We start from the raw sequence: 60,948 nt of genomic DNA, 5'->3' as shown, positions 1-60,948 counted from the left end.
TTTGTCATTTTAGAAAATTGAAGCTCATTGTTCATTGCTTCTGTTGTACTTAGTGAACATGAAGTTGGGTCCAATTGGTGTTAAACCATTGGAATGTAACATTGTGTAGTTTTACCCGTTTTATTTTATTAATGGTTGATGCTTGTTTGTGTTGATATTAATTGACAATTTCTTATTTTTACCAAACTATTTTATCTAAAAGCTTTGAATTACTGAATGATAGAGTGACATGGGACTTGATCTAAAGACACGCAGTCGAAAACAACCATGTGGAAATCTAACTTCAATGCTACTTCGTTAGTGTCACCATAATGAGATCAATTTGGATTGAGTTTATTTGTCGTTTTGTGTCCTTTTATCTTTTGTGCTGTGGGGTAAAGATGAAGGAAAAAATAAAATGGTGATCGTGATTGTAATCATGGTACAGTACTGCATGGCTTTTTTCTTATGCCATTGAGTCATTCCTACATGCAGGGCCTCTATACATCATGATTTCTGATGATTAGGCTGCTGCTTAGAGTGCCATCTGGCAATGCTCTCTCCGTCCACCCACACAAACACCCACATGGTCAGACATTGTGCATGTCTACAGCAGCAGTGTCTAGTGAGCTCTTGCCAGCAGCCCATACTCTATTGAGGCCTTTCCTTTTAAAGCTTTCCCTTTGTTGTGAATAGTTGGAATATCATGTGATTTGCCAAAGGGCATGCTTTTGTTATTGTGCCTGAAAATCCTCTGGTTCATCATCATCATCTGGTATTAAATGATCTAATGGATTGAGACACCTTTTTACTTGTATGCCAATAATTGTATTGCTGGACTGGATTTTACAATGCACAACTGTTTGTTCAGTGTTTCAACCTCATAAATTCACACCGTCAAAGGGTCAGAATCAATAATTAGGCTACTGTCAATCCATCATTGCCTCAACGCACCCTGTTATGGGACTGCTGTCACATTCGATTATCTGTAGATGTTCCATAATATAGGCTACTAATGTAACAAAGCAGTTGGGAGCTCATAGGCCTAACGTCTCAAGCACACCGACAGTGTGATTGCATTTTATTACGCCAGCTGCGTTGATTGCAGCGGCTATTACAGTGCGTTGTGTGGTATATACATTGGATTTATCGAACTTACACCTTGATCACACCGACAGTGTTATTGCGCAACATGGTAAGAAGCAGCACTTGGATAAGTGTGCAACAAAAGTTCAACATTTCCCTTCTACTACCGTTTCTGTCAAGCCGTCTATGCAAACAGTTTGACGCATACTTTTGATAAATCCAATGTATGCACCACACAGAACGTACTACAACTGCCTCTGCAAGCAATGTTGCAAGGAAACGCAGTGTTCATTGGAAATGAATGTACTTTTGGTGTACCAAAATGCAATGAAGCTGTCTGTGTGATCGAAGCGTTATTCGTTAAACTGTATGCGTAGATGTCTTGACAGAAATGGTAGCGGAAGGTGAATGTTGAACTTTTGTTGCACACGTATCCAGATGATGCTGCGTACCATTTTGCGCATGACACTGTAGGTATGATCGAGGCGTGCTGTTACTTTTACATAGCACACCCACCTGTGCCAAACGCCTTGATCACACCAACAGTGTTTGGCGCAAAATGGTACGCAGCATCATCTGGATATCTGTATAACTTAAGTTCAACAGTCATCTTCTGCTACCATTTCTGTCAAGCCGTCTGTGCATACAGTTTGATAAATCCAACGTTTGCACTACATAGAGCGCACTGCAACTGCCTCTGCAACTCAATCGCAGCGTTCCATTGAAAATGAATGTACCTCTGGTGTACCAAAATGCAATAACCCTATCCGTGTGAACGAGGCGAAACTGGTCCAGACTTCTTGGCGGAAGCTGTAGTTCGCTATAGGCTCACAGTGCATTGAAAATCAAATGGAGGAAAAATGTCCTATCGATTGCAACTGGATTTGTCCATCGCTGCTCTATTATAGCCTAGGGCACATGATAAGAGAAGAACGCACATCCATATACTAGAGTAGACTGGGGTAAACGTGGACTACATCCCCGCGTTAGTCAAAGTGCAGCAGATGACAGTTTGAGGCGGTGCTTTGCTTAGCTTTTATTTTTTAATAGCTAGGGAGGGGGAAATCGCTGAGTCGGGCGTGGCAGTCAGCCAATCTTTCTTATTATCTCTGGGTAAATGAAAGCTGACAGCTAGACTACCTTTCTTGCAGCGTCCAGACAATTTCCGTCGATTTGCTGGGTGTAAAAACGTTGAATTGTGCCTCGATCCTCGCCGAGGAAATATCTTACCGGACGAACTGCACGACAATCCGCTTAAGGACGACAGAAGACAACGCTCATCATCGCGAAATATAGGTAGGCTAATTGATGCTCAGAACAGCCTCATTCAGTACTACTGGCTGAAGTTCAATGAATCGTGTATGCCAGTTTACAACTTTGCATACAGTTATTGCCTGTGAATTTCGTTGCGCCGCTGCCAAGTTTGGGTAAGATATTTCATGGGAGAGACGGTATCCCTCGCCTCGCCCAACTGATCTCAGTTGATTCCATGGTTGGGCAAAACAGGCTACTTTTGAGTGGTAGCCTACTGACACATCCCAATGATGGGTTTCTATATACACTGGATACATCTGCAGCTTCTGTTCCCATGTTTTTCCCCTTTGAAACCTACAGCCTAACCTTTAGACACGCTCCTCTTTAGACTATAGTTAACATGGGGCATGGTTTATAGCCTAGTAGGATAGATAAGCTACTAAGAATATAAGTTGAAAATACTGTTTAAGGTTTACACAGTGTTAAACTGTCACCCTTATGGCTCAATATTGTAGACCAGACAGGTTGGAGACAAGTTTTATAACTGCCTGCAGACAATGTTCGACCTATGGTGAACTCTTGATGCAAGGAGCTCTGTCTAGATGGAAAATGCAATTTTGGTTTATATGATTTTCATTAGCAATGTGACATCCTTGCAAATGACTTTTGACTTTGAATAATAGTTACTTGCCATCTAAATGATTAAAACAGCTGACAAAGCAACACATTGCTCAACACACCGTAACCATAGTTTCACCATTTAAGACATGATGTTTGTCCCTTCTGATATATTTACTTCACTGTGTGCTTATATTTACTTTGGTATGTGTCTCCTTAATTAAGTTACCTATGGATAAACTAGGTCTTCTGGCCATACATTTAGAACATGTTGGCAAGTAGCAGTCAGAGTTGAACTACATTTTGGGCTTTCATCAGGTTTCCTTTCACATTTAACATTTTTCTGGGTCATGAAAACACCAACAGTCACAGGGATGGTTCTGAAACCTTTCATTTGAAACCACATGGTAATTTTTCTTTGCTAGTGTAGTTTTTGCATTTCCATTCAAGTCAAGTGAGGTCATCAGTTCCTTTTTAAATCTATACCATTTCCTGGTTTCCCTCCCCACTGGAAAATTGGTTGCCAAAAACCAGAAATGTTATCCTCGTTCTGGGGGGAAAGACCGTCTCTTAATGAAAGTGTCATACTTAACCTGCACAGCTAAGTAATCACAGGGAAACACCGAGAGAGGCATTCCTGGTCAGGTCAACCTGTCGGTAAGGAAACAGACTATCTCTACAGATGGATCAGGAAGCGGGTCACACTGTTGCTGCAGAGAAATGAAATTAATTAAATTAATCTAATCGGGATCTATAGAGCTGCTAGAGGGATTGTGTGTTTACAATCTAAACATTTCATAATTTACTCCCTTTGCCCTGTACACAGATTGTACATTTCAATGGTTTTATAATGGCAGTACAGTAAGATTAAACAGTTCCTCCAAACATGTGCCAACGCTCAGTGTGAAAGTGGCGTGGTTAATGGAGGGAAGGGTGCACCCTCACAAGTCCAGGCGGGTTTTTTTTTCTTCTGTATTGTACGCACCACAGTGTTCCACGGGACTGCCTCAACACAGCCTGCTGAATAGTATTTTTTTTATGTCATACACTCATTGTTTGGTTAAAAAAAAAGGCAACAAGCTGTGCCTCGCCCACATTTGCCAGAAATGTGTGATTCATGCATAAGAGTCAGTCTTTCCACTCAAACCCTGCCTGGCATCTGGCATTTGTTGTTTACGTCTCATGTCATTAACCAAGTAAGGGGTGAATATCCAGTGATCCAAACTGTTATCAAGGAGTTGCACTCCAGCTCTGTGGTCAACTGCGGTCAACACTCAAAAATGTTTAAAAAAAAGATGTAGCAAAACTCATGTCATAGCCTTTGTTTTATTTTGGATGAACCCTGAGAAGTGACCTTCTGAGCAAAGGGTCCATTTTTAGAGCAAGGATATCAAACTCTTTTAGCCCCAGGGGGCGCATTCGGTCTTCAATTTGGTCTGGAGGGCCGCACTGAAAATTGGTTATATTTCCTCGCCGTCAAAATGTCCAAAAAAATTGTCCTCTAACCATAGATTTTGGAATGTTCAATGCTCCCTGTCTAGCTTTCATTTTATTGATTATTACCCAGCTGGACACAGTATGTTTGTAGGTCCATTATCATTTCGACAGTTTATTTTGTTTTAGTCATTTTGCCCCTTTAGTCATTTATTTTCTTCTCAAACCACCTGTGGGCCGGATTAGACCCCGTATGTTTAACAGCCCTGATTTAGAGAGGGGGAGTATTCCCTTGTTCACAGGATGAGTCACAGTGGTGTGGGAGGAGAGATGGTGGTGGTGGCGCCGGGGAACACTCATAGCGGCTGAGGGCAGGCTTGGCTGAGGGCAGGCTTGGCTGAGGGCAGGCTTGGCTGAGGGCTCCCCCTGCCCTCCCTCCCTCCCTCCCGTTAGTCACTCGTGGCAATGCTCTGATGGAGCGTAGCTGATGTAGGGAAACACTTTCCATAGTAGCCATATCCTTCTGTCTGCTAACCTACCTGATGTAATTTAGGTGGGTGCTTATATTTGTCCTATTTAACACATGCACAAGTGTGTATTATAACCATGTGTGAATGGGAATAGTTTTTTTGCATATCCCAACTCCCCCTGAGACACCCTCGGAGAGTGGGGCCACATGGTCACGGCCAGGGTCTGCCAATATCAACGGCGATGCTGGAGCAATTAGGGTTAAGTGTCTTGATCAAGGGCACATCGGCAGATTTCTTTCACCACCTCAGCTCTGGGATTCAAACTAGCTACCTTTCAGTTTCTGGCCCAATGGTCTAACTGCTAGGCTACCTGCCACCAAGTATACAAGGGAGTATTAAGAACAGAGGCATTCCACAGGCAGATAAGAACCTGCTGATGTTTCTGATGTGCCTGGATGGATGGTTGCCTGGATCTCCCCCTTTCAGCTCTACCAATCTCACCGGTTTATCACAATTGGCATAATCCTGACGTGTGTGTGTGTGTGTGTGTGTGTGTGTGTGTGTGTGTGGGGGGGGGGGGGGGGGGCTCATGATGGGGGGCCAGTTTGGTGCCCTTTTTCGACTTCACATGCCTTTTTATATATAGTACACATTGTTCTGTCTGGTAGTGATTTCAAGTCTGCATGTAAAAATCCTGCATGCAAATATATCTGATCAGGAAGTCGAGAATCAGATTTTACCCAGGTTGCTCTGTCTTAAATCATGGCAGACAAGGATGGTATACCATCTGTCCGACATAAGGGAATGGAGACATGCATATGTCAGCATGTTGCTTTGAAGGGCATGAAGAATGGCCATCTGCCAAATTGCCACAGGCAAAGGAACACATCTAGAAGTAGCCTAAAACTAGATTTTACGTGTTGTTTAGAAGCACTTCTTTATTATGCTCTTAGATGTATTTTTTTATGTTCACGTTAGCAGAAATGAGCAGTTCAGATTTGATTAATTATTTGAACTGTATGGTTAAGGCCCTAACAGGAATCCCAAAATGTTGCATTATGTGCAGTATAAAACTAGTCATTGGAGTTGGAAGTTAAAGATTCTTATTTAAAGGCACTTGCCTGCCATATTCCACTTTTTCCATCAACAAATGCAGGTTGACATTTATTGTCATGAGTTTTGTCCTGGAGACAGAACTGAGTGATTTCCCCTTAGGCCAGCTGCAAAGTCAAAATTGTCTATATTGTAAAAATGTAATGAAAACAAATGTGCTTTTTGGTCTTCATTTAAGATTAGGGTTAGCAGTGCGTTTAGGTTTAAAATCCGATTTTCTGACTTTGTGGCTGTGCTAGCTAGTGACCTCTGCAGAGCTGCCTCCCAGATTCATGACAAACAACAATAACCTGCTCAACAAGTGGGCCTTTCCTGTCAATTCTCTACTCCCTCAGCTGATTGGCTGCCTGAACAAAATTGCTAGGCAACGCTGCTAACCTTTTGAGGAGAATTGAGTTGGGACAGCATGACCCTTTTGTTGGCACAGAGAGAGACAGTGGTTCCGCGTCACATGTAAAGGAGTGGGCGTTTAGGAGTTTAATTAGGTTTCAGTACTACTCCATGAGTTGCCTTCTGACTGCTGTAGATATATACTGACTGGTTGACCTATACTCCTGAGGTGGTATTAGGGACTGGAACAATAACCCATTTTTAAATGGAGATTATGGTTAATAAAATAATAGTATAATTTGGAAAACTGGGTCAGACATTAAGAACAAAGCTTTGGGGAGACAAACTCTTGAGACGTATGTCTCTGGTGTGTATGTGGCCTGATACTGCTTATTTAGAGCTTGCTTTGAAGTACAGTGGTCAGAGGTGTGAAGTCTTGCTTGAAGCCGTTTATGCTTAAAGTTGTTACGAGGCTACATCGTTTTGCTCATTGTTGTAATTTTGGAGTGGGAAGAGGGGATTCTGATAAACATTTTCTCTCAATCCTATTAACATCATGACTAAAGGGCATTGAAGGGTATTTGCAAGCCAGAGCTGGGGTTCATGCCAATTTGCAGATGTAAATCTTATGGGTATAAACAGGCAGTTTCTAACTGGTTTGCATGGGGTTATGATCTGAAGCGTCTTGTGACTTTATTTCTAAACAAAGCCTCGCGAGTTACTACCTAGGACTGTACAGCTTACAATTCTGGTTTGCTGTCTGAGCCGCCTCCATTTCACATTCACACAGAAGACTAACTCGCGTTCCTTCTCCTCTCGCCCTCTGGCAGTTTGTGCAGACGCAGGCAGCATGTCCGCCCCCACAGTCACAGAGTTGAAGGAGCTGAACCCAGTCGACTTCATCCAGCTACAGCAGCACATTGACTGTGAGTACAGACAGAGGGGCAGTCTCCTTGCACCCCTTTCCATTTACACCCACACGCTGTCGTATCTGCAAAACGTCGCACCATTGCGCCCACATTATCTTTCTTGGTAGATCTCTGGATTTAGACATTTTGTCAACATCAATGTTAAGGAACATTTAAAATAATGGAATTTCAATGCCGTAATACACCGGCCATGTATGAATGTTGCTATGTAGAATATGCAGTTTTCCAGCTATAGTTTGATATAATCTGTGATTATGCATTCTGTTAAAATCATTACTTCAACAGTGTGGTGTGTTTCTTCTCCTCCCAGACTGCAGGCTGAGGGTTAAAGATGTGCTGAAGGAATTTGATGCAGATGGCAGACTGGCCCAGCACAGACATGGAGAGGTGAGAGGAAACAATGGCCAGGTTGATACTGACCCCACCACAACTCATGTCCGCTTCAGTCCATCTTGATAAATGTTCGGGGTACATATTACAGTTTGTGCTCACGTGATACCTTCAAACAAATAATTTGTTTCCTAATAGTAACACTAAAACATTTATCATGTTTATAAATGTGACAACACTACAAGAGAACTTATATAAATCCAATCAATTAGGAGAGATGTCTTCAGGGGTTGATGAATTTATAAGCAGCTGAAGTTGCTAAAATAAATGACCTTTTCAGTTGTGCCAGTTCTGTAAGGGCTGTGTGAGTGTGCTGGCCTCATGCAGAGGCAGCCATTAGGGGATTTTAACTGGACAGTTTCTGATATCTGCAGTTGGATTAGGGTAATTCCCATCTTCTAAGAGGAATAAAAACAGTGGTAGACTAGCAGTAATTTAGGGGCAACCATGGGTTACAGAAAGAAAGACATTTTGCAATGAGGATCATGACAAAGCCACACCCTCTCAGTACTGTAATTATCAAGGAAGTGGAACATCTGACAAATGGCACAGAACATTTTTGGCGTGGTTATCTAATCCCCTTGTTTTCTCCTCTAGACCAGTCTCCTTAACACTGAGGTTGGGCTGAATCCATACTTTATCACTGTGGTAGTTATGTAGTGTATCACCCAGGGGAAAGCAACCAGAAATGGGTTTGTGGTTCAGTATTCCAGAGGGAGTTCTGATTTTAAACCCTTAAGCATATTACTCCCCCTACATTTTTCCAGAAATCAGGTGGCACAAATGATTGAAATGGGGTCTTTATGGGTATCTGCTAACTTGTTGTATTCTGACAACATCAGGAAGTTATGCACCAAACCCCTAATTGTACAATCTAGAACAGGGTTTGCCAACTGGCAGCCTTTGGCTATATTTTATTTGCCCCCACATTATAAATACGTATACAGTGCCTTCAGAAAGTATTCACACCCCTCGAATTTTCCACATTGTTACAGCCTGAAATTAAAATGGATCCAAGTTTTGTCACTGGCCGACACACAATACCCCATAATGTCAGTGGTTGAAAAATGACTCTTACAAATTAATAAAAAATGAAAAGCAGAAATGTTTTAGTCAACTGTTCACCCCCTTTCATGTCAAACCTGAATAAGTTCAGGAGTAAAGTGTAGCTTAACAAGTCACATGTAGACTGGACCCAGTGTGCAACAAGTGTTCAACATGATTTTACAATGACTACCTTATCTGTACCCCACACATTATCTGTAAGGTCCCTCAATCGAGCAGTGACTTTCAAACGGATTCAACAACAAAGACCAGGAAGGCTTTCCAATGCCTCGCAAAGGGCACCTATTGGTAGATGGGTAAAAAAAATTGACCGCCATTTACACTTTGGATGGTGCATCAATACACCCAGTAGCTACAAAGATACAGGCGTCCTTCCTAAATCAATACTGGAGAGAAAGGACACCGCTCAGTGATTTCACCATGAGGCCAATGGGGACTTTAAAAACAGAGTTGAATGGCTGTGATAAACTGAAGATCTATCAACATTGTAGTTACTCCACAATACTAACCTAATTGACAGTGAGAACAAGGCTGTAGAATAAAAATATTCCAAAACATGCATCCTGTTTGCAACACAGCACTAAAGTAATACTGAAAAAAAGGGGCAAAGCAATTAACTTTGTCCTGAATACCAAGTATTGATTTGCCCCAAACATAACATTACGGAGAACCACAAAATTTTTTCAAGCATAGTGGTGGCTGCATCATGTTATGGATATGCTTATAATCAAGGACTGGGGAGTTTTTCCTGGATACATTTTTTTGCTAAACACAGGCAAAGTCCTAGAGGAAAACCTGGTTTAGTCCGTTTTCCACCAGACACTGGGAGACTAACCTTTCAGCAGGACAATAGCCTAAAACACAAGGCTACATCTACACGAGTTGCATACCAAGAAGATAGTGAATGTTCCTGAGTGGCAGTGTTAGTTTTGACTTAAATCTGTTTGAAAATCTATGACACGACTTAAATGATTGGCATGCTATGATCATCCAATTTGACAGAGCTTGAATAATTTTGAAAAGAATGGGCAAATGTTGGGCAAATGTTGTACAATCCAGGTGTGCAAAATTCTTAGACTTACCCAGAAAGCCTCAGCCGTGGTCACTGCCAAAGGGGATTAACACTGTCTTGTGGGAACATGACAAACTCAAAATGTCACTCAAAGGGAACTAACAAAGAAAATCACTGACAACCAAACAGAAAGGGGTTCTGAAACACACATGTGGGTGCCCACTGAAAGTTGCCAAAGCCACTCATAAGGGGTTCTGAAAGACACCCACCATGGATTCCCACTAGGTTTGCCTCCAAAAAGACAAAGAAACTCACAACTTAGGATGGGAAGTAAAAAGAATATGGAGCAAAACAAACAGGGGAAACCAAAAATAGGCTTCTTTCAAACTTATATAGGGTGCACTTGGCCTCACACATCAGCTGCCGTAAAGTTTAACTCTCCCAACATCTCTAAAGCTCAACTAGAACACTGGGCCAGCCACTCCTTATATAGCACCTGGGCCAACACAGGTGAAACACCTTCCCACTAACGAGATGGAAACCAGCACAGGTGTAACACATAATGACTGACGAGGTGACACCAATCTATGGGCTATAATGCTATACGTGCTAAAAGTCCAACCTCATTACATAAATGGAAAAACCAAAACCTGTAACAACATGTATTGACTCAGGGATGTGAATACTTTTCCAAAAATGTTCAAAACATGTTTTCACTTTGTCATTATGGGGTATTGTGTGTAGATGGGTCAGAGGGAACAATTAATTTAATCAATTTAGAATTCAGGTTGTAACACAAAAAAAAATGTGGAATAAGTCAAGGGGTATAAATACTTTCTGAAGGCACTGTATATATTTCTTATGGTTGGACATGAAAGACTGTAAAACCGGCAGCAAATTAGCTCCAAGTGATTTTAATTTTGGAAATCTGTTCCAAAGTATTCCCACGTATAATAGAGATACAGTGCCTTCAGAAAGTATTCATACCACTTGACTTAGTCCACATTTTGTTTTTACGGCCTGAATTCAAATTGATTCAATTGATTTTGTTCTTACCCATCTACACACCATACCCCATAATGAAAAAGTAAAAACATATATTTTTTGCAAATTTATTGAAAATGAAATACAGAAATATCTTATTTACATAAGTATTTACACCCCTGAGTCAATACATGTTAGAATCACCTTTGGCAGCGATTACAGCTGTGAGTCTTTCTGGGGAAGTCTCTAAGAGCTTTGCACACCTGGATTGTACAATATTTGCACATTGTTCTTTTAAAAATTCTTCAAGCTCTGTTAAGTTGGTTGTTTATCACTGCTAGACATCCATTTAAGTCTTGCCATAGATTTTCAATCCGATTTAAGTCAAAACTGTAACTAGGCCACTCAGAGACATTCAATGTCGTCTTGGTAAGCAACTCCAGTGTACAGTATATTTGGCCTTGTCTTTTAGGTTATTGTCCTGCTGAAAGGAACATTTCCCAGTGACTTTTGGAAAGCAGACTGAACCAGGTTTTCCTCTAGGATTGTGTCTGCTTGGCTCTACTCAGTGATGTGATTTTTATTTTTACCCATCTACCAATAAGTGCCCTTTTTCTCTCTGGTCTTTGTGGTTGAATCTGTGTTTGAAATTCACTACTTGACTGAGGGACCTTACAGATAATTGTATTTGTGGGGTACAGAGATGAGGTAGTCATTCAAAAATCATGTTAAACACTACTATTGCACATAGAGTGAGTCCATGCAACTTATTATGTGACTTGTTAAGCACATTTTTACCCCTGAACTTATTTAGACTTGCCATAACAAACGGGTTGAATACTTATTGACTGAAGACAGGTCAGCTTTTCATTTTTAATTAATTTGTAAACATTTCTAAAAACATAATTACACTTTGACATTATGGGGGGTGTGTGTGTGTGTGTGTAGGCCAATGACAAAATCTAAATTATATTCATTTTAAATTCAGGCTGTAACACAGCAACATTTTGAAAAGGTTAAGGGGTGTGAATACTTTCTGAAGGCACTGTATATGTGATCAAGTCCAAATTTAAGCAATGAAATGATTGTTTTTGTCAAATATTATATCTGTTTGGGCATCTTGCGGTGCATTAGCAGTCTACAAATTACAGTGTCTTTGGAAAATATTCAGACCCCTTGACTTTTTCCACATTTTGTTACGTTACAGCCTTTTTCTAAAATTGATTAAAAAAAACAGCATGTATTCTCATTCATCTACACACAATACCCCATAATGACGAAGCAAAAACAGGTTTGTAGACATTTTTGCAAATGTATAATAAAAAAGAAGAACAATATCACTTACATATGTATTCAGACCCTTTACTCAGTACTTTGAAGCAGCTTTGGCAGCGATTACAGTCTTGACTCTTGAGTATGACGCTACAAGCTTGGCACACCTGTATTTGGGGAGTTTCTCCCATTCTTCTCTGCAGACCCTCTCAAGCTCTGTCAGGTTGGATGGGGAGCATCGCTGCACAGCTATTTTCAGGTCTCTCCAGAGATGTTCGATCTGGTCCGCGCTCTGTCTGGGCCGCTCATGGACATTCAGAAACTTGTCAAGAAGCCACTCCTGTGTTGTCTTGGCTGTGTGCTTAGGGTCGTTGTCCTGTTGGAGGGTGAACCTTCGCCCCAGTCTGAGGTCCTGAGCGCTCTGGAGCAGGTTTTCATCAAGGATCTCTCTGTACTTTGCTCTGTTCATCTTTCCCTCAATCCTGACTAATCTCCCAGTCCCTGCTGCTGAAAAACATCCCCACAGCATGATGCTGCCAACACCATGCTTCACCGTAGGGATGGTGCCAGGTTTCCTACAAACTTGACGTTTGGCATTCAGTCCAAATAGTTCAATCTTGGTTTAATCAGACCAGAGAATCTTGTTTCTCATGGTCTGAGTCCTTTAGGTGCCTTTTGGCAAACTCCAAGCGGGCTGTCATGTGCCTTTTACTGAGGAATGGCTTCCGTCTGGCCACTCTACCATAAAGGCCTGATTTGGTGGAGTGCTGCAGAGATGGTTAACCTGGAACTCTGGAGCTATGTAAGAGTGATCATCGGGTTCTTGGTCACCTCCCTGACTAAGGCCCTTCTCCCCTGATTGCTCAGTTTGGCTGGGCAGCCAGCTCTAGGAAGAGTCTTGGTGGTTCCAAACTTCTTCCATTTAAGAATGATTGAGGCCACTGTGTTCTTGGGGACCTTCAATGCTGCAGAATTTTTTTGGACCCGTCCCCAGATCTGTGCGTTGACACAATCCTGTCTCGGAGCTCTACGGACAATTCCTTCAACCTTATGGCTTGGTTTTTGCTTTGACATGCACTTTCAACTGTGGGACCTTATATAGACAGGAGTCTGCCTTTTAAAATGAATGTCCAATCAACTGAATTTACCACAGGTGGACTCAAGTTGTAGAAACATCTCAAGGAAGATAATTGGAAACATGATGCACCTGAGCTCCATTTCAAGTCTCATAGCAAAGGGTCTGAATACTTATGTAAATAAGGTATTTCTGTTTTATATTTGTAATAAATGTGCAAAAATGTCTAAACCTGTTTTTGCCTTGTCGTTGTGGGCTATTGTGTGTAGATTGATGAGGGAAAACATGTATTTAATCAGTTTTAGAATAAGGCTGTAACGTAACAAAATGTGGAAAAAGTCAAGGGGTCTGAATATTTTCCGAATGCACTGTATTTGTGATTATGTTCTGGCCCACTGACCATCCGCTCAAGAAAATATGTAGTTGATGATTCTGCTCTAGGAATTAGTCTTCTCACCTAAATCACTCTGCTCTGAATCAGACTGTTTTCATGACTATTTTAGAAACCATCCATCTCCCATCTTCTGTTCCAGTGTATCAATGAGGAAGGCTTCCGTCTCTTCCTGAAGACCTATTTGGAGGTTGAGGACTTCCCTAAGGATCTCTGCCAGCGCCTGTTCCAATCCTTCCAGAGCGGAACTGAACTGGACGGGCAGGACAACGCCAGTATGTTTATTTGCCCGTGTGTAGAATACCTCTGGAATACCATGTGTTGGCTTATTTTGTTGTCTATAGTTTAATCATCAGTTTCACTATTGCTATGTGTTTTTTTTTAATCAAAGTCCACAGACTGAACCTGAATATGTAGCTATACTGTGTGTATTCACTTCACCATCCTCCTCCCCCTCTTGTCCTCCTCCTCTCCTTTAGAAGAGGTCTTTCTGAAGGACGTTTCGTGTTACTTCTCTCTGTTGGAGGATGGCCAGCCCAGAGACAAGCTGGAGTGTGAGTCTTTATCCTATTTTCTCCACTGCGTAGCAGCTTCTTGTTGCAGTCTATTTTTATAGATATTTGTTTGAGTGGCTTTTCAAGATTTTTATATGCACATTCTTCCCTCAGTTGCGTTCAAACTGTATGACAGAGATGGCAATGGAGTCCTTGACAGCTCTGTAAGTCAATTTGTAATATTTTTTTGTGATCTACAAAGAATAAACTACACCCCCCCTAGGTATTATCCCAGTTTCCCCATGACCCATTTCAATATAATAACAATGTAATAACATGTCATGACTGGCTGTTGTTGCAGGAGACATCACCTTATACCCTTTCATTTTTACAGTACCAGTCAAAAATTGACACACCTACTCATTCAAGGGTTTTATGTATTTTTACTATTTTCTACATTGTAGAATAATAGTGACGACATCAAAGCTATGAAATAACACATATGGAATCATGTAGTAACAAAAAAGTGTTAAACAAATTTACATTTACATTTCCGTCATTTAGCAGACGCTCTTATCCAGAGCGACTTACAAATTGGTGCATTCACCTTATGATATCCAGTGGAACAACCACTTTACAATAGTACATCTATATCTTTTTTGGGGTAGAGGGTAGGGGGGGAGGGTTAGAAGGATTACTTAATCCTATCCCAGGTATTCCTTAAAGAGGTGGGGTTTCAGGTGTCTCCGGAAGGTGGTGATTGACTCCGCTGTCCTGGCATCGTGAGGGAGCTTGTTCCACCATTGGGGTGCCAGAGCAGCGAACAGTTTTGACTGGGCTGAGCGGGAACTGTGCTTCCGCAGAGGTAGGGAGGCGAGCAGGCCAGAGGTGGATGAACGCAGTGCCCTTCTTTGGGTGTAGGGACTGATCAGAGCCTGAAGGTACGGAGGTGCCATTCCCCTCACAGCTCCGTAGGCAAGCACCATGGTCTTGTAGCAGATGCGAGCTTCAACTGGAAGCCAGTGGAGTGTGCGGAGGAGCGGGGTGACGTGAGAGAACTTGGGAAGGTTGAACACCAGACGGGCTGCGGCGTTCTGGATGAGTTGTAGGGGTTTAATGGCACAGGCAGGGAGCCCCGCCAACAGCGAGTTGCAGTAATTCAGACGGGAGATGACAAGTGCCTGGATTAGGACCTGCGCCGCTTCCTGTGTGAGGCAGGGTCGTACTCTGCGAATGTTTTAGAGCATGAACCTACAGGATCGGGTCACCGCCTTGATGTTAGCGGAGAACGACAGGGTGTTGTCCAGGGTCACGCCAAGGCTCTTAGCACTCTGGGAGGAGGACACAATGGAGTTGTCAACCGTGATGGCGAGATCATGGAACGGGCAGTCCTTCCCCGGGAGGAAGAGCAGCTCCGTCTTGCCGAGGTTCAGCTTGAGGTGGTGATCCGTCATCCACACTGATATGTCTGCCAGACATGCAGAGATGCGATTCGCCACCTGGTTATCAGACCGGGGAAAGGAGAAGATTGTGTGTCGTCTGCGTAGCAATGATAGGAGAGACCATGTGAGGATATGACAGAGCCAAGTGACTTGGTGTATAGCGAGAATAGGAGAGGGCCTAGAACTGAGCCCTGGGGGACACCAGTGGTGAGAGCACGTGGTGCGGAGACGGATTCGCGCCACGCCACCTGGTAGGAGCGACCTGTCAGGTAGGACGCAATCCAAGAGTGAGCCGCGCCGGAGATGCCCAACTCGGAGTGGGTGGAGAGGAGGATCTGATGGTTCACAGTATCAAAGGCAGCAGATAGGTCTAGAAGGATGAGAGCAGAGGAGAGAGAGAGTTAGCTTTAGCAGTGCGGAGAGCCTCCGTGACACAGAGAAGAGCAGTCTCAGTTGAATGACCAGTCTTGAAACCTGACTGATTTGGATCAAGAAGGTCATTCTGAGAGCGATAGCAAGAGAGCTGGCCAAGGACGGCACGCTCAAGAGTTTTGGAGAGAAAAGAAAGAAGGGATACTGGTCTGTAGTTGTTGACATCGGAGGGATCGAGTGTAGGTTTTTTCAGAAGGGGTGCAACTCTCCCTCTCTTGAAGACAGAAGGGACGTAGCCAGCGGTCAAGGATGAGTTGATGAGCGAGGTGAGGTAAGGGAGAAGGTCTCCGGAAATTGTCTGGAGAAGAGAGGAAGGGATAGGGCCAAGCGTGCAGGTTGTTGCGCGGCCGGCCATCACAAGTCGCAAGATTTCATCTGGAGAGAGCGGGGAGAAAGAGGTCAAAGCATAGGGTAGGGCAATGTGAGCAGGACCAGCGGTGTCGTTTGACTTAACAAACGAGGATCGGATGTCGTCAACCTTTTCAAAATGGTTGACAAAGTCATCCGCAGAGTGGGACTATCAAAATATATTTTATATTTGAGATTCTTCAAAGTAGCCACCCTTTGCCTTGATGACAGCTTTGCACATGCTTGGCATTCTCTCAACCAGCTTCACCTGGAACTCTTTTCCAACAGTCTTGAAGGAGTTCCCATATATGCTGATCACTTGTTGGCTGCTTTTCCTTCACTTTGCGGTCCAACTCATCCCAAACCATCTCAATTGGGTTGAGGACGGGTGATTGTAGAGGCCAGGTCATCTGATGCAGCACTCCATCACTCTCCTTCTTGGTCAAATAGCCCTTACACAGCCTGGAGGTGTGTTGGGTCATTGTCCTGTTGAAAAATAAATGATAGTCCCACTAAGCGCAAACCAGATGGGATGGCATATCGCTGCAGAATGCTGTGGTAGCCATGCTGGTTAAGTGTGCCTTGAATTCTAAATAAATCACAGACAGTGTCACCAGCAAAGCACCATCACACCTCCTCCTCCATGCTTCACGGTGGGAACCACACATGCGGAAATCATCCGTTCACCTACTCTGCGTCTCACAAAGACACAGTGGTTGGAACGAACAATCTTAAATTTGGACTCAAGGACAGATTTCCAACGGTCTAATGTCCATTGCTCGTGTTTCTTCGCCCAAGCAAGTCTCTTCTTCTTATTGGTGTCCTTTAGTAGTGGTTTCTTTGCAGCAATTCGACCATGAAGGCCTGATTCACGCAGTTTCTTCTGAACAGTTGATGTTGAGATGTGTCTGTTTCTTGAACTCTGAAGAATTTATTTGGGCTGCAATGTCTGAGGCTGGTAACTCTAATGAACTTATCCTCTGCATCACACGTAACTCTGGGTCTTCCTTTCATGTGGCGGTCCTCATGAGAGCCAGTTTCATAATAGCGCTTGATGGTTTTTGCGAGAGCACTTGAAGAAACTTTCAAAGTTCTTGAAATTTTACGGATTGACTAACCTTCATGTCTTAAAGTAATGATGGACTGTCGTTTCTCTTTGCTTATTTGAGCTGTTCTTGTCATAATATGGACTTGGTCTTTTACCAAATAGGGCTATCTTCTGTATACCCTACCTTGTCACAACCCAACTGATTTGGCTCAAACATATTAAGAAGGAAAGAAATTCCACAAATTAACTTTTAACAAGGCTTTTAACAAGGTTAATTGAAATGCATTCCAGGTGACTACCTCATGAAGCTGGTTGAGAGAATGCCAAGAGTGTGCAAAGCTGTCATCAAGGCAAAGGGTGGCTACTTTGAAGAATCTCAAATATAAACCATGATTCCATGTGTGTTATTTCATAGTTTTGATGTCTTCACTATTATTCTACAATGTAGAAAATAGTACAAATAAAGAAAAACCCTTGAATGAGTTGCTGTGTCCAAACTTTTGACTGGTACTGTATATCAGGTCTTCTCATAAGAATAACTTATACTCTTCTTCCTATAGGAGGTGGACCGGATCATTGCTCAGATGATGCACGCTGCAGATTACCTGGACTGGGATGTGTCAGAGCTGAGACCAGTAAGTGTGGCCAAATGTGGGATGTCCCTTACAATTACTGACTATCAGAGGAGAAAATATTTTTTTTATGAAGCCTTCTGCAAATATCTGCTGAACAAACACCTCCCAAGAATACTAATTTAGATGCTAAGCTAGAATGCACTTTGGTTTGTTCAGGTGCTGAAGGACATGATGACAGCCATCGACGCAGACAGCAGTAACACAGTCTCTCTGGATGAGTGGGTGGAAGGCGGAATGAACAACGTCCCGCTGCTGGTATTACTTGGGCTGAAGGTGGGTGAACCATGTTCCCCTTCTGGGTTGTGTTCATTAGGGACAAAATGGAAGAAACAGGGAGGGACTACTTGGATTTCCAATAAGAAATGCTGGTTGCTGTTGCAAAAATGGTTTGATACATTTTGCCCAAATGAATAAGACCCCAATGTCACTGGGGCTGAAGGTGGAAAAGGGACCATCCATCATTCCTTCCCCTTTTATTGCGTCAACAAAGGTTTCCTGTGCAGGCCGGGAGGAGTACACATGATGCATCCTCTTTGTGTTATATGCTGAGTGTAAAAAAAACATTAAGGACACTTGCTCTTTCTATGGTATAGACTGACCAGGTGAATCCAGGTGAAAGCTCTGATCCTTAATTGATGTCACTTGTTAAATCCACTTCAATCAGTGTAGATGAGTAGGAGGGGACAGGTTAAAGGAGGATTTTAAGCATTGAAACAATTGAGACATGAATTGTGTTTGTGTGCCATTCAGAGGGTGAATGGTGCAAGACAAAACATTTAAGTGTCTTTGAACAGGGTATGGTTGTAGGTACCAGGTGCACCAGTTTGTGTCAAGAACTGCAATGCTGCTGGGTGTTTCACGCTCAACAGTTTCCTGTGTGTATCAAGATTGGTCCCCCACCCCAAGGACATCCATGAAGGTCAACATGGGCCAGCATCCCTGTGGAACGCTTTCGACACCTTGTAGACTCCATGCCCCAAAGTTATTGGGGGGGGGGGGGGGGGGGGGTCTTAATGTTTTGATCACGCAGTACATTTCCTAATGTGTCTTTGTAATGATAATGTACTACTGTATTTGTACCTTTAGAAATATGCTCAGCCGGTGTCTGCAGTTCCTCCTTTCGTCTTCCTCACTCACACACATACAGTACATGCTCTCTCTCTTTCTGTCACTCTGTATGTTGCTCTCCTTCTGCTCTTACCTCTGTGCACCACCCTTCTGTTGACTCAGTGCTGCAGGTGTGCTATTGTCACCTCTTTCACATACACATCTATCTCTGCACCACCAGAGAGAGTTAGAGGAAGTGGGAAAAAGCCTATCTATTATTCTCATCCTCAACTCCATCTAACCTCTGCATCAATTAGTAGCAACTGCAATGGAAAGGAAGAACATAAACATTCATTGTTACAGTATAAAGAGAAAGTTATTATTTTTAGAACAATGAAACTAAGTGGGGTGCCATTTACTTTTGAGTCATTTAGCAGACGTGCTTATCCAGAGCGACTTACAGTAGTGAGTGGATCCATTTTCATTTGTACTGGTCACCCGTGGGAATCGAACCCACAGTCCTGACATTGCAAGTGCCATACTCTATCAAGCCACATGGAACCACTGTCACTCTTGTCTCCCAAGTTCTGAGATCTGGAAATACTAGCGTCTGAGAAAATATCTTGGTACAGGGGGTATGCTTACTTATTGAACATGTAGTTTACTTTTGGGTCTGTTATCTGGCTGCCTTACAAAGATCTGAACTGTAAACTGGTCTTTCTCGTGCCACTACAACAATGCCAGGTACTTCCCCTCAGGCTATTTCTGGCCACCAATGAGAATACCATGGAGGCCTTCATCCAGCACTCTCACATTGCGGTGTGCTGATTTTAGGGGCTATGCTTCATACACATACACTGACTGAAAGTCTGGCTATGAGCTGAGGCACTATGAGTCATTTAAACCAATGTTTGTAACATACTTTTTTACTGTGTATTTGTGTCTATAATCTGGAAAAGAGCATAGACAATCTGTGACCTTGTTACTGTATAATCTTGTGCAGCAAACATTGGTGTTGCTGATGTAGTATTGCATAGAAAGGGCTTATATTTACCCAAGGAGATTCCATGGAAATATGGTAGAAATGTACATTCCATTCCTCATTTAATTATGCAGTATAGTTTCCTTTCAGCATAATTGTGATCTTTTGATAGATGGGATCATGGCATGCAAAGGCCATTCAAAAGCCAACACTGAACTGTCATTCCAGGAGAGTCATCTGAGGCGATTTATGTTTGTTGCTAACTTCATCACTAATAGCCCCAATCTCCAACCATGAGACAATATTGGAATGAAATGTGTATCAATGTTGCATTGCTTACATAATGTTTTCCAAATATGAGATCAGACATTTATCCTTAGATTCAGTGTTTGTTTTAGGAGTGTGCAAAAATTGTCAAAATAGTTTTTGACATAAAAGATAAAAAAGCACAACGTTTTTAAATGTTGTTTATTATACGATAATATGTATTTTCTCCCCCACTATGTACCCACAGATGACTCAGAAGGATGGGCAGCACCTATGGAGGATGAAAAATTACAACAAGCCTGTCTACTGCAACGTGTGTCAGAGCATGCTGCTAGGACTGAGGAAACAGGGGCTTTGCTGCACCTGTGAGTGTCATTGTCTGGTCTCACCACTAGAGGGAAATACAACTTAACTTCCTCAATCCACTCAAAGCAACAACAAAAAATTACCAGGAAGACACCTATCCTGAACTTACAATTAAAAGCAAGTTAGTGGAATCTCATTCTCATAATCAGATGATGTCAACATGTACCACTAGATAACCATAATGACCTATGACATCCCCACATTATATTTCCATAGGAAAAACTGTAGGGGTGTTTGTTTACTTAATTGTCAGCCTTGTATATCTTGTCTTGATTAACATGATTCATTAAACAAGAGAAAAACAATAATAGTTGAAAACACAATGGAGACACGTAACACATTGTTTACTTGTCTTTGTTTTCAAGGTTGTAAATACACGGTCCATGGACGCTGTGCCAACAGAAACCCAGCTCCCTGTACCAGGACCTATGTCAAGTCTAAGAAAGACACGGGAGTATGAGAGTTTTTTTTCTTCAAACATTTTACAATGGCATTTGCAGTTATATTAATATTTCCAATGCCTCTTCATTCTTAGTGTATGTTGTAATGTGAATTTCTAAGACATTCTCTTTGTCCCGGTGCATGTATGTCAGTCTTGCATCTGACTCTGTCTGTGTCTCCTGCCTCAGGTTCCAACCCATGACTGGGTCAGTGGGAACTGTGACTCTGGGAAGTGTGACAAGTGTCAGAAGAAGATCAAGAGTTATCACGGGCTGACGGGCAAACACTGTGTCTGGTGCCACTCCATGGTGATGAGGGAGGGCTCCTGAGTAGCCCTGTGGTGGGGAGAGTTAGGCCCCTTTAAGTTATTAGGCCAGTCTTTTCTTCCACGCAGAATATTTACATATTACAATCTGTTGTTCAATCTGTTCATGGAGTGGTCTTGCAAGAGCTATGTCTGGAACTACAGTACCAGTCAAAAGTTGACACACCTATTCATTCAAGGGTTTTTCTTTATTTTTACCGTTTTCTACATTGTAGAATAATAGTGAAGACAAACTATAAAAACACATATGGAATCATGTAGTAACCAAAAAAGTGTTAAACAAATCAAAATGTATTTTATATTAGAGATTCTTCAAAGTAGCCACACTTTTCCTTGATGACAGCTTTGCACACTCTTGGCATTCTCTCAACCAGCTTTATGAGGTAGTCATCTGGAATGCATTTCAATTAACAGGTGTGCCTATTTAAAAGTTAATTTGTGGAATTTTTTTCCTTAACGCATTTGAGCCAATCAGTGTTGTGACAAGGTAGGGTTGGTATACACAAGATAGCCCTATTTTGTAAAATACCAAGTCCATATTATGGCAAGAACAGCTCAACTAAGCAAAGAGAAACATCCATCATTACTTTAAGACATGAAGGTCAGTCAATCTGGAAAATTTCAAGAACTTTGAAAGTTTCTTCAAGAGCTGTCGCAAAAAAAGAATCAAGCGCTATTATGAAACTGGCTGTCATGAGGACCACCACAGGAAAGGAAGACCCAGAGTTACGTCTGCTGCATAGAATAAGTTCATTAGAGTTACCAGCCCCAGAAATTGCAGCCCAAATAAATGCGTCACAGAGTTCAAGTAACAGACACATCTCAACATCAACTGTTCAGAGGAGACTGCGTGAATCCAGCCTTCATGGTTGAATTGCTGCAAAGAAACCACTACTAAAGGACACCAATAAGAAGAAGAAACTTGCTTGGACCAAGAAACACAAGCAATGGACATTAGACTGGTGGTAATCTGTCCTTTGGTCTGATGAGTCCACATTGGAGATTTTTGGTTCCAACCGCTGTGTCTTTGTGAGACGCAGAGTAGGTGAACGGATGATCTCTGCATGTGTGGTTCCCACGGTGAAGCATGGAGGAGGAGGTGTGGCGGTGCTTTGCTGGTGACACTGTCGGGGATTTATTTAGAATTCAAGGCACACTTAACCAGCATGGCTACCACAGCATTCTGCAGCGATATGCCATCCCATCTGGTTTGCGCTTAGTGGGACTATCATACCTCCAGGCTGGCTCCCGAGTGGTGCAGCGGTCTAAGGCACTGCATTTCAGTGCAAGAGGTGCACTGCAGTCACTGGTTCAAATCCAGGCTGCATCGCATCCGGCTGTGATTGGGAGTCCCATAGGTCGGCGCACAATTGGCCCAGCATCGTCTGGGTTTGGCCGGGGTAGGCTGTCATTGTAACTAAGAATTTGTTCTTAACTGACTTGCCTAGTTAAATTGTTTTTTTAAAATCATATTTAAAAGGGCTATTTGACCAAGAAGGAGAATGATGGAGTGCTCCATCAGATAACCTGGCCTCCACTCCACAATCACCCGACCTCAACACAATTGAGATGAGTTGGACCGCAGAGTAAAGGAAAAGCAGCCAACAGGTGCTCAGCATATATGGGAACTCCTTGAAGACTGTTGGAAAAGCATTCCAGGTGAAGCTGGTTGAGAGAATGCCAAGACTGTGCCAAGTTGTCATCAAGGCAAAGGGTGGCTACTTTGAAGAATTTAACACTTTTTTTGGTTACTACATGATTTCATATGTGTTATTTCATAGTTTTAATGTCAGTTTTACCTAATTTCTATCAACATTTTAAATGTGCAACCAGAGGGAAAAGAACTCTGGACCACCTATACTCCACACAGAGATGCATACATAGCTCTCCCTTGCACTCCATTTGGCAAATTTGACCATAATTCTATCCTCCTGATTCTTGCTTACAAGCAAAACTTAAAGCAGGAACCACCAGTGACTAGATCAATAAAAAAGTGGTCAGATGAAGCAGATGCTAAGCTACCGGACTGTTTTGCTAGCACAGACTGGAATATGTTCCGGGATTCCTCCAATGGCATTGAGGAGTACACCACATCTGTCATTGGGTTCATCAATAAGTGCATCGATGACATTGTCCCCACAGTGACCGTACGTACATACCCCAACCAGAAACCATGGATTACAGTCAGCATCCACACTAAGCTAAAGGCTAGAGCGGCCGCTTTCAAGGAGCGGGACACTAACCCGGAAGCTAATAAGTAGTCCCGCTATGCCCTCCGACGAACCATCAAACATCAATACAGGACGAAGATCGAATCGTACTACACCGGCTCTGACGCTTGTCAGATGTGGTAGGGCCTGCAAACCATTACAGATTACAAAGGGAAGCACAGCCGAGAGCTGCCCGGTGACACGAGCCTACCGGACGAGCTAAACTACTTCTATGCTTGCTTTGAGGCAAATAACACTGAAACATGCATGAGAGCACCAGCTGTACTGGAAGACTGTGTGATCATGCTCTCCGCAGCCAGTGTGAGTAAGACCTTTAGACAGGTCAACATTCACAAGGCCGCAGGGCAGGGCGCAGGTCCTAATCCAGGCACTTGTCTTCTCCCGTCTGGATTTCTGCAACTCGCTGTTGGCGGGGCTCCCTGCCTGTGCCATCAAACCCCTACAACTCATCCATAACGCTGCAGCCCGTCTGGTGTTCAACCTTCCCAAGTTCTCTCATGTCACCCCGCTCCTCCGCACACTCCACTGGCTTCCAGTTGAAGCTCGCATCTGCTACAAGACCATGGTGCTTGCCTACGGAGCTGTGAGGGGAACGGCACCTCCGTACCTTCAGGCTTTGATCAGTCCCTACACCCAAACAAGGGCACTGCGTTCATCCACCTCTGGCCTGCTCGCCTCCCTACCTCTGCGGAAGCACAGTTCCCGCTCAGCCCAGTCAAAACTGTTCGCTGCTCTGGCACCCCAATGGTGGAACAAGCTCCCTCACGACGCCAGGACAGCGGAGTCAATCACCACCTTCCGGAGACACCTGAAACCCCACCTCTTTAAGGAATACCTGGGATAGGATTAAGTAATCCTTCTAACCCCCCAAAAAAAATATATAGATGTACTATTGTAAAGTGGTTGTTCCACTGGATATCATAAGGTGAATGCACCAATTTGTAAGTCGCTCTGGATAAGAGCGTCTGCTAAATGACGTACATGTATGTAAATGTAATGTAAATGGATTACCAGGACATGTACTGCGAGCATGCGCTGACCAACTAGAAAGTCTCTTCACTGACATTTTCAACCTCTCCCTGTCCGAGTCTGTAATACCAACATGTTTTAAGCAGACCACCATAGTCCCTGTGCCCAAGAACACTAAGGTAACCTGCCTAAATGACTACCGACCCGTAGCACTCACGTCTGTAGCCATGAAGTGCTTTGAAAGGATGGTCACGGCTCACATCAACACCATCATCCCAGAAACCCTAGACCCACTCCAATTTGCATATCGCCCCAACAGATCCACAGATGATGCAGTCTCTATTGCACTCCACAGTGCCCTTTCCCACCTGGGCAAAAGGAACACCTATGTGAGAAAGCTATTCATTGACTACAGCTCAGCTTTCAACACCATAGTGCCCTCAATGCTCATCAATAAGCTAAGGACCCTGGGAGTAAACACCTCCCTTTGCAACTGGATCCTGGACTTCCTGATGGGCTGCCCCCAGGTGGTAAGGGTAGGTAACAACACATCCGCCACGATGATCCTCAAACGGGCCCCTCAGGGGTGTGTGCTCTGCCCTGTACTCCCTGTTCACTCATGACTGCAAGGCCAGGCACGACTCCAACACTATCATTAAATTTGCCGATGACACAACAGTGGTAGGCCCGATCACCGACAACAACGAGACAGCCAATAGGGAGGAGGTCAGAGACCTGGCCGTGTGGTGCCAGGACAACAACCTCTCCCTCAACGTGGTCAAGCCAAAGTAGATGATTGTGGACTACAGGAAAAAGAGGACCGAGCACGCCCCCATTCTCATTGACGGGGCTGCAGTGGAGCAGGTTGAGAGCTTCAAGTTCCTTGGTGTCCACATCACCAACAAACTAACATGGTCCAAGCACACCATGACAGTCGTGAAGCGGGCACGACAAAACCTATTCCCCCTCAGGGGACTGAAAAGATTTGGCATGGGTCCTCAGATCCTCAAAAGGTTCTACAGCTGCACCATCGAGAGCATCCTGACTGGTTGCATCACTGCCTGGTATGGCAACTGCTCGGCCTCCGACCGCAAGGCACAACAGAGGGTAGCGTGAACGGCCCAGTACATCACTGGGGCCAAGCTTCCTGCCATCCAGGACCTCTGTACCAGGCGGTGTCAGAGGAAGGACCTGAAAATTGTCAAAGACCAGCCACCCTAGTCATTGACTGTTCTCTCTGCTACCACACGGCAAGCGGTACCGGAGCGCCAACTCTAGGTCCAAGAGGCTTCTAAACCGCTTCTACCCCCAAGCCATAAGACTCCTGAACATCTAGTCAAATGACTACTCAGACTATTCACATTGCCTCCCCTCTCCACTGCCACTCTCCGTTGTCATCTATGCATACTCACTTCAAATAACTCTACCTACGTGTACAGTTGAATTCAGAAGTTTATGTACATTTAGGTTGGAGTCATTAAAACTAGTTTTTCAACCTCGCCACAAATTTTTTGTTGACAAACTATAGTTTTGGCAAGTTGGTTAGGACATCTACTTTGTGCATGACACAAGTAATTTTTCCAACAATTGTTTACGTAGAGATTATTTCACTTAATTCATTGTATCACAATTCCAGTGGGTCAGAAGTTTGCATACACTAAGTTGACTGTGCCTTTAAACAGCTTGGAATATTCCAGAAAATTATGTCATGGCTTTAGAAGCTTCTTATAGGCTAATTGACATCATTTGAGTCAACTGGAGGTGTACCTGTGGATGTATTTCAAGGCCTACCTTCAAACTCAGTGCCTCTTTGCTTGACATCATGGGAAAATCAAAATAAATCAGCCAAGACCTCAAAATTGTAGACCTCCACAAGTCTGGTTCATTCTTGGGAGTAATTTCCAAACGCCTGAAGGTACCACGTTCATCTGTACAAAGTATGCAAGTATAAACACCATGGGACCGTGCAGCCGTCAGGGAGAAGACCCGTTCTGTCTCCTAGAGATTAATGTACTTTGGTGCGAAAAGTGCAAATCAATCCCAGAACAACAGCAAAGGACCTTGTGAAGATGCTGGAAGAAACAGGTACAAAGTATCTATATCCACAGTAGAACGAGTCCTATATTGACATAACCTGAAAGGCCGCTCAGCAAGAAAGAAACCACTGCTCCAAAACTGCCATAAAAAAGCCAGACTACGGTTTGCAACTGCACTTTTTGGATACATTTCCTCTGGTCTGATGAACCAAAAATAGAACTGTTTGGCCATAATGACCATCGTTATGTTTGGAGGAGAAAGGGGGAGGCTTGCAAGCCGAAGGACACCACCCCAACCGTGAAGCACGGGGGTGGCAGCATCATGTTGTGAGGGTGCTTTGCTGCAGGAGGGGCTGGTGCACTTCACAAAATAGATGGCATCATGAGTAAGCTAAATTGTGTGGATATATTAAAGCAACATCAAGACATCAGTCAGGAAGTTAAAGCTTGGTCGCAAATGGGTCTTCCAAATGGACAATGACCCAAGCATACTCCCAAAGTCATGGCAAAATGGCTTAAGGGCAACAAAGTCAAGGTATTGGAGTGGCCATCACAAAGCCCTGACCTCAATCCTATAGAAAATTAGTGGGCAGAACTGAAAAAGCTTGTGCGTGCAAGGAGGCCTACAAACCTGACTCAGTTACACCAGCTCTGTCAGGAGGAATGGGCCAAAATTCACCCAACTTATTGTGGGAAGCTTGTCGAAGGCTACCCGAAATGTTTGACCCAAGTTAAACAGTTTAAAGCAATGCTACCAAATATTAATTGAGTATGTAAACTTCTGACCCACTAGGAATGTGATAAATCAATAAATCATTCTCTCTACTATTATTCTGACATTTCACATTCTTAAAATAAAGTGGTGATCCTAACTGACCTAAGACGGCATTTTTATTAAATGTCAGGAATTGTGAAAAACTGAGTTTAAATGTATTTGGCTAAGGTGTAAGTAAACTTCCGACTTCAACTGTACATACTTCCTCAACTAACCGGTGGCCCTGCACATTGACTCTGTACCGGCACCCCCCTGTATATATTATTTTTTACTCCTCCTCTTTAATTACTTGTTACTTTTATCTCTTATTCTTATCCGTATTTTTTTAAACTGCACTGTCGGTTAGGGGCTCGTAAGTAAGCATTTCACTGTTGTATTCGGCGGATGTGACTAATAAAATGTGATTTGATTCATTATTATTCTACAATGTAGAAAAGTCAATATAAAGAAAAACCCTTGAATGGGTTGGTGTCCAAACTTTTCTGTGAACAATACAGCACTTTGACTACTTTTGATATAAAATGCTTTATAAATCAAATGTGATTAGCTTTATAAATGAATCATTTGATAATAGATATCACTGGCTGTTACTGTGTTCCAGCGCCATGATGACTGTGCCTCCCAGGAGCCCTCCGACTGTAACTGTGGAACTCTCAGAGACCATATCCTCCCCCCTTGGGCCATCTACCCTGTTATGAAGGTACAGGATAACCTACTGCCCTATGACAGGTGTCTAACACTGTAAAGCTCACATAAGGATATATTTTAAGGAACCTCAACTTAGTGAAATTACTTTTTTTATTCTCTTAAAAACAACATTCACTCACGTGCAATGGTAATAGTAGGATAGCTAAAATGTCTAGTTTGAGAAACAATACATCTGTATTTGACTATTATATGGTTATTGCTTGTTTTATATTATCTCTGGATTTGCTAAGTTGACTGTTCATCTCTCTCCTGACCCCATCAGGAGAAGCCAAACAGCATGAAGAACGGCTCCTCGAGCTCAGCCGACGACAGTGACCACAACACCACTCCTGATGGAAAGGTGCTTCAGGTACGTACTAGTCCCTGTCTAGGCCTTTCCCTGTTACAGGACTGCTGGATAGTAATTGGTGTGGGTAAATAAGCAACAGTGTCTACCTATTTTACCTTGTTTAGAGTCTAGAGAACTGTCAATAGGAAGTGCCCTCACAGCCATATTCCATTCAGGCTGTATGTCATCTGAATATACTGACAATATAGACATCATTGTATCCCATTTGTGAAACTGCTGTAATCTTTGAACTATATATCTCTGAACAGATTGATCCGGTCCCAGACACTCATCCTCTTTTAGTGTTTGTGAACCCTAAAAGTGGAGGCAAGCAGGGAGAAAGGTGATGCTACAAGTGAACACTCCTACACAAATGGGCATTTATGGTTGAATATAAAACAATGTCAATGTTTCTATTTTACAATTTCAAGTCCTATTTTATTCATTTCAGAGTTCTGCGTAAATTTCAGTATTTGCTGAATCCACGGCAGGTGTATAACCTATCCAATGGTGGACCTGGACCAGGGTAAGGTTTCCCATATGGATAACTGCAAATGATGTATCTAAGTATAGACCACTATTAGTATCAAATGAAAAACTACACTGTTTTACCTGCATCACAAATTGGACAACTGGGGTGTATTTAGCAGCTTTAAATCTTGAAATTACATTTAAGACATTTTACATTTTTAGGAGTCTGAGATTTGTTAGTGTGTGTGTGTGTGTGTGTGTGGTGTGTGTGTGTGTGGGGGGGGGGGGGGGGGGATCTGGGCCTTAATATAAATTCATTACCAGTTCTCGTATTTACTGCTTGAATATGCAATGGTATTGGGATAGTTGGAACATCAAAGGCAATTAAATAGTTGCAAAGGGAGGGTATATTACTGGAAACGTTCACCAGTAAACTAACAGAAAACGTTCACGTTTTTTAATGGGAATTTTATCAGATGACATCTAGTGTTTGTTTTTTTGGTACTTTAGATTATCACAGGTATCTGTAATTACCTCTGGCCGTCTGTGGCCTTATCACATGTAATATATATAAAATAATCAAATAAGATGATTTTAAAATAAAAAATAGTGACAAAGCTGTAAAACATTTTACTTTAATGTTTTTCCGCCAAACTGGTGGCAGTTGTGAAAAAAGTTAAGTTGTAAGAATTTTACCGAAGTATCTCACGTTAAAGTTTCAGAAATAAATTACCCAGTAAATTTGATGGATTCTGGTCAAAAAACACTCAGTCGCAGGCTGTCAAAATTGCAAGGCAATGCAGCTCTGTGTGTTCAAAAGAAAGCAGACGGAAAAATAATTTCAGCGAAAGGGAAAGTGATGAACAGGGAGGTCATGCGCCACAAAAATATGTTGCACATGGTAAATACAGGGAGTGGTGAAAGTAAGGCAGCAAATCTTTGACATTACACAGAAAATCAATGCAGTGGGGGGCGCGAGACGAACAGTAAGCGACCATGGCCGCGGGAAGATGTTTTTGGGTTGGGGGTGCTATCGACGTGTAATAAAGGCGTAGTTCACTTTAAAATATATATTAGATATTTATTTTATTTCAATTTATCATGGGGTGCTGCAGCACTCTCAGCACCCCTATTTCCCACGGCTATGTAAGCGAGGTGAAGCATAGATGGCCAGACAGACTCGGAGCTAGAAAGAATAAAGGAGGATTGGCGGACAATGCTGTACTGCACTATACTGCTGTAGGACATGCAGTTGTAGACCTTTCGAAAGATCAGATACCTCCTCCACAGATTGAGGCTGAGCAGCAACAGCCAATCATTGTGAAGACAGAAGAGGAATGCTTGCCTGGCTACCCATCCACACCACTACAGCCAACTGACGTTTCTTCTCCATGATGAGTCTGGATTTGCCTCCCTCCGACGATTTCTAGAATGCAAACACATTCTGACCGTTCTGATTGGTCCGAAAAAACGATGGGTTAGACCAGAGCAGGCCTACATGATTGCATTATCAACTTTGATACTCTGGTTAAATTTTACGATCCAATCGCTGATGAATATGTTTTGTACAATGCCCCTCATTTTGAAGTCAAAGGACTTCTAGGATGGCAGTTTTAGATTGAACGTATGTAACGATAGAGCAGCAGAATTCAATTCAGGATGAGTTGTCAGGCAAGAGGAATGCCCCTTTGTGACAGAAACATCAATCCCTGTTGTGAAATCTGAGGGCGAGTTGTGTTAAACATGACTTTAGTTTTATTACATTAGATATGGGATTTTGCATTGCATTAATTGTATCACTTCATCTCCTCCATCTCTTGGAGGGTCTGCAGTTACTCCTGATGCTGTGACTCCAGTCCCACTGACACTACCTGACGCTGCATCAGTTTCACCACAGTTGGGCCCTGGCATTAGTGCAACAGTGGCCCTCATTTTGGAGAATGACCCCTATCAGAAACCCACCTCACAAAGAAAACAAAGTATCATCCACTCCCACCTTATGGGAAGCTGACAACACTACAGTCAATGTGCCAAGGGCTGCCCAACAGCTCCAGCTTGCTCAGTGCAGTCAGTGACATGGCCTTGACTGTTAATGACATGATGCAGCGGCAGGTTGAACACAGTCAGAATATGATGATGTGTCCAGGAGAGAATAGCCACAACTGTAGAGATGAGAAATGCTGGTCTCCCTCCTACTTCCCAACAGAAGTGAAACTATGTCAGTCTCCTAAAAATCAAGGCATGGCCTTGACTGACATGGCCTTGACTGTTGCTCATATTAAGCATCTCCAACCAATATTAAATCGGCTTCCTATTTCGCCAAAAAAAGCCTCCTTCATTCATGATGCCAAACATACCCTCGTAAAACTGACTATCCTACCGATCCTTGACTTCGGCGATGTCATTTACAAAATAGCGTCCAACACTCTACTTAGCAAACTGGATGGAGTCTATCACAAGGTCGCAGTTGTAAAATGTATACCGATATTGGCCTAAAAATAAATACTTTCCCCAGGAGTTAGTGATATTTCCCATTGCCTGATCATGGTTTTTCAGATCCCCTCTTCACTAATCTTTTTATGTTTAGCCTTTTTGTTATAAACTTATCACAACCGTGATGTTGATCTCCATGTTTGGAAGACTGTTCAGCATTTTTATATCTGATAGGAAAATCTCTCTTCTGGTTTAAAAATGATGTTTAGAAATAAAAAATATATATAACGCCTTTTTTTTTAACACTGACTGACCACTTTGTACACTCATATTTCAAGTAAACTTGAACGGCCTATTTCTCTCTGAGATGTCATAACCGTCAGTGAATATCACTGTTAGATCTTGTACTGCACCCCCAACATAATACAAAATGTGTTTCAGGCTGTGCTTCTTCAGAAATCTGAAGGATTACAGGATCTTGGTTTGCGGAGGGGACGGCACTGTGGGCTGGATACTTGATGCCATAGGTGGGGTCCAGTACACAATATTGGTAGACCATGTACTATACACTCAGTGGACAGTTTATTAGGTACACCACCCCATTCAGGAAAATGGTTCGCTCCTACAGTGAGTCACGTGGCCGTGGCTTGCAAAATAAAGCAGGCAGACAGGCCTCGAGGCATACAGTTACTGTTCGATTGAACATTAGAATGGGCAAAACGAGTGACCCAAGTGACTGAACGTGGTATGATTGTTGATGCCAGGCGTGCCGGTTCTAGTATCTCAGAAACGGCCACCCTCCTGGGCTTTTCACGCACAACAGTGTCTAGGGTTTGCCGAAAATGGAGCGACGAACCAAAAACATCCAGTCAGCGGCAGTCCTGTGGAAGAAAACAGCTCATTGATGAGAGGTCAAAGGAGAACGGTAAGAGTCGTGCAAGCTAACATGTGGGTCACAACAGCATCTCGGAATGCACAACTCGTCGGTCCTTGTCACAGATGGGTTATTGTAGCAGACGACCACACCAGGTTCCAATCCTAACTGCTAAAAACAAGAAGTGGCTCCGGTGGGCACGCGATCACCAACACTGGACATTTGAGGAGTGGAAAAACATTGCCTGTTCCAACGAATCCGATTCCTGTTTCGTCATGCTGATGGCAGTCAGGATTTGGTGTAAGCAGCACAAGTCCAAGGTCCCATTCTGCCTGGTGTCAACGGTACAGACTGTTGGCAGTAGTGTAACCGTGTGGGGAAAATGTTCATGCCCCGAAGAATTCAGGCTGTTTATGAGGCAAAGGGGGATCCGACCCAGGACTAGATGGGTGTACCATAAACTGGCCACTGAGTGTACATGCCAATAGGCAAGTCAATTTTAGTGTATGAGTAAAAACTATAAATTTTCTTACCAAACATGTTACAGAAATGGATTCCATGTAGTAACCTAGACATGAGTAATGCTGACTATCTCTCCTTCTCCCCTTCTGGTGCAATCAGAAAAAGCCAATCTTCAAGTGCGGCCACCTGTGGCTGTGTTACCCCTGGGCACAGGAAATGACCTTGCACGTTGTCTTAGATGGGGAGGAGGTGAGAAGGGTTCTTTTGTCATTTTTCATTCTGTTGTGTTCACGTATCATATTTCCTGTATCACGGGGTAAATTTAGCCAAAGGGGTAAGTTGAGCCACCCTTGTTTATAGGAATCCATACACAAAATGTATAATTTAACTAAACATTTAGGAAGAGGTCATCATTGTGAAGGAAGAAATCACATGGAAAAAGTGGTAAGCAAGTTGGATATAAAAAAAATGTTTTACATTTACTGTAAGAGGTTTCATGATGCTCGTATCTAAACCTAAGGAGATTATTTTAAGATTGTTCTACACATCAGTGTGGGTCTACATAAACTTCAATATGAGGTCCTAAACCTAGCATGAAAATGCATCCTTGTAAGATTGAAGTCGGAAGTTTACATACATTTAGGTTGGAGTCATTAAAACTAGTTTTTCAACCACTCCACAAATTTCTTGTTAACAAACTATAGTTTTGGCAAGTCGGTTAGGACATCTACTTTGTGCATGACACAAGTAATATTTTCCAACAATTGTTTACAGACGGATTATTTCACTTATAATTCATTATCACAATTCCAGTGGGTCAGAAGTTTACATACACTAAGTTGACTGTGCCTTTAAACAGCTTGGAAAATTCCAGAAAATTATGTCATGGCTTTAGAAGCATCTGATAGGATAATTGACATAATTTGAGTCAATTGGAGGTGTACCCGTGGATGTATTTCAAGGCCTACCTTCAAACTCAGTGCCTCTTTGCTTGACATCATGGGAAAATTCTAAATAAATCAGCCAAGACCTCAGAAAACAATGTGTAGACCTCCACAAGTCTGGTTCATCTTTGAGCAATTTCCAAATGCCTGAAGGTACGACGTTCATCTGTACAAACAATAGTACGCAAGTATAAACAAAGCGCAGCGTGGTGAGTGTTCATATTAATGATTTAATAATAAGAAACACTTCAAACAAGAAAATGAACGACAGCCACCAGTTCTGTCAGGTCACAAAATGTACAAAACAGAAAATACCTACCCACAAACCAAAGGAAAACTGCCTAAGCTTAGCTGCCTAAGTATGACTCCCAATCAGCGACAACGATGTACAGCTGTCCCTGATTGAGAGCCATACCAGGCCAAAACAAAGAAATACAAAGCATAGAAAAAAGGACATAGAATGCCCACCCAAATCACACCCTGACCAAACCTAAATAGAGTCAATAAAAAAGGCTCTCTCAGGTCAGGGCGTGACACACTGGGAATGTGATGAATCAATAAATCATTCTCTCTACTATTATTCTGACATTTCACATTCTTAAAATAAAGTGGTGATCCTAACTGACCTAAGATGGAATTTTTACTAGGATTAAATGTCAGGAATTGTGAAAAACTGAGTTTACATGTATTTGGCTAAGGTGTATGTTAACTTCTGACTTTAACTGTAGCTGTGTGGGCTAATATAGTCAATGTTTGTTAAAGTTGAGCAAATTGAAGTGTTTTCTTCCCAAGCGTAATGCAACGCATTATCGCTGGAAATGAGGTAACAGTAGGGCTTGGCCTGTGTTAAAAGTGTTTTTAAAAAGTACAAAGTGTTTGTTAGGCATGTTTTTTAGGTCTGTTAAAAGATGCTTAAAATTATTAAAAGACAAAAAAGCAATTGTGTTTGGGAAATAAAGATGGACATGATTTTAAACATTTAGTGGTAATATTTCATTCAGTACAGAAATTTGTAGGTGGCTTAACTTACAGTCCCGCGGCTCAGCTTATCCCAAACCTGGGGTAAGTTGTGCAAAGAGACCAATTTTTTTTTTTACAAGTATATTTTCTAAACTATCATGTTAATATGAATTCTGATTATTTCCAAGGATACAGAACATCCTGAAATATATGTAGATATCTTTGTGAGAAAGAATACTATATTTCCCTTGACGGAGTGATGCTGAATATAGTTGAGCCACTCTCCCCAATAGGTTATGATGGGACGGATCTGTGTCGGATCCTGAAGGAGATTGAGGGCAGCACCCCGGTGCTGATGGACCGCTGGAATGTAGAGGTGATCCTAGAGGACCCCCAGGAGATGGGTGACCCTGTGCCTTATGAGATCATCAACAACTACTTCTCCATCGGAGTGGTGAGTGAATGGAAAGTAGTTAGGACCTAACTTCTATCATGGTCCCAGATCGGTTTGTGCTGTCTTGCCAACTCCTATGGTTATTGTCATGCCAACATGGCAATGACCATAGGAGTTGGCAGGACAGCAAAAACTGATGTGTCCAGGCTACTTACTTATGGCACACACCAGATTGCTTTGTCAACTTTTTTATAACTTGTTCTGTGTTGACAGGATGCCTCTATTGCCCACCGGTTTCATACGCTGAGAGAGAAACACCCCCAGAAATTTAATAGCAGGTAAGAAAACTTGAATAACCAGGCTGGAGTCTGGTTATTCAGAGGGGACTAGCCTTTTAGGTGTAATCACCTTGTGCATGGTGTAAACAACCCTACGTTAATGCAAGAATGTTGTTCAATATTCTAGAATGAAGAACAAGTTGTGGTATTTTGAGTTTGCCACCTCTGAGACCATCTCTGCTTCATGCAAGAAACTGAATGAATGTCTTACAATTGAGGTGAGGATAGCAAACACACAGCTTTGCATCAACACATAGAAACATATAGTAACTTTATAAAAAAACATATACCCAACCAGTGTTGCGAGTAAAAGTAACACATTACAGTACTGTTACTTTTATGAGTAACAGAGTAACATAACAAGTTACTGTCTTCAAAATTGTTTTATATTATTATTTTTTCCATTACTTTCAGAATCTCTCAGCGTGTTGTGTATTTTTTAAGCCTTGTTTCCTGGAATTCATCTGTAGCTAGGCTCGTTTCCTAGGCTATCGTGAAACTGAAAATCAAAGAAAGATGGCAGCTGTGTTGTGTCCCCTGCTTAACCTTTTCCTTGTGGAAATACTCCCTTTTTTTGTGTTAATCAAAGAGAAAGAGAACAACATTTTTGTCAAATGCAAACTATGCACAGGCAGCAAGCATTAATGTCTTTGTCTAGAAACAAACACCACATCAAACCTGAAATAGCATCTGGAGATTGGCTACCAGCTCTGTGCCTTTGTGCACAAAGTTCCAGAAATGCGTGAAAGAGGAAAAATCTATAGGTCTACATATGACAATAAACAAAGATCCATAGGCCTAAATAATATTTCCAAGTGTTCTTACGAAATGTCCATATAAAAAATCAAAAATGTCTAATAAATACAATTCAAAACGGCAATAAAAAGTGTCATCACACAACTAAATTATATCTTGATAGGGTAACGTGGTGTAACTAGCTCCCCCTAAGAATAATGTCCAATTGCTGACACAAAAAAGCAAACAGTGGTAAAAATGTGCTATTTTAATGATGGTCATGCTTAGGGAAATAAGTGGCTACAGTTTGCACTTTTTTTCAAGTTGCCCTATTGGAGGGGTTGCCAGTTGCCTCCAACGCACTTACCTAAAATTTGTACTGCTTTATTAAAAACAGATTATAATTTGTATCTCTAAACAAATGGATTATTACAGGCTCCCCTAATGGTGTGTGTGTGTGTGTGTGTGTATATGTTTATATATATATATGTGTATATATATATACAGTGGGGCAAAAAAGTATTTAGTCAGCCACCAATTGTGGAAGTTCTCCCACTTAAAAAGATGAGACAGGCCTGTAATTTTCATCATAGGTACACTTCAACTATGACAGACAAAATAAGAAGAAAAAAAATCCAGAAAATCACATTGTAGGATTTTTTATGAATTTATTTGCAAATTATGGTGGAAAATAAGTATTTGGTCAATAACAAAAGTTTATCTCAATACTTTGTTATCCTGTTAGGGCTAGGGGGCAGTATTGACACGGCTGGATAAAAAAACATACCCGATTTAATCTGGTTACCACTCCTACCCAGTAACTAGAATATGCATATACTTATTACATATGGATAGAAAACACCCTAAATTTTCTAAAACTGTTTGAATGGTGTCTGTGAGTATAACAGAACTCATTTGGCAGGCAAAACCCTGAGACATTTTCTGACAGGAAGTGGATACCTGATGTGTTGTATTGACTTTAAACCTATCCCATTGAAAAACACAGGGGCTGAGGAATATTTTGGCACTTCCTATTGCTTCCACTAGATGTCACCAGCCTTTACAAAGTGTTTTGAGTCTTCTGGAGGGAGATCTGACCGAACAAGAGCCATGGAACGATGATGTCCCATTAGACACCTGGCGCGCGAGTTCATGTTGGGTACCCTCGTTCCAATACGTTATAAAAGAGTATGCATTCGTCCACCTTGAATATTATTCATGTTCTGGTTAAAAAAGGCCCTAATGATTTATGCTATACAACGTTTGACATGTTTGAACGAACGTAAATATATTTTTTCCCCTCGTTCATGACGAGAAGTCCGGCTGGCTTAGATCATGTGCTAACAAGACGGAGATTTTTGGACATAAATGATGAGCTTTTTTGAACAAAACTACATTCGTTATGGACCTGTGATACCTGGAAGTGACATCTGATGAAGAGAATCAAAGGTAATGGATTATTTACATAGTATTTTCGATTTTAGATCTCCCCAACATGACGTCTAGTCTGTATCGCAACGCGTATTTTTCTGGGCGCAGTGCTCAGATTATTGCAAAGTGTGATTTCCCAGTAAGGTTATTTTTAAATCTGGCAAGTTGATTGCGTTCAAGAGATGTAAATCTATAATTCTTTAAATGACAATATAAGATTTTACCAATGTTTTCTAATTTTAATTATTTAATTTGTGACGCTGACTTGACTGCCGGTTATTGGAGGGAAACGATTTCCTCAACATCAATGCCATAGTAAAACGCTGTTTTTGGATATAAATATGAACTTGATAGAACTAAAAATGCATGCATTGTCTAACATAATGTCCTAGGAGTGTCATCTGATGGAGATTGTAAAAGGTTAGTGCATCATTTTAGCTGGTTTTATGGTTTTGGTGACCCTGTCTTTGAATTGACAAAACATTACACACAACTCTTGTAAATGTACTGTCCTAACATACTCTAAATTTATGCTTTCGCCGTAAAACCTTTTTGAAATCGTAAAACGTGGTTAGATTAAGGAGATGTTTATCTTTCAAAGGGTGTAAAATAGTTGTATGTTTGAAAAATTTGAATTTTGACATTTATTTGGATTCAAATTTGCCGCTCTTGAAATGCACCTGCTGTTGATGGAGTGCACCACGGGTGGCACGCTAGCGTCCCACCTAGCCCATAGAGGTTAAATACCCTTTGTTGGCAATGACACAGGTCAAACGTTTTCTGTAAGTCTTCACAAGGTTTTCACACACTGTTGCTGGTATTTTGGCCCATTCCTCCATGCAGATCTCCTCTAGAGCAGTGATGTTTTGGGGCTGTCGCTGGGCAACACGGACTTTCAACTCCCTCCAAAGATTTTCTATGGGGTTGAGATCTGGAGACTGGCTAGGCCACTCCAGGACCTTGAAATGCTTCTTACGAAGCCACTCCTTCGTTGCCCGGGCCGTGTGATTGGGATCATTGTCATGCTGAAAGACCCAGCCACGTTTCATCTTCAATGCCCTTGTTGATGGAAGGAGGTTTTCACTCAAAATCTCACGATACATGGCCCCATTCATTCTTTCCTTTACACGGATCAGTCGTCCTGGTCCCTTTGCAGAAAAACAGCCCCAAAGCATGATGTTTCCACCCCCATGCTTCACAGTAGGTATGGTGTTCTTTGGATGCAACTCAGCATTCTTTGTCCTCCAAACACAAAGTTATATTTTTGTTTAATCTGACCATATGACATTCTCCCAATCCTCTTCTGGATCATCCAAATGCTCTCTAGCAAACTTCAGACGGGCCTAGACATGTACTGGCTTAAGCAGGGGGACACATCTGGCACTGCAGGATTTGAGTCCCTGGCGGCGTAGTGTGTTACTGATGGTAGGCTTTGTTACTTTGGTCCCAGCTCTCTGCAGGTCATTCACTAGGTCCCCCCGTGTGGTTCTGGGATTTTTGCTCACCGTTCTTGTGATCATTTTGACCCCACGGGGTGAGATCTTACGTGGAGCCTCAGATCGAGGGAGATTATCAGTGGTCTTGTATGTCTTCCATTTCCTAATAATTGCTCCCACAGTTGATTTCTTCAAACCAAGCTGCTTACCTATTGCAGATTCAGTCTTCCCAGCCTGGTGCAGGTCTACAATTTTGTTTCTGGTGTCCTTTGACAGCTCTTTGGTCTTGGCCATAGTGGAGTTTGGAGGGTGGCTGTTTGAGGTTGTGGACAGGTGTCTTTTATACTGATAACAAGTTCAAACAGGTGCCATTAATACAGGTAACGAGTGGAGGACAGAGGAGCCTCTTAAAAAATAAGTTACAGGTCTGTGAGAGCCAAATCTTGCTTGTTTGTAGGCGACCAAATACTTACTTTCCACCATAATTTGCAAATAAATTCATTAAAAATCCTACAATGTGATTTTCTGGATTTTCTTTTCTCATTTTGTCTGTCATAGTTGACGTGTACCTATGATGAAAATTACAGGCCTCTCTCATCTTTTTAAGTGGGAGAACTTGCACAATTGGTGGCTGACTAAATACTTTTTTGCCCCACTGTGTATGTATGTATGTATGTATGTATGTGTGTATGTATATATATATGTATATATGTATGTGTATGTATATATATATGTATATATGTGTATGTATGTATATGTGTATATATATATATGTGTGTATGTATATATATGTGTATATATATATGTGTGTGTGTGTATATGTATATGTGTGTATATATATATATATGTGTGTATGTATATATATGTGTATATATATATGTGTGTGTGTGTATATGTATATGTGTATATATATATGTGTGTGTGTGTATATATATATATATATATATATATATATATATATATATATATATATATATATATATATATATATATATATATATACACACACACAACCTTTCAAAAGTTTGGGGTCACTTAGAAATGTCCTTGTTTTTGAAAGAAGCTGCTTTTGTCCATTTAAAATAACATCAAATTGGTCAGAAATACAGTGTAGACATTGTTAATGTAGTAAATGACTATTGTAGCTGGAAACGGCAGATTTATTTTAAATGGAATATCTACATAGGCGTAAAGAGGAACATTAGAAGCAACTATCACTCCAGTGTTCCAATGGCATGCTGTGTTAGCTAATCCAAGTTTATAATTTTAAAAGGCTAATTGATCATTAGAAAACCCTTTTGCAATTATGTTAGCACAGCTGAAAACTGTTCTGATTAAAGAAGCAATAAAACTGGCCTTCTTTAGACTAGTTGAGTATCTGGAGCATCATCATTTGTGGGATCGATTTCAGGCTCAAAATGACCAGAAACAAATAACTTTCTTCTGAAACTCGTCAGTCTATTCTTGTTCTGAGAAATGAAGGCTATTCCATGTGCGAAATAGCCAAGAAACTGAAGATCTCGTACAACGCCGTGTTCTACTCCCTTCACAGAACAACGCAAACAGGCTCTAACCAGAATAGAAAGATGAGTGGGAGGCCCCGGTGTACAACTGAGCAAGAGGACAAGTACTTTAGAGTGTCTAGTTTGAGAAACAGACTCCTCACAAGTCCTCAACTGGCAGCTTCATTAAATAGTACCGCATAACACCAATCTCAACGTCAACGGTGAAGAGGCGACTCCGGGATGCTCCAAGTTGCAAAGAAAAATACTTCTCTGTCCAGTGTCTGTGTTCTTTTGCCCATCTTAATCTTTTATTTTTATTGGCCAGTCTGAGATATGGCTTTTTCTTTGCAACTCTGCCTAGAAGGCCAGCATCCCGGAGTCGCCTCTTCACTGTTGATGTTGAGAGTTGTGTTTTGCCCCTTTTCCCGGCACTTATCATTCTAGCATGTCTTCTTCAGGTAGCGGGACAGTTCATCTTCCCAACGGCACATGTAACTCTTGCCTGTCACATTTGATGGCCCTTGATAATGTCCCAATTTTAATATCCAAATAGATACATCCGTTTTTCCCACATACATGAATCTCTCATCTGAGCCGCTACCACCATTCTTTCTGGTCCATTTCCCCCACCAGCACCCCAGGAGCATGAGAGAAATGTGTATGTTCTCACTCCACATGCACGGTCTCAGCACTCCTGCCGTCTGTACCCAGGTTTGGCTCGGACTCAGATTGGAGTTTATAAAGTCACTGTCGCATTGAACGCCTTTGTTGCTCTTTCTTCAGCCGGTTAGGAAGGATTTTGGGGTTCACATACACTGTTTGTGGTCAAATTATTCCTACATGCATTAAGACACCATCTGACGTCACCTTCCATGATAACCTATAGAGAGGACAGATTAGAACAACAGTTTTGTTTCAGGAAATCCAAACAAGAATTGACTATGACAAAATATTACATTCCCAACTTCTTAATAACATTATCTCTACGACAAATGTCAAAGAGCATAACAACATACTGTTAAAACCATTTTCAAACTTGGTTTATACTCCCTTATTTTACCGGCGACCTCTCAGAAGAGTTACCAGATCAGGGAGTTAGCACCCTAATCCATCTGGGAATCTCAACACTCCAGTAGACCCAATCTGGTGAAATTTGTATCGAAACAAAGACACAAATTAAATCAGCAATACACATATCACAATCCATTTGGAGTAACTGTCAACCATCATTAACATATATTTTTTCTTCTATATGCAGACTGAACAAAGTAAATGTGTATATTTACCCAAGGACCAGGGCCGGGCCCAGGGAACTAGTCATTTTCCCTTCGAACACATGATTCACATCGTGATTCAAAAACAACATGTTAAATAAACTCTTGACAACTCCATAAGGAAATAATGGTATCCCATAAAGTAATGGTAAAATAGAATAGAGACTGGTGTTTCTCATTCATTTTATAATTAAATCCCACCCGTTTCGATAATTTCTAGTGAGATTGATCAGGCCTCACCAGAAAGTCAAGATACAGGGCATTTGACACCATTAAACATTTCCTCTCCCTTTTCTTTCCCTGTCCTTCCGAAAACATTTAAAAACATTTTTAACCTTTCTTTCATTCTGCATACCAAATTTAAAACCAAATTGAAAAGACCCCACTAAATAACAGGCCTTACTTATCTGGGAACTCCGTTTATGGCCTACTCCAGATACTTTTATACTTAAAACTGCCGAATATCCCTAACTGCTCTCCCCAAGACCACAGTCTCCGGGAACATTCCAACGAGAGATAATGAAACACCCTCTTTTGGAAAAGAAAGTGTAAATTTCCTTAGTATTCACTATGCTACATCTTAATCAGCAATCCAAAACAATTAATTATAAATCAAACATGATAGTGGTAAATCCTCTATCTTACTCCAATCATTAAACATTTGTTTTAATCCACCCCAACGTTTATGTATCTTTTATTTAGCATGTACTACCCTTAGACACAGCGACTTTATCTCACCACTGAGTCCAACGATGATTCAGAGGTCTCTTTTCCCCATGATTTTCCATAACCACCACACCACAATGTTCATGAACAAAAAAAATGTAAAAGTTAATTTTAGGTTTGGTAACCCCTATACTAATTCCTCGTGACCCCTCCACCCGTTCGTCCATTCTAGAAATCTATTTCAGAACAAGACGACATAAAATGTAAATCTATTTCATAATAAAACCACATTTTAACATCTTGACCATGTTCTGTTATAATATCCACCCTGCACAGCCAGAAGAGGACTGGCCACCCCTCATAGCCTGGTCCCTCTCTAGGTTTCTTCCTAGGTTTTTGGCCTTTCTAGGGAGTTTTTCCTAGGGAGTCTTTCCTAGCCACCGTGCTTCTTTCACATGCATTGCTTGCTGTTTGGGGTTTTAGGCTGGGTTTCTGTACAGCACTTTGAGAGATCAGCTGATGTACGAAGGGCTATATAAATTAATTTGATTTGATTTGAATGTCTCATAAGATAAAAAGCTCCCAAGATTTTCTGAGTGTTTGGCCAGATCATTTTAATTTGTTTCCTCTTTAGAATCCATCCCCCTGGCATTTCACCTAGATTCTTCAACCCAAAATACTTTTTCTTGTGGCAAATGTATCCAATTTCTCATCATAAGGAATCAGCGATATTTGTTCCCTGGCATCTATTAAAAGTTGTGTAAGACGTGATCTCATATGTCTTCCTTCACATAGAACTGTAATCTCTATGAACCACTATCGATCGTACCGATGTCATACACCGCTATGTGAAAGTTCCTGCCCTGCTACTTTCCGGAGGATTTATTGTTGCTCTTTTAAAAAAGATGCAAACGCTTGCATGGCAGCATTTCCTCCGATTGCAGCAGGCTCCATTCCCACTTTACACTCCTTTTTCCAATGACCAACAGCCCCACACCTAAAACAGAACTCTTTCTCCCACGCTTTGATGTTTTTCCGCTATGTTTCTTTCTTACCTTGGCCATTGAAACTATAGTTAGTGACTTTCCCTGTGGCCGTATTAACCCCTCGCACGTCTGCGAAGTGAGCGGAGTTATATTCCACTCTCAAAGCATCTTGCTCTATTTCATCCACAACCCCCGCAATTGCCGTTTTGATCACAGGTTTCAAACCTGATATCAAAGCCAAAGTAGAAATTCTATCAATGTACTCCCGTACCCAGTCTTTCTGTAGCTGAGTACATCTACTAATTCCGGGTTTATCGGTTGATATTTTTTGTTGAGATAATGCTGACATCAAAACGCTGGTATATTGAGCTTTAATTATGGTTTTGTCATTGTGCCAAGTCATAATTGCCTCCCTGAATTTATCAGATTGGAATTGTCCGTCAGCCAGGAAATGCTGACCAATCTTATCCAGTTTGGTCAATTGTTCCCATATTCGAGCTGAATTGGTAGAATGCTTGTGTGCTTCTTTCAGCCTCCATGACTTTATTAAAAATCCTCTAGCTCCGCTTTACCGGGAAAATCAGGGCCATCTGTTGCCATATCAATAGTTATTCCGAAACCTCCCTTGACAGTGTGCAGGGTGTTTAGATTTATTCACTCCTGTCTATAATACACACCTTCTATTAATGATTTTCCAAGGTAGAGCTACCCACTTCCCCGGATAATAGTTATGGTATTTGTGGCTATTAATTGGTCACAGCACTTAATACCTTGTATTAGAACCTATACTATAGCGTCTGCAAATGTATTACTGGAGAATACGGATTACCTAATGTCTTATTCCAGTGTTGTGCCTCAAATATCACTGTTGATAACACACATTACCAAATCTATTCAGACTTGTCTTCCTATTTCCACGTAATCTTTCATGGTTCCCCCTCCCCATAGGGCATAAACCAACCTCTCTCCTTATTGCTACTGCTAAATCACGTAACTCAAACTGTGTTTGAATATCTTATTGCTTTTCTTTTAACCATGCATGTGGCTTACCTTCAGAATTTATAGGCAACCTTCTTATCATTATCCACATACACTCTACTGCCTCACTGTCACTGCAGCTGGGACTTTCATCCCTTTTACAGATCTCACAGGGGAATATCCCCACTAGGGACCTATCATATATGGAACCTACCCTACACTGTATTGTCACTCATGGATCTCACAGCGGAAAACCTCCACTCGGGACCTATCCTTATGGAACCTACCCTACACCTTATTTTTACCTGGATCTCGCAGAGGAAAACCTCCACTCGGGACCTATCCTTATGGAACCTACCCTACACCTTATTTTTACCTGGATCTCGCAGAGGAAAACCTCCACTCGGGACCTATCCTAATGGAACCTACCCTACACCTTATTTTTACCTGGATCTCGCAGAGGAAAACCTCTACTCGGGACCTATCCTTATGGAACCTACCCTACACCTTATTTTTACCTGGATCTCGCAGAGGAAAACCTCCACTCGGGACCTATCCTAATAGAACCTAACCTACACCAGATATTTACGACCGGTCATTACACAATGGACCTACTGAATAAACTCAGGTTTTCTAGGTCCGTATCCTATAATTGTTCAGCCTACGATTCTAATCTCCCCAAGATGTCAGAATTAGTGATAACAGGTGTAGGAACTGTGCCTACCTTATTTCTGGTGCCGGCTCCTGTTTCTCTGATTCGGAAATCTCTAGTTCAACTGCAAATCTTGGTGAATCCCTTTTGTGACGCCAACTGTTAGGTTCTAATTTTCAGAGTAAAAACTCAACGGACAATATGAAAGCTCAAACCAATTTTATTCTTCCTAGAGGATCAATACAGCTGCATTAGACGAGGACATATTCATACAAGCACTGATTTTTACATTTTACATTTTAGTCATTTAGCAGACGCTCTTTTCCAGAGCGACTTACAGTAGTGAATGCATACAATTCATACATTTTTTTTTTTTTTTGTACTGATATTTAAACCTTTCTCCTATGCTGAGTCTCCTACACATCTGAACAAACATTGTATCTTTATTGGTTGGCAGGAAACTAAGTGATACGGGCCATAAACTTTTCTTTCTCCCTTAAAGGGATCTGACCTGACCTCGACCCCCTTCATCACTAATCCATGGCTGTCTCCACTTATCAATGCCTGCCACATGTGATCGCATTCCCTACACTCAGCACATTCCAGGCTTAATTGCACCCACTATATACTTTCCTCTTACAGATAGCCATTAACCTCTGGTGTAGCCCCTCGCCTATGGCACCCCTCAGGTATCTATTACAACTAATGATGAATAACATTTAAAGTTCAGAAATCCAAACCTATCAATGGAAAATAATGCTTCTCCATGAAAGGTGAGTTCCACTCCGCTAGCGCGTCGATAGTCAGCAAGCAAGCATATATTATTTTATTACATGAGGATTGTTAACACAGCTGACCTGATAGTTATGTGGTATGTTTAGCTCATTATGGCATCTCATTAAGTTGCACTGTCTGCCTGATGTTGTACGTCCCTCAGTGCTGCGGCACCCCTTTGGACCTGAGTGGCCTTTCTATGGAGGGGATAGCAGTCCTCAACATTCCCAGCATGCACGGTGGATCCAACCTGTGGGGAGAAGCCAAGAAGAGTGAATCCAAGTGCTTGATGAATCCTCAGGAAATGCCTGAGGTTATTGTCGACCCTGAAATCCTGAAAGTCAGTGGACAAGGTACAGTGAAATCCCTTGGCTTGATCCAAGGGCTCAAGGTTTCAAAATGTTAAGTTGTGCCCATGTCTGGTATTGAATATTATTAGAATATCATGTGAGATGTTTTAGATATCCATTTCAAGAGGTCTGTTCTCATGTCACAGCTGTTAAATGAGGACTGTTGGTATTTTTATTGGAAGATGCACTTGACCCTGGATGGGTTGTGAAGTAGGTTTGAACAGCTTAGTCTCAGACTAAAAACTGTACTGCCTCTGTGTGAATTGCATGTTCAGTGTTTCCATCTTCCATGACAGACCTCAGTGACCGGCGTTTGGAAGTGGTTGGTCTAGAAGGGGCCATGGAGATGGGGCAGATATATACTGGACTTAAGAGTGCTATAAGACTAGCAAAAACCTCACAAATTACAATCAGGTGAGTGTTTGCGACATGTTGAGACATGTACAGACTAGCTGAGATATCACAGTATGATGTGGGATGATTATTTTTACACCTTGCACCTTTATAAAAAATGATTCCATCCTCACTACTAATGCTGCCTTCATGACCAACTGGGAAGGTGGTAATTACCCATTGTAAAGTCTTAAATACAAGATGGGTGTATTCACGTTTTGAACTGAGAAATTCCATCAAATGTGTAGGTCATGAGAAAGTTTTGATTATTTTGCTATTTTTTGCCCATAAAAGGTAGATGTGTGTGTGTGTATGTATGTATGTATGTATGTATGTATGTATGTATGTATGTATGTATGTATGTATGTATGTATGTATGTATGTATGTATGTATATCTATCTACACACACACACACACATCTACTGTTCAACAGTTTGGGGTCACTTAGAAATTAAAATAACATCAAATTGATCAGAAATACAGTGTAGACATTGTTAATGTTGTAAATAACTATTGTAGCTGGAAACGGCAGTTTTTTTATGGAATATCTACATAAGAAGAAAGTTCTTTGTTTCTGGACATTTTGAGCCTGTAATTGAACCCACAAACACTGATTCTCCAGATACTCAACTTGTCTAAAGAAGGCCAGTTTTATTGCTTCTTTAATTAGAACCGCAGTTTTCAGCTGTGCTAACATAATTGCAAAAGGGTTTTCTAATGATCAATTAGCCTTTTAAAATGATAAACTTGGATTAGCTAACACAACGTGCCATTGGAACACAGGAATGATGGTTGCTGATAATTGACCTCTGTACAGAACTCGCCTATTTAGATATTCCATTAAAAGAAATCAGCCGTTTCCAGCTACAATAGTAATTTACAACATTAACAATGTCTACACTGTATTTCTCATCAATTTGATGTTATTTTAAATCGACAAAAAATTTGTTTTTCTTTCAAAAACAAGGACATTTCTAAGTGACCCCAAACTTGTGTGCGTATATATTTATTTTTTATTTTTTATTTAACCTTTATTTAACTAGGCAAGTCAGACAGCCTACCAGGGAACAGTAGGTTAACTGCCTTGTTCAGGGGCAGAACGACAGATTTCTACCTTATTAGCTCTGGGATTCGATCCAGCAACCTTTCAGTTACTGGCCCAACACTCTAACCACTAGGCTACCTGCCACCACTAGGCTACCTGCCCTATATCCAGAGCTGCTTTCACTTTTTAAAATCAGAAGGAAGATAAACAGAATCAATTTAGTATCAATAATTTGTACAACTGCTGAAGATGCCACCATGCTTGCTGTCTTTTTTTGTTGACAAATGACGTCAGAGGTGCAAGTGGGAAACTCGGAGCTTGGGGATGATAGATGAGTTTCCCACTAGTAATTACCAGTTGGAGGGGCGTTAAAGTGTATTTTTCCCAGTTGTATTCTGGTATTTACAAAATTCCGAGATGTTGTGAACACAGAATTATCTCCCTTATGTTTCTGTCCATCTCTCAGGACTAAGAAACCTTTACCGATGCAGATAGACGGAGAGCCCTGGATGCAGCCACCCTGTACGGTGAGTGCTAGGAACCCAGATTGAGTTCAGGGTAACAGATTGTTTTAAGAGTTTTTAAAGCAAGTTCTATTGCTAGAGACCATGGAGCTTGTTGCTATTTCTTACATTGTTACCCCAGGTAATCTTAGGTTTTTGTTACATACAGTCGGGAGGAACTATTGGATATAAGAGCAACGTCAACTCACCAACATTACGACCAGGAATACGACTTTCCCGAAGCGGATCCTCTGTTTGGCCTACCACCCAGGACAATGGATCGGATCCCAGCCGGCGACCCAAAACAACGGCGCCGTAGAAGGCGCAGACTGAGCGGTCTTCTGGTCAGGCTCCGTAGACGGGCACATCCGCACCGCTCCCGAGCATACTACTCGCCAATGTCCAGTCTCTTGACAACAAGGTAGACGAAATCCGAGCAAGGGTCGCATTCCAGAGAGACATCCGAGACTGTAACGTTCTTTGTTTCACGGAAACATGGCTCACTCGAGACACGCTATCAGAGTCGGTACAGCCACCTGGTTTCTTCACGCATCGCGCCGACAGAAACAAGCATCTCTCTGGTAAGAAGAAGGGCGGGGGTGTATGCCTTATGATTAACGAGACGTGGTGTGATCATAACAACATACAGGAACTCAAGTCCTTTTGTTCACCTGATTTAGAATTCCTCACAATGAAATGCCGACCGCATTATTTACCAAGAGAATTCTCTTCGATCATAATCACAGTCGTGTATATTCCCCCCCAAACAGACACATCGACGGCCCTGAAATAACTTCATTGGACTCTATGTAAACTGGAAACCACTTATCCTGAGGCTGCATTTATTGTAGCCGGGGATTTTAACAAGGCTAATCTGAAAACAAGGCTCCCCAAATTCTATCAGCATATCGATTGTGCTACCAGGGCTGGCAAAACCCTAGACCACTGTTATTCTAACTTCCGCGACGCATATAAGGCCCTCCCCCGCCCTCCCTTCGGAAAAGCTGACCACGACTCCATTTTGTTGCTCCCAGCCTATAGACAGAAACTAAAAGAGGAAGCACCCGCGCTCAGGTCTGTTCAACGCTGGTCCGACCAATCGGATTCCACGCTTCAAGATTGCTTCGATCACGTGGACTGGGATATGTTCCGCATTGCGGCTAACAACAACATTGATGAATACGATGATTCGGTGTGAGAGTTTATTAACAAGTGCATCGGTGATGTTGTACCCACAGCGTCTATTAAAACATTTCCCAACCAGAAACCGTGGATTGATGGCAGCATTTGCGCAAAACTGAACGTGTGAACCACTGCTTTTGATCAGGTCAAGGTGACCGGAAACATGACCGAATACAAACAGTGTAGCTATTCCCTCCAAGGTAATCAAACAAGCGTCAGTACAGAGACAAAGTGGAGTCGCAATTCAACAGCTCAGACATGAGGTATGTGGCAGGGTCTACAGTCAATCACAGACTACAAAAGAAAAACCATCCCCGTCGCGGATCACGATGCCTTGCTCCCAGACAGACTAAACAACTTTTTTGCTCACTTTGAGGACAATACAGTGCCACTGACACGGCCCGCTACCAAAACCTGCGGGCTATCCTTCACTGTAGCCAACGTGAGTAAAACATTTAAACGTGTTAACCCTCGCAAGACTGCAGGCCCAGACGGCATCCCCGGCCTCGTCCTAAGAGCATGCGCAGACCAGCTGGCTGGTATGTTTACAGACATATTCAATCAATCCTTATCCCAGTCTGCTGTCCCCACATGCTTCAAGAGGGCCACCATTGTTCCTGTTCCCAAGAAAACTAAGGTAACTGAGCTAAATGACTACCGCCCTGTAGCACTCACTTCCGTCATCATGAAGTGCTTTTAGAGACTAGTCAAGGACCATATCACCTCCACCCTACCTGACACCCTAGACCTACTCCAATTTGCTTACCGCCCCAATAGGTCCACAGACAACGCAATCGCCATCACACTGCCCTAACCCATCTGGACAAGAGGAATACCTATTTAAGAATGCTGTTCATCGATTACAGCTCAGCGTTTAACACCATAGTACCCTCCAAACTCGTCATTAAGCTCGAGACACTGGGTCTCGACCCCGCCCTGTGCAACTGGGTCCTGGACTTCCTGACGGACCGCCCCCAGGTGGTGAGGGTAGGTAACAACATCTCCACCCCACTGATCCTCAACACTGGGTCCCCACAAGGGTGCGTTCTCAGCCCTCTCCTGTACTCCCTGTTCACCCACGACTGCGTGGCCATACACACCTCCAACTCAATCATCGAGTTTGCAGACGACAGTACAGTGGTAGGCTTGATAACCAACAACGACAAGACGGCCTACAGGGAGGAGGTGAGGGCCCTCGGAGTGTGGTGTCAGGAAAATAACCTCACACTCAATGTCAACAAAACAAAGGAGATGATCGTGGACTTCAGGAAACAGCAGAGGGAGCAGCCCCTTATCTACATTGACGGGACAGTAGTGGAGAGGGTGGAGAGTTTTAAGTTCCTCGGCGTACACATCACGGACAAACTGAAATGGTCCACCCACACACACAGCGTGGTGAAGAAGGCGCAGCAGCGCCTCTTCAACCTCAGGAGGCTGAAGAAATTCGTCTTGTCACCAAAAACACTCACAAACTCTGCAAAATCGAGAGCATACTGTCGGGCTGTATCACCACCTGGTACGGCAGCTGCTCCGCCCATAACCGGAAGGCTCTCCAGAGGGTAGTGAGGTCTGCACAACGCATCACCGGGGTCAAACTACCTGCCCTCCAGGACACCTACACCACCCGATGTCACAGGAAGGCCAAAAAGATCATCAAGGACAACAACCACCCGAGCCACTGCCTGTTCACCCCGCTATTATCCAGAAGGCAATGTCAGTACAGGTGCATCAAAGTGGGGACCGAGAGACTGAAAAACAGCTTCTATCTCAAGGCCATCAGACTGTTAAACAGCCATCACTAACATTGAGTGGCTACTGCCAACATACTGACTCAACTCCAGCCACTTTAATAATGGAAAAATTGATGTAATCAATTTATCACTAGCCACTTTATATAATGTTTACATACCCTACATTACTCATCTCATATGTATATATTGTACGCTATACCATCTACTGCATTTGCCATCTTGATGTAATTAAATGTATCACTAGCCACTTTAAACAATGCCACTATATATAATGTTCTCATACCCTACATTACTCATCTCATATGTATATACGGTACTCTTACCATCTACTGCATCTTGCCTATGCCGTTCGGCTATCACTCATTTATATATTTTTATGTACATATTCGTATTCATTCCTTTACACTTGTGTGTGTGTGTGTATAAGGTAGTTGTTGTGGAATTGTTAGGTTATATTACTTGTTAGATATTACTGCATGGTCGGAACTAGAAGCACAAGCATTTCGCTACACTTGCATTAACATCTGCTAACCATGTGTATGTGACAAATACATTTGCTTTGATTTAATAACATGTTAATATAACATGGTAATATGTTGGTAACAAGTACGTAGACATGGTAATAACATGGTCATTTGAGTAACACAACCTTTCACTCATATTCCCCCTTCAGATTCACATCACACACAAGAACCAGGCCAATATGCTGACGGGTCCCCAGAGCCGCTCCAGCTTCTTCAGCTCAAAGTAGTAGCCTGCTCCCTGGCTACACGCAGTAACACGGCCTATATGCACTTGCTTATTATTTTACATTGTGAAATGACAGAAGCAACTTGGTTTGTGAAACCAGTTGGTATATGCATATTTTAGAGAAATAGGTTGACCAACATTTTAAGAAAGTTCAACACATATTATTTTGTTTGTTCTGCCTCAATACAAGACGATATTATGAAAACATTGCCAACTACAGCTATATGATAGCCTTATATATGACTCTGGACAACAAGTTAAGAGCTTTTAGTGGGTTTTATGTGCCTTTGACCACATTTTTTGCCAAATTCACCTTATGCGTTATCAAGGGGACAAAGACTGCTGGGTTGCACAGTCTAAGATATTGGTATCCGCTTGAAAAGTTGGAGTTAAATGTTTATTCAATAAGATTATTTTAACTGCATTTTCCTTAATTGTTATTGCGTTTTTGTAGGATAATTTAAATGTATACAGTACCAGTCAAAAGTTTGGACACGCCTACTCATTAAAGGGTTTTTCTTTATTTTTACTATTTTCTACATTGTAGAATAATAGTGAAGACATCAAAACTATGAAATAACACATGGAATCATGTAGTAACCCCAAAAAAGTGTTAAACAAATCAAAATATATTTTAGATTCTTCAAAGTAGCCAACCTTTGCCTTGATGACAGCTTTGAATTCTCTCAACCAGCTTCATGAGGTAGTCACCTGGAAGGCTTTTCCAACAGTCTTGAAGGAGTTCCCACATATGCTGAGCACTTGTTGGCTGCTTTTCCTTCACTCTGCGGTCCAACTCATCCCAAACCATCTCAATTGCGTTGAGGTTGGGTGATTGTGGAGGCCAGGTCATCTGATGCAGCACTCTTCTTCTTGTCAAATAGCCCTTACACAGCCTGGAGGTGTCCTGTTGAAAAACAAATGATAGTCACACTAAGCGTAAACCAGATGGGATGGTGTATCGCTGCAGAATGATGTGGTAGCCATGCTGGTTAAGTGTGCCTTGAATTCTAAATAAATCACAAACAGTGTCACCAGCAAAGCACCATCACACCACCTCCATGCTTTACGGTGGGAACCACACATCCGTTCATCTACTCTGCGTCTCACAAAGACATGGCAGTTGGAACCAAAGATCGCGAATTTGGACTCATCAGACCAAAGGACAAATATCCACCGGTCTAATGTTTCTTGGCCCAAGCAAGTCTCTTCTTCTTATTGGTGTCCTTTAGCAGTGGTTTATTTGCAGCAATTTGACCAGGAAGAACTGATTCACACAGTCTCCTCTGAACAGTTGATGTTGATGTGTCTTGAACTTGAACTCTGTGAGGGGCAATCTGAGGTGCAGTTAATTGCCGATTTCTGAGGCTGGTAACTCAAATGAACTTATCCTCTGCAGCAGAGGTAACTCTGGGTCTTCCTTTCCTGTGACGGTCCTCAATTGAGACCGTTTCATTATAGCATTTTATGTTTTTTTGCGACTGCACTTGAAGAAACTTTCAAAGTTCTTGAAATGTTCCTTTTTGACTGACCTTCATGTCTTAAAGTAATGATGGACTGTCGTTTCTCTTTGCTTATTTGAGCTGGTCTTGTCATAATATGGACTTGGTCTTTTACCAAATAGGGCTATCTTATGTATACCACCCCTACCTTGTCACAACACAACTGATTTGGCTCAAACATATTAAGAAGGAAAGAAATTCCACAAATTAACTTAACAAGGCACACCTGTTAATTGAAATGCATTCCAGGTGACTACCTCATGAAGCTAGTTGAGAGAATGCCTAGAGTGTGAAAAGCTGTCATCAAGGCAAAGGTTGGCTACGTTGAAGAATCTCAAATATAAAATATATTTTGATTTGTTTAACACTTTTGTGTTACTACATGATTCCATGTGTGTTATTTCATAGTTTTGATGTCTTCACTATTATTCTATAATGTAGAATATAAAGAAAACCCTGAAATGAGTAGGTTTGTCCAAACTTTTGACTGGTACTGTATCAAATTTGGTCATTGAAAGTCTAGGATTTATTAAGTTATGAAATATTTAAAAGCTCAGTGCATAATGCTTATGGTAATATACCCACATGAGTGCAGATTTATATGAAATTATTATGCACTCTTGTCAGCAGGAAACTCTTTGCTCCTATGTCCTGTGGCCAAACGTAATTTAATTGTTTTAATAGCAGTAGTTTAATTCAGTAGTTTTAATATATTGAATGACCATTTGGAATCGAAAAAACAAATTGTTTACTTCCTCCTCTCAATGTAAGGTCTCAGTTTTCTGTTATTCGGTATCTCTAATTGAATATTTAGCCATATCATTTCACTTAAATACTGAGAATGTTGAAAATATTGGAAATTATGCTATAGATATTTCAATAAACCGATTTGACATTGTGCAATGTGGTGTGGTTATTATATAATGAATAGGTAACTATTTGATATGTTTCTTTATTAGTTAGGCCAAGGAGAGAGTGGGGTAAATTGAGCCAAAGGGTTAAATTGAGTCACTCTTAATTCAAGCAAACCATACACAAAATTCATAATTTGACCAAATATTTAGGAAAAGGTCATAATTTCATGGAGTCTAAGGAAGAAACCACACAGAAAAAGTGGTAAGCAAGTTAAGTCCAAAAAAAGTGTGTTAGAGGTTTCATGATGAGTGTATCTAAACCAAAGTAGATACTTATAAGATTGTTCTATACATCAGTTGGGGTCTCTATAAGCTTCAACATGAGGTCCTTAACCTAGCATGAAAGTGCATCCTTGTAGCTTTGTGGGTGGGCTAATAGTCAAAATATTTGCCTTGGGGTAAAGTTGAATTAATAGCAAGTTGAGCAAATTGAAGTGTTTTCTTCCCAGGCGTTAAGCATTTTCACATTTTAGTCATTTAGCAGACGCTCTAACTGCTCTTAAATGCAAGAAAAACTAAATGCATGCTCTTCAACCGATCGCTGCCCACACCCACCCGCCTAGCATCACTACTCTGGACGGTTCTGACTTAGAATATGTGGACAACTACAAATACCTAGGTGTCTGGTTAGACTGTAAACTCTCCTTCCAGACTCACATTAAGCATCTCCAATCCAAAATTAAATCTAGAATCAGCTTCCTATTTCGCAACAAAGCCTCCTTCACTTATGCTGTTAAACATACCCTCGTAAAACTGGCTATCCTACCGATCCTTGACTTAGGCGATGTCATTAACAAAATAGCCTCCAACACTACTCAGCAAATTGGATGTAGTCTATCATAGTGCCATCCGTTTTGTCACCAAAGCCCCATATACTACCCACCACTTCTACCTGTATGCTCTCGTTGGCTGGCCCTCGCTTCATATTCGTCGCCAAACCCACTGGCTCCAGGTCATCTATAAGTCTTTGCTAGGTAAAGCCCCCCTTATCTCAGCTCACTGGTCACCATAACAAGACCCACCTGTAGCACGCACTCCAGCAGGTATATTTCACTGGTCATCCCCAAAGCCAACTCCTCTTTTGGCTGCCTTTCCTTCCAGTTCTCTGCTGCCAATGACTGGAACGAATTGCAAAAATCACTGAAGCTGGAGACATATCTCCCTCACTAACTTTAAGCATCAGCTGTCAGAGAAGCTTACCAATCATTGGACCTGTACACAGCCCATCTGTAAATAGCACACCCAACTACCTCATTCCCTTATTGTTATTTATCCTCTTGCTCTTTTGCACCCCAGTATCTCTACTTGCACATCATCTTCTGCACATCTATCATTCCAGTGTTAATGCTAAATTGTAATTATTTCGCCACTATGGGCTATTTATTGCCTTACCTACCTAATCTTACTACATTTGCACATGCTGTATGTGTGTTATTGACTGTACGTTTGTTTATCCCATGTGTAACTCTGTGTTGTTTGTGTTGCATTGCTTTGATTTATCATGGCCAGGTCGCAGTTGTAAATGAGAACTTGTTCTCAACTGGCCTACCTGGTTAAATAAAGGTGAAATAAAAATAAAAAAAATGTTTAGGATGCTCTGGATCGATGTGAACCACAGCGTGTTCCAGTTCCAGCCAATATCCAGCAACTTTGCACAGCCATTGAAGAGAAGTGGGACAATATTCCACAGGGCACAATCAACAGCCTGATCAACTCTATACGAAGGAGATGTGTCGTGCTGTATGAGGCAAATGGTGGTCACACCAGATATTGACTGGTTTTCTGCTCCACACCCCTATCTTTTGCATATCTGTATTTCCAGTCATGTGAAATCCATAGATTTGGGCCTAATGAATATATTTCAAATGACTGATTGCCTTATATGAACTGTAACTCAGTAAAGTTGTTGCATTTTTGTTCAGTGTATATATCCCTTGACAGAGTAATGCTGAATGTAAAAACATTGCTCAAATTACCACATTCTCCCCTACTACAGAAATAAAGGTACTGTATTGTGGTCTCACCAAATATATTACACATACAAGATCACAGGGGGTGCCCAAGTTCAGTTTTAGCAGTCTGCTCTGTGCCAATCTCATTGGCTGGGCCCCATGATCTTATACTTTGGTACATTCACAGATGGATCATTAGAAGCAATTGCTATTGTGTCTTCAGTGTTGGGGAAGCTACTCTGAAAAAAAGTTTACCAAGCTACCAATATCTTTACATTGAAAGAAGTTAAGCTACACTAAAGCTACCCTAAAATATTGTTTACGTAACTAAAGTAACTTTGAAAAAACTACTTCATGAAAAATGTTAATATGTAAATCTGAAATGTCAATGACTCCAAATTGCAAGAACAGATCACTTTGGGGTAATATGGTAACAACAATGTGTAATTTAGCCTATTAAACACAACTATGTTTCAGGTGAGAATTGTGCAGGTATGATCCTGGAAAATAAAGGACATTTTCTACTTCACCCATATTTTATTTTAGCAAAAAAAGTAGTTTGTAGTTCCACTAGTTAGCTACACCGCTACATGGCAAAATAATTATAACGAACTACTGAAAACACTACCTAGATTTTAATTTAGTTCAACTACCACCAAGCTATTGCTAAATGTAGTTTACTTACTAGTTGAACTACATGTAGTTCACTACTCCCCAATACTGCTCTTCTTGCAATGACAATATCTAGGCCACCGACCAATGTTGTTCAACTTATCTGATAACTTTTTATAATTTAAAACAGCTGTAGTCTGTTAGGCTATATTTATCTTAAACCGAGACAATTTTCTTTCATAAACGTAGGCTTTATAGGCAACGGCTTTTCTCAGGCGTGTGAAACGTTTTACACACTTCTCTAGCAGTTGAACCATTTAGCAGAATAACATTTACCATAATAACACAGCTCTGGCTAGCAAAACGAAAGAACCCACATTTTATCCCAAAATTATCTAAAAATGCTCATTTCTTGGCACATTCGTTTTTGCCTACGTGCACGAAGTGCCGATCGACAAACAAAAGAAAACACTAAACGACTTGCCATCCAATTGTGTCGCGTGCATCACAGGGCACGCCTCCCGCGTCCTCGCTCTTATTGCCAAGTTGTGCATGCTGTCCAGACAGAAGCATCGGTGTTGTTTGCTGCGATAGACGTTTCACTCAGAATTTTTTGGTTTCTTTTTGTACTTTCTTGATCGGAGCGCTCATAATATGAAGAATATGACGCTACGAAAGCTTAAAAAAGTAAACTCCAGTGATCCATCTAGTAGACTTTCGAGCCACGACGATATTTACTTTCCGTCCTCAAAGTCAGACAGTTGTAAAACTATGGATTTACCAACTAATTCGGAAGTGTATAATTACAAGACTTTGGCATACTCTGGTGGAACGTTGCCAAGGAACTTCAGAAAGGTGTGTATCCTGTTTAACTTGATCACTTTAACTTTCACTAGTTCCTTCAATCAAGTAGTCTAGCATAATAGACACATCAATGAAAGCACATAATTTCAGTTAGCCAAATACAGTGTCACTTGCCCGTAAGGTACAGAGGCCAGCGGATACGCTCAATATTTGAATATGGATTTCCTTGTGGCTTCTCACACGAGCACATACATTGATGTCGGTTGTTCATTATGAGTGGAGACATTAGCCTATCTGTGACGACATTTTATTTAATTAGAAACAGCAGTGTGAATATTTGTGACCTTTTGTCAGAGCCCGACATGGATGCCCTGTTGTGCACACCAAGCGTCTGTTCCCCATTTTGATATAAACTTTGTATAAATGTTGACACACACTGAAGCAAAAACACATGGTGTCCACTTGTCACGTACTAAAGCTTGCCACTTCCTGACCACAGGACCACCCACACATTACTCTTTGAGTGCCACACTCCAGACTCCCTCTTGATTCAGTGCAATCCAACCATTTCATAATGTCTCTGCATTGAGAAATTCGTTTTGCATCAAATGAGTATTTCTAGGCAGGCAAACATAATGTACTGTGTCTGAACATTGCTTCACAAGGAACAGTGCTGGCTTTACTAGTGAATTAACATGGCCAAGCTTCATCATAATCTGAGAATGTACTGTGATGTAGACTGGTAAAACTGTTATTATGGGAAAGGTGTGTGACATTGGTTGGCCCAGTTCTGTAGTGTTACTGTACTGTCTTAGGAAGCCAGCCAGAGTTCTGTGGAGGCCTCCTTCGTACATCTCACATCATCTGGAGCCTAGTACCACAACAGGGCATTGTGCAGGGGACCCTGCTCTGCTCCTACCACCCCCACGGGTCTCTCTCTGGGTACTTGGGAATAAATGAAGTCATTGAGGGGCCCAGGACAATTCTGGCAGTGTAAATATATATTAAAAAAAAATGTTACATGAGGCAGTGACACAAAGCGCCCTTTCATAGGGGCCACATTTAAAATAATTGAGGTAGAACAGAGGTGAATTGATTGTAGTGTAGGCTAAATATGGTAAGTGATGTAGTGTAAGAGATACTTGTAGTTTACACTAGGTAAAGTGTAGGTTGGGTGGGTCTCCCAAAGTCCCAATTTGGTTTGGGGTTTCCCTCAATGCAGGGATTGTGGCAAGAGGCCCAAGGCTCCAATCCATACACACGTCTTGTTTGTCTACATTCTGAATGTAACCTGTAGAAATGGGGAGATTTTATTATCATTATCAGAAAAAACAGAGACACACAGTTTGGTTTGATCAGCAGTCTGGGCATCACAAGTCAGTGCACTCCGATGTAGATAATTAAATATAGAAGTCCAAAACATCTCCTGTGACTTATGACAGTAAATAGGGTCAACCGAGAGCAGACAGTCAGACACAGACATACTGGTTTTATCTGTAATGGTTTCTTACCTGTGTTTTGGCTCAGTAGCTTAAACACAAACATAGACACCAAACACACACAACATGCCTCAGGAGGACTTGGTGGACAACACACCCAAGCGAGAGTTTGAGGTGTGTCCTGCAAACCTGGCCTACGTAGGTAGGAAGAAAATCCCCTTTGCGTGCATTGTGATTTCTGTTTGAACCTTTAAACACCTGTCTTTGGTTGTTATTTCATGTCCGTCATGTTTTCTCGTCACAGAATGGTGGGCTGCAGAAGAGGACTCCCCTGACTCAGACCACAGAGCCACGGAGGTAAGCCAAACAGTCATCTCTCCCCCTGGCATCAGTTACAGGACACATCTGCCTTTCTGTCACTTCTCACTCTTCACTGTGGTGGAGGGAAGCATATGTCGTACACAGAATGCCAGAACAGCATTCGTAAACCCTTTCATTCACAACAGACTCAAATGGTGCATGTTAGCAAAATTACAGTGGGCTGCTTTCAGAGTAATTTGAGTAGGCCTCTGGGTTCAGCTTTTGGGAGAATTAAATGGAGTGAGTTACAGAAATTCAGCAGTACAGCAACCTTTTGTATTTGCGGTTATTACTATTTACGGAGTGACTTCTCTGGACCCCTCTTCCCGACAGCGAAAGGTCTGAAACTTCTGTACTTTAGGCACAGTCTCTGTTCTACTTGTTAGGCTGCTCAGAGAACAGGCTACTCTGGTGAATGTTGCTCGTTTAATAAAGTTAGATCAAAGCTGAATGTCTGCAAGATCACATAATGATAGTATTCCACATAACAGAACCAAATATAATGGCAAAGTATAATGTTATTGTAAGACAAAACACCACCTAATTTCTGATGAGATTTTAGGTTGATTGTGCGAATGATTGCATATTTTTTCTCGTAGCCAAAACTCAACAGCATGCGCCACTAGGAAAAATATGCTTTTTTTTAATTTAAACTAAACACGGGTATGATACAGTTTTAACATCTGCTCTAAAATTCTTTCACTGTACATAACTCATAAGGATACTTGAAACAACACTGTATAACTCAAGATCTAAACGCGTATCCCCATGAAACTGATTGAGATCAATGGTTGGCATGCAGATGCTGCACGGTCATTTCACCGGTAAAACTTGTATAATGATCATTTACGATTGACCATAATTTGTGTGAGAATCGCATTCACAGAACGTGATTCAGCTCTGGGGGGGATTCTGAGGGACTGGACGGTTATCTACAGATCCTACTATTTGACATTCTAATGTATTATTCATTTTTATGTAATTTATTGATGCTGTTTTGATGTAGAGGGCATACTGCAGACCACTGCCCAGTTAGACCTTTGGACATGTGACCTTTCATGACGCAAAGAGGTTTTTAGAAACAAAAGAGTGCTTGTCACGTTTTGGGCAACAGAAGTATCTTGTCATGTAATTTAGATCTATGTCCTGTTACTGTAGCAGGACTGTAGTTATTTTCATAGTAGTGTACTTTGGATGGTTTGTAATGCAATTTAGATTTGTTAACTTTAAGATTTTATCATCCCTGCCTAAATGAAAACAACCTTTTCACTATTTCAATACTGGTTTGTTTTTGCTTAAAACATTTACCATTTTAGAGTTCAGTTTAACTGTAAGTGTATTACACAGCTAGGTATCATGATGTCCATCATCCATGCAGTTTTTGCAGAGAAAACAATTCTAGAGTAGATAACCCAGAAATGTATTATCTGGAGATAGCCAGAGTGCTCTCCATAGATAATATTTCATCGTATAACATTTTTGATGAGAATGAGCTACAGTGCCTTCAGAAAGTATTCACATCCCTCGATTTCTTTTCTCCACATGTAGTTGTAACAGCCTGAATGTAAAATGGATTAAATTTAGATATTTTTGTCACTGGCCTACACACAATATCCCATAATGTCAAAGGGGAATTATGTTTTTTGAAATTAACACATTCATTAAAAATGACAAGCTGAAATGTCTTGAGTCAATAAGTATTCAACCCCTCTGTTATGGCAAGTCTAAATAAGTTCAAGAGCAAAAATGTGCTTAACAAGTCACATAATAAGTTGCATGGACTCACTCTATGTGCAATAAT

At 41.6% G+C, this 60,948-nt stretch overlaps 2 protein-coding genes across 3 annotated transcripts in view; both read left to right on the top strand.

The window, feature by feature from the left end:
• The first annotated feature begins 1,867 nt into the window (after positions 1 to 1,867).
• LOC106572530 (diacylglycerol kinase alpha) lies at positions 1,868 to 53,964 on the top strand. 2 transcript variants are annotated; one of them, XM_014146773.3, is made up of 24 exons: positions 1,868 to 2,361; positions 7,115 to 7,210; positions 7,524 to 7,600; positions 13,545 to 13,677; positions 13,885 to 13,956; positions 14,071 to 14,120; positions 17,727 to 17,801; positions 17,958 to 18,074; positions 20,345 to 20,462; positions 20,829 to 20,917; positions 21,093 to 21,212; positions 27,842 to 27,940; positions 28,211 to 28,297; positions 28,546 to 28,619; positions 28,728 to 28,802; positions 31,622 to 31,707; positions 32,676 to 32,765; positions 34,714 to 34,874; positions 35,088 to 35,152; positions 35,280 to 35,370; positions 45,753 to 45,942; positions 46,236 to 46,353; positions 47,845 to 47,905; positions 51,488 to 53,964. In XM_014146773.3, exons 2-24 carry the CDS (start codon positions 7,135 to 7,137, stop codon positions 51,563 to 51,565), a joined length of 2,202 nt encoding a protein of 733 aa, XP_014002248.1. In that variant the 5' UTR covers positions 1,868 to 2,361; positions 7,115 to 7,134; the 3' UTR covers positions 51,566 to 53,964. The 2 variants fall into 2 exon arrangements, with proteins under 2 accessions (XP_014002248.1, XP_014002247.1); XM_014146772.3 differs by having other exon boundaries at positions 13,882 to 13,956.
• Positions 53,965 to 57,095: 3,131 nt separating this feature from the next.
• LOC106572531 (general receptor for phosphoinositides 1-associated scaffold protein) overlaps positions 57,096 to 60,948 on the top strand; it is a 14,089-nt gene continuing 10,236 nt past the window's right edge. Inside the window, exons 1-2 of the mRNA XM_014146774.3 lie at positions 57,096 to 57,399; positions 59,092 to 59,144. Coding sequence (XP_014002249.1) covers positions 57,199 to 57,399; positions 59,092 to 59,144 — 254 coding nt within the window. The 5' untranslated portion in view covers positions 57,096 to 57,198. The remainder of the gene's footprint in view (positions 57,400 to 59,091; positions 59,145 to 60,948) is intronic.

This window comes from Salmo salar, chromosome 15, assembly GCF_965601325.2.
Source record: "Salmo salar chromosome 15, fSalSal1, whole genome shotgun sequence".
NCBI lineage: Eukaryota > Metazoa > Chordata > Actinopteri > Salmoniformes > Salmonidae > Salmo > Salmo salar.
This window is presented reverse-complemented; position numbering and strand designations above follow the sequence as displayed.

Coding starts and splice junctions, on each gene's coding strand:
- LOC106572530 (XM_014146772.3), top strand. CDS start 7,135: ATGTCCGCCCCCACAGTCACAGAGTTGAAGGAGCTGAACCCAGTCGAC. Junction 7,211..7,523: donor GCTACAGCAGCACATTGACT/GTGAGTACAGAC, acceptor TTCTCCTCCCAG/ACTGCAGGCTGAGGGTTAAA. Junction 28,298..28,545: donor CTGATGGAAAGGTGCTTCAG/GTACGTACTAGT, acceptor ATCTCTGAACAG/ATTGATCCGGTCCCAGACAC.